Here is a 72,089-nt window from a genome sequence, read left to right as displayed (position 1 = left end):
TACTTAGTCCTACACCTACCTTTGAGAGAGTAGAAAGAAAAGAAAAATAGCACATTCACTAAAAATGATGCTTTCTCAGAGAAGAGCAGTGATATCACTGAATTTTAAGGTGTCAGCATTAAGAGAACACGCTGGCTTGGACAACCCAAGAAAGAAACTCCTGGGTTAAGCATTCAAAGCTGCCTCCTGGAAGATTCTGTTAATTAGCAGGTTACGTACCTGCTCTAGAAACCTTCGAATATCAGTGTCACTGCAATTAGCCACAGGGATGTTTCACTGAGAGAAAGAGGTACAAAATCCACCTTTAATATGCAAGATAAAGGAACCAACAGTTTTCCTCCATGCAACAGAAGGCAGAGCATGGACAGAAAAAGCCTGCTCCTGCACAGGCTCAGTCATGGGAGACGATGCTGAAATCCTCGAGTACTTCCTAAAGAGACCATGGGCCAACCTGCCCGGGCAAAGCAGCCCCTCTGCATGGAGCTCCAGCTGGCCTGCAAAGCAAAAGCAAAGACAGAAGAAACATCTGTCAACGTGAGACACCAGGACCCTTGACTTTTTGGCTCAAGTTTGCCCTGTTTGTTATTGCACATAAAGCCCCAACTTCAACCAAGTCTCAATGCACGACAGAGATGGTGGTGATAAGAAAAAAATATATGTTTTTTCAAACTTGCCTTACAATCGGAACACCATTTCCCAAACACCAACACACTCCTCACTGCCCATGGATTAGACTGATTTTACATAGTTTCACATTATAACTGTCTTATTTAAGTAATTTACAGAAATGGAAACTGCTCCAATGTTTATTCTGTTCTCAAGAGCTTTTTCTCAGATTGTTTTGCCTTATAAATAATTGACTTTCCCTTTTTCTGCTCATCCTTCATTTGGATTAACACCACTCAGGATGCGATATGTCATGCGTAGAATGGTGTAGTGTCAGTATGTACTGACATAGTGTGGACAAAGCCCACCCTAGATAATTTTTAGTGAAGTGGGGTGTGTGTTGTGCCTGTGTGTGCATATGTGCATTTGTTTGCACTGAAAAGAAACAGAGCAAAACTTATTGTAGTGCCTGTCATCTGGCTTCAAGTCTTTGTTATGTCAATACTCTGAAATAATCCTAACCCAAATATTTTCTTTTGATGCCATAGAAGCATTAATGCATGATAGATACATTTGGAAATTATTTATCCCTCATTAAAGATCTCTAAATAGAAATGATGTGAAACACAGACTACATGCAAGGTCTAAAAACTAACTCCTTTGGTCTCCAAGGTACTGAAAAATCTCACGACATTCTCAGAGCAAACAATGCTCAAGAAACAGTCGATAAAAAGGCTCAGAGCTTAAGCTGAGTTCAAACAGAACTTTCAGACAATTTTTTCCTCCTAGAATTACCTTCAGACAGGGATTCCATTCTCCATCACTCATTGTGCTTGGTCTTTTAACTAGAGGATTTCCTTCAAACAAGACATATGGCGCAACTGAATAAATATAGCTGGGAAAGCTAAGGGGGACGCTACAGCAAGCCACCAAGCAGCTGGACCAGTACTAACAGAAGAGTATTTACTGAAATAAATGTCTCATGATTGCTGCTACCTTTCCTCAGGCATTACTAGGAAAGATATAATGATTCTACCTCATCTGGAGGCCTTCAATTGGCCTCCTTTAATTAGCATCCTCATGAAATTTCTGAACTGTATAACAACATTTCTATGAAACCCATTTGCAAATGATTCAACAAAGCTAAGCAGGCATCGAATGCTACTCTCAATGAGAAGTGATCTCTTCAGCAGGTGCCTAGTTCCTGTACATGTGCTTTTTGTTTGTTGACTCCATTTATTATTAGAACCATGCAGATTTAGGTCAGTTAGGGTTGTCCTTTTCAGTTACAGAAAGTATCAATCAGGCTGTAGCAGAAGCAGGTGGACCTGCTCTCAGCTGCCCCACCCTCCTCACACAGAGTCTGTATCTTGATACAAGACTTCTACTGCCTGGAAGTAAATATCCCACTTCTAAATATGTTGCGCATGAGGGGAAGAAAGGAAAAAAAAAAAAAGCAATAGTGCTAACAAAGCGTATTTATTAGGTTAATCAGACCTATTGGCACCAGCATGATCAAAGGTGAAACTTTGAACAAGAATATTTTGAACAAGTATATGACTACGAGCCCTATGACCACTGGCCACATAAAGCAACATTCTGACATCTCGTGAACAGAAGATCATATTTAAAAAATCTAGCTGGAAAAAAAAATCAATTATTCAAGATACAGTAGTATGTAAGTAAAAAAAAAATAAAAGTACCTTTATGATGCACTCTTGCTCGCAGAAACTGTTGTACTTCTTTCTTATCTACAATTAAACCACCAACAATGCGTTCATGGGATGTGGTATAATCAAACTGAAACCCAGTGTGCTCAATTGTACTGGTTTGTGCTATTGAGTTAATAAATGCATTTACAAAATAATGCTTTCCATTTCTCCAGTGAAATGTTTTTCCATGTGGTAAGAATGTTCAGGTCTGACTGAACTTACAAGCTGTAATAAGGCAAATTTAAAGTGAACAAGGCCATTCTGCGGATTAAAATGTCAAGGATGACCTGTCAGCTCTGTTGACACAGGATTTGTGGTTTCCTACAGAAATAAATACACATTCCTAACTTGATAGGCAGGTAGAGCCCACTGATTCATACATCTACCAGTACTTTTCTTCCTCTACACTGATACAGTTTCATTATATTTAAAAGATATTACTAGAATCAGATTAAACGTGTGGGCTCACTAAGGGCTGACTATGTAGCAGCAGCATCCAGTAAAATCACATACCTCTTAATAGTACTTGGTATTGAAGAGATTCAAAGTAATTTATAATTTCAGAGTTAAATTTCACATCATTTTAAGTATAGGGAATAGGGTCATTCCCTCATTATGGACTAGGAAATGGACACACACATATCATGAAACATCCAACATCACAAAGGATTTTGGTGACAAGGCTGGAAAGAGAATTTGATGCTGTGAAGTGTTTAAACTATTAGATGAGGGAAACAGTTTGCCAGCCTCCCACACGCACATAAATGGAGTTTTGCTGTTGATCTATTCAGTTATTTGGCACTGAAAATGCTTGCAAATTTAACAGCTACAGCCATAACCTCATTAAGCAAAACATTTCACAAGAGTGACAATTTCTTTATAAGGAAACCCACTCTTGCCGTAACCTGATCTGCTGCCCTGACACCAATGATGTAATCCAGGGCAGAGGCTCAGAGTAGCATCTGGTAAAACTTGATGATTCAGTGGAATCTGGTAAAACAAGAACTGGAAGGGCCAAATATATCTTTGAAGGAATTCCACTGATGCTTGAAAAAAGAGGAAAGCCAATACAACGATGCCAACAAGATTACATTAGGGATTAATCTAGCCTGAGATCAACTTCACCTTCCCCTCTAACTACTCCACTTAGATCTATTAATTGGCTCCACAGCACCATTCCTCTTGGGTTAGAACAGCCTCCCCAGCTTTAAGGTTTCACTCACCTCTCTCCGCTCCTGACAACTTCATCTCAATTCCCATGACTGTCTGGCTCCAACACTACGCTAGCTCACCCCCCCTTTGCCTCCTTCTCCCTTCTGTCTCATACAGCTACAATTTCATCATTGCAGGCCACTTGCTGTCTGCACAAACTGTACACCAAGGAGAGATGTGCTCTTTCTTCACGCTCACTTTCTTTTTTAATGCACAGGCTGTGCTAATTAGCTTGATAACCTATTGCATCTTCCCAGGAAAGCCCCTAGGAGAACTTATGCGAAGTTCCTCCTCCACTCAAATTTCTTCTGGACCTTACTGCAGGGAGAAACACAGATGCTAAATGAAATTATTTCCACTGAAATTTCTCTGCAGTTAAAAATAAATAAAAAAGAAAAAGGAAAAAAGAGAACGTTTAAGTTACTGAGCATTTTCACAGGCAGTCTCAGTATTTGTTATTCTAAAATTATGAAAGTTTTGTAGTGAGTTTTAATGTGGGGATACAGCTGGGGAGGAGGTTGGTTGTTCTTTTTGCTCACAAAATGGTCATGGATAGGCATTCATAGTTTATGCTTGGTTGTTTGTTTTTTTTGTTGGTGGTGTTTTGTTTTTTTTTTTTAAAAGGGCAAACCTTGAAAGTTCATTGGGAGAAAGGAAAAGATTCCAACCTAGTTCTAGTGAAAGACACTGATCCTGCCCTCTCCCCCAGCCTCTTTCCCACCCTCACCAGCACTAGGCTGGGGGCTTGTTTAGAAACCAGAGCAGCACTGAAAAATCCATAAAAACAGTGACGGTTTGTGGGTTTTTTCTTCCCCCAACAATATTTTCAGGTAAAGAGCACAAAACTAATTCAATAAAAAGAGTACAAACCTAGAATGACTGGTACGCTGGGTACTTGACAGACCATGAGATAAAATATACTTTTTTTTTCCTGTTGTATTATCATCTTTATTTATTCACTGCATGATCCAGCAGGGATTGAATGGATATTTTGGAGGGAAAATGAGATCAAACAATCATGTTAAATTGATATTTTGAGCTTTCAATTCCAAAATATCCTGCACTTATGGTTTCAGAGAAAACCCTCAAAATTCCTTCCATTGCGTCCACAGACAGCCTGGAGCTACTAATCAAAGAGCTGAGTTACCTTCCCTTTCCCTGATGGAACTTAAGCTAAAACAATTATCAGTCCTGGTAACAAACATTGCCAACAAAAATTCATAGTACTTCTGGGCTGCTGCAAGGGAACTGAACTTTTTTCAAAGCCTGGATTATCTCGTTTCAGGCAAGTGTCTTTGCGAGTGCCTGACCTGTCAGTCATTATCTCCTCTCTCTCTCTTGTGAAGAACGAATGGGAACATAAGGGAAAACTCCTCCCCACTCCTGGCTGGGATTCCCTAAAGCTCTTAACCCATCAGGAGATATGGAAAAAGGATCTTCTCTTGGAGGCCTTGTTTCACCACAGCGAGTGCCTCAGCCACACACGCTCACAAGCTTACACACACACACTTCTATCCCCCATGACAAGTGGCAATTGGAGCAATTGCTGACTTGGAAAGTAAATTGGGAAGTGTTTAGTCTATTTTTAGCGGTCTTTAACGCAATTTAGCAGCTGCAAACAAACAGAGAGAGCCAGCAACATACAAGCAGCCTTCTGGAGACCACAGTTTGGGAACCACTGTGCTACCACATCAGATCTAGCAAACACACACCGCGGTCAGCTTCTATGCAAGACCAAGACCTCAGTGCAGTGGCAGGGCAGGACTAATGAATAAGAGAAACGAGGATATACTGGCAAGCTAGAGACCTCAATGAAACTTCTGGATTGGGCAGGAAAATACTAAGATGGCTGAAGAAACTCCTGCACAGAGTGGACCAGAAAATCTTGGTTTCCCGTGGACATGTATGCTCTGTGCTTATGTATTGCTGTAACTCCTCTTTTCCCCTTTCTCACAATAGTGTGCCCCTAAGATGCCCCCAGGATCTCCCCCATGCTCCACCTGGGTGCTGGGCCAGGACATGTCTGGTTGCTTCCAAGGCACCTGAACAGTCAGGCAAGGATTTGTATCAAGGGCCAGAAGAAGTGCAAAGAGAAAACAATACTATCAAGTTATGCCATAACCTTTGTGCCTAGACATAAAGGGAACTCTCAGATGGGGTTTACTCACGCTACCCAGGCACTGATGTCAGCAGTACTGGTAGGAACTTCCCACCTTGGACCTCCACCCTTATCTTTTTAACAGGTTAAAAATATGTCAGCAGAGAGTTACTACAGAAGCAGGTATAGCACAGCCACATCAACATCACTTCCTAGGAAAACAGTATCTGTGAGCTGCTAACCCTGCAGCTCATAGAAATCCAAGGTCCAAGAGACACAAGGATGTATCAAACTGATTTGATATATGCCCCTTAAAGGGGGAAAACGTGAAGGTTTGGGGGGACACTCAATGTTTCCAAGGCATTACTGATGCATACCGCTTTTCTCAGAATTCCACTGCCAATGATAATAGGAGAAAAAAAAAAAAAAAAAAGCAGTTTCAGAAAAAAAAAAACTGGTCAAATAGAACTAAATTCTCTTCTGGTACAAACCTGCACAAAGCCAGTCACTGTAGCTGCTTTCATTGAGGCTGGCAGAATAACTGTCAATTGAACTGACAGAAGCTGAAGTAGTATAGTATACAGTAGTACAGTATACAACAGGAAGAATATTGCAGTAGAAGTAAAATAATTTTAATTTTATTTTATTTTATATATTTTTTTTAAGGTTTGCATTGGGCTTGTACAGGTTTGATTTCAAGATTTGGCCAAAATTTGCCTGTTTGGTGTTAAAAGCATAAACTTTTCATTTACTATTTGAAGGACAAAGCATTTTACTACCATCAGTCACACCAAATTTTGCTCAGTGTCCTGCACTGTAAAAGATTAGATCAACTAGTGGATATTTTAATAGCAACACTAACATCTAACTGGAGGGTCAAAAAAGCTTTTTAGAATCAACTATTGATGAGGCCAAGCTGACAAATTCTCAGCAAAATTGCAAATGTAGGTGTTAGCTGTACAACCTTAAGTCACAGAACCTAACATTATAGTTCATGGCATTAATTAGTTGCATTAAGCAGGTAGTTAAGGATAGATATCATCTATGTCATGTTCTTAATTGCTGATTTTATTCTGATGAAGACAGTCTTTCTAAAATTGCACAAGACACTGACAAATACAGAAGCAACTCAGCACAATTCAATTTGTTGGTGCCATAGGAAAACTTTTTTTCTGAGCAAAGGAAAGAGGTGGCACACACTGGCTGTCTAGACAGAAAATAAACCAGCAGACATTTACAAAATGGGCTTGGGGTGTTCAGCTGCGCATGTGGCACATTTACTGTGAGATCTGGGCCTGCAGTTAGGAATGCCACCACAGGCTCTGCAGGTACCACAGGTACCAGCAGTCATGGCTCTTCCGGCTCTTATCGCTCCCAGGGCTCTTGCAAGAGCATTCCTCCTGTTCAAGAAATGAGTGGTTTATTGTTCCTCCAAAGTGGCTTATTCATTCCTAATGATTTTGAAGTACTTTGCACTTTCTTTAACATGACATTTTCTGAATTAAGAACATTTCAAAACAGATGCTTGGGATAAAAACATCTGATATTAAAAACATTTTTTTTTCCCCCTTCAGCACTAGACTGCTCTCTTATGGGAAGCAAGTTTATATGTATCATCTGGTTGCAAAATGTTGCTTTAGGGCTTCAGCACTGGAAGCATTTAGCGATTTTTTTCTGGTCTCGGCACTGTAAAACCTCAAGAGAATTCCAGGACTTCAGAACTTGCTGGATGTCAGCAAAAGTTATCAGAAATATGTAATATGCCAAAGTCTATATTAAAAATACCCAAGCTATTTATTATAATGGAAACAGCTCTATAAAAACCTATTTTGTAATGTATATTAATTATTCAGAACTGCTCATAAATACTGCCACTTTCAGGACAGACCCTGACCAGACCTTTCCTTTATTGCCTTACAGTATCACAAATTGCCTTTTTGGTACTAACTGCAAAGTTGTTTTCCCTGTATTACAGGTTTTAGTTGTTGGCAATTACACTATCAAATTTTCTTTACAGAATAAATAGAGAAGTTTTGATTTGTGTTTGTAAATAGTTGCATAAATATTTTTAAAGGTCAGGCAAAGGTTCAGAATTGTACCCCTCAAATTTCAAGCTGGATGTAAGCGACCAAATTAATTCTGCTAATTATCTGTTAAATGTATTTGCGTGCTTGAAAAATAGGGTGATGAAAAAAAGACTTCTGTGTTCCAGAAAATGTAACGTAATGTCAAGATTATTAGGGAACTAATGGAAGTACCAATTAAACGCATTCGCAGGCCACAGTGCCATTATGTTAAACTTTAAAATACAGTGTTAAAAGGTCAGCAATTCATATCTATTTTCCAGTATTATTCCTTTAAGTTAAACCACATTTTCTCGCCTGACTGGAAATAGTGCCAGAGTCCATTCCTCTGAGCTGATCACTAAAAATCCAGTTTGGGACTCATGCAGAGCACCTAGGTCTGCTGTTTGCAAAATGTGTCAGATCACTCCATAAAAAGAAACAGACTGAAGAGTTCTGGTAACAGCCCGACACAATAATTTATAAGATTTATGACTTCTATATAAAGGTAGGATTAGCACAATGTATAAAAATTCCAATTACTGACAGAACATTTACAGAAGAAAAAAAATATTGTTTTCAATAATTTGGAAACAAAAATGTTACATTTCCCCCACCCATTTTTTTTTCCTTGAAATGCTCCATATCTTTCATCGCTGCACCTTTAAAAGCTAAGACTGTTCTCCTGTCTATTACATACCTTCATTCTCCAGGGGAAAACTATTCCTGAACTTGGTCTTGTAACTAATGTGGTGCAAGTTCAAATGAGAAACTGAAAATCCTACTCTGGTTTCCCAGCCTGTCCTCAGTTAGTACTCAGTTCTCATGCAATGTCAGCTGTTTGCACCAATTACAAAGTAATCAAAGAAAAAATAGCTCAGTAAGAATTCTAACCTATTAATAAATACTAATTTGCTCCTATATATATGTTCTCCTATTATGCTAAGCATAAGTAAATGCAGATTCCAAATATAAAATGCCCCATTCTTCTATTTACTAGTTTTTCCATTATTTTAAAGAAAAATAGGTTCACATTCTCAGGTGCAGATCAAGCAATGCTGGAAGCTAGAGGAAGTCATATGCTTAAAGATAAAACATAGCTGAATTAGGAAATCGATGTTCACTGAAGCTCACAACATTTTTTTTTTTTTTTTTTTTTTTACTACTATCAATGATCTCCTAAAGCTTGACCAAAGGAAATCCCAAGCCTGCTACGCCTTCAACCTAACATAAACTCTAATGGAAATCCAGAGTTTCTGGTAGCTATACAAAGTTCATTCTAATGGATTACAACTAGCATAACAAAGCAGTTTGTATAATCCCCATGACAATATCTACATTATAAAAGAATCAAACTAATAGATAATGCAAGTGAATGCTGGAAAACGTATAAATTGGAAGTCAGTGTTTGAGTCTGAAACTGACTTTCATTAGAATTAGTCATGTTTGCATAGCTTCTTTCCACAAATAACAAGCCATAGTAATTTGTTACCATCGTAAATTCACAATAAGAAAATTTAATTATAAATATCTTGAACTATCAAATTGAATTTGCAAGTGCAATGGACTCCGTTCTATTTTGCAGTACAGTGCATCCCATCAGGAAATAAAATCATTTCTGTGACCGCAATGAATAAAGAACAGCTTTCTAATGGTCCCTACCATTGTAGGGTTGTTACAATACTGGAAGTCTTCACACAGAGAAATCACTGGTATTTGAAGCACGTCCTCATTTAGATTTGCCATGAACATTGTATGATATGGTGGTGAACAGTGCAGTGGCCTCCAATAGTCCCAATGACAGGGCTAGCAGTGTTGTTATGGGGGGGAAGAAGGGGGGAGTCAAAGTGGGTTTAACAAAACTGTAAAACTTATGAAAAATACTCCTGCTATACACAATTACAGAGGCTTTGCCAAATGAGAGAATGTTTGCTGAAGGACTTTCACAGGTATTTTCAAAATATGAAGGTATATAAGATATTTTCACAGTTTTGTACGAAAGCCACAAAGTATAGTGAAATCAGTTGAACATTCATTACAAATTATTCTTTGTCCTACTTCAAACAGCACAACCAACACTGTGTTAGGAAGAAAGCAGACAGAGTGTCCTGAAAACCTGAATTTACTCTTGATTGACTTCTGTGCCAGTTCAAGTTTTGTATTCCTTTTCAGGGCTGTCCCTTAGAGACTAGTCTTGAAATTATCAATACTTGAATCATTGTGGCGTATTCTAAGTAAGCACAAACATTTCTCCAGCAGCTCAGACAGGAGAGCACTGCATACCTAGCAGGCCACGTGTACACCAAACTACTTCACAGCACTGCCCAGGACCACAATTGTGCACAACTCTGACCAGAATTCAGCAAAAGTAAGTCACTCTCTTTATTCCCTACTGTTTTTCAAACACTTCAAAGTGTAAGTGGCTAATATACCCATGTATGAAACCAGGGTTGGGATTCTGGACAACAGTATCATCTTTGAGTGTAGGCAACTACATATGGCACAAGACCATTCAGGATGAGAAATTCCCCCCTACAACAGTCCATCAATACCACATTGGATCCATGGCTCAGTACTTGCCTCCACATGCCATCATGCTACCCACTGTAAGAGTAGCCAGCAGGGACACAAATAAAACTTCTGCCAAACTACCAATGCCCCTTGAAGTGCCATTCCTCTTTCTAAAAGCATCTAGAAAGCATCCTTAGAAGAACAAGGTCCTCCAGTCATGACAATCTCAAAAATTGTCTCCAAAGTATTTTTGTATGACAATTGTCATTTTTTCCCTCCACTAAAATAAACTACTGTTAAGAATGCCCTCATATGCAAAAATAAATAAATAAATAAAATAGCCTTTTTATTTTCAAGTGGAAGAGAACCGTGAGGGATTGCCACACAGAGAAATTAGTGAATGAAAAAAAAAATAAAAAATCTAAACTCTTACATATCTTTGATATGGTGATATCAGAGTGGCAAAATCATCACCTCTGACAAAAAAACTGCACAATTCTCATGAAATAAATTTTTCTGGGGAATATCCAATGGAGTGCTGAAAGCAGCTATCATTACATCCTTGGTCTGAAATCTTCGCTACCTCACTTAGAAGTGGCACTCCGTAAGACTACGGGTCAGCAATTTCTCCCTAAATGTCCAGATGTCCACTACTGCCCTAATCTCAGATTACTGTAAATTCACATCAAGAGGAGATGAAATTATGCATGCCAAGGGCAACGTGCCTTGGAATTCTGGTCAAAATTATTTTAATTTGCCCTTTGACACAACATGCAGGTCAAGTGAATGGACAGGTAGAATTCCTTTCTCTTGTTATTACTATTCTTATAACAAAAGGTGAGTTTTTTTGTTTTGTTTTGTTTTTTGATTTATAGCTAGTTAAAACAGTTATTGAAAAGCAATTGTTCAAAGCTGGGTACACTTATGAAAACAGATGAAAACACACAGAAAATCTCATCTGCCATCCAGACAGGCAAGAAAGTTTATGCACATCATTACATTAGAACATGCATTAGAAAATGTAAAGATTTATGCAAATGTTAGAACACTTCAGAATTTGACACATTTGGAAAATTCTGGCTGAGCAGACCATCTAGACACTTGTAGGATCTCAAGGCGGCTGTGTTATTTTTTCTAGGAAATTATACAGGAAATGAAATAAAAATGTGTTTTTCTAGCTAACTGGAAATGTGTAGCATGAAAAAGAAAAACAGAGTCTATAATTTAACACTAATATACGCCTGCTGTCCTTATGTCCTACCAGTTCATAAAATCAAGAGCTGTTGTGCATTCAAAATGTGCTAACCAGCAATCCATAAAACTATAGTATCTAGATGAAAAACAAACTTCAAACCTCAGTGCCACTCATATCAGCCACCCACTCCTTTCTGCCTGTTTTGGCAATAATGATGTTACTGCTGCCACAGCACTGTCGCTCAGTCACACCCTCACCACCCAAGAGGTCCAAGACCTCTTTCCAATTTTCTACATGATGCATTGCAACATAACATGAGATGTCAGGTAGCCAGCCCTAACTGAAGTACAACATCTTGGGACAGATTCTAGAACTCCTGGATAAACATCATAGCCACTCAGAAAAGCTCATGTCACCACTTCAGCAGTCCGACGCTTGGCAAGGTACCAAGAGTTAAGGCACTGGAGTGGGAGACACGGTTTGCAGATCAGGAAGAGAAAAGTGATGGACAAGGTGGTGAAGCAAGGCAGATAAATTACTGTTACAAAGTTAAATAGAAGAGGGTGTTCGTGGAGAGAATGATGAAGGAGAGTGGGATGGGACTTTTCTTCATGAGAGATATGAAATAAAATAATTGACGGGATTTCCTAAGGGTTATATGAATTCATACAACAATCATAAATCTCTACTGTGTCAGACACACACAGTAACAGCTTTTCTCTTGTTTAAGCTCTGTGCTAGAAGACTGAGATGTTAAGTAGACCAAAGCCGGCATATGGCATATGGGCAATAAAGCAGGTGTAGGGACCCAGGAAGATGTTCAGTGAATTTCAGTTTGGAAGACAAAAATTGATAATATGACATCTAAAAGGGTTTCTAGAAAACTAGAAAAATGTTTGTAAAGTAAAATGATGGAAAACAGTACAGCAAATTTAGGTCTGGCTAAATCATAGAAGAGTACCAGTTTGGAAACCACCAACTAGTGAATTTCATATTCTTATTTCAGAGAAACTTAATTTTAAACTTTGTGATTGTTATTGAAACTTAGGTAAATGACAGATATAGGTAAGTTACATACATCTCACTATCCTAAACCTCTGTACCTATACTTCGGTAATTGGTATGTACAAAAAATCCAGTAATTAAGCCTTAAAAGATGTTGACAAAGTCATATTTGTATGGTATTTAAATAACATAAAAGTAATGCAGCAATCAAATGTAGCTAAGTTTCCTTGTATTTAGTATTCCATGATTAAATCTAAAGAAATGTGCTTGCAATAAGTTTCTGTATTTAGTGTACAGGAACCATGTTAGCAGGCCTGAATCAAACCCTGGTTTGTTAAATTCTCGTAAGTGAAACCCCAAGTGCTACAACTACCAGAGCTCCACACAATGAAATGCAGCAAATCCACTAGTTACACAAATACTGAGGATGACACTAAAAACATAAGAAATTACATATTTTCCCTCTTATTCCTTTTGGGAAAAATGCCTTCCGCTGTTCTTAACACTTCCTTTTCCCCAAGCACCCAGACAGCAATCCATTCCTCACCTACGCTTTGCAGAGGCTGCTACAATACAGAATGCGATGGGACTTTTTTCCCCCTTCTCCATGACGCTCAGATGCACTGGTCTGTTTGGGCTCATGCTCATGAGAAGGCACCCACCAGCCAGGTGCTTCCAGGAACCAGTACAGCACTACAGGGCATGGCCCAGCCCCTGCCCCATGCCTCCTGGCCAGCAGCAGCTCCAGGAACCCGCACGGTGCCATCCCCAGCACTGGGAAGAGCCTGCGGGAAGGAAGCACCACAAAAGAGCTTCCTCCGAACAAATTCCTCTTGTGAATAATGTTGCCTCGCTGGCTAAGGGTGAATTACCAGATTTAGAGATGACATCAGGAAGGAATGGAAAAGACTTGAAAAATACCATTTAATGTGCTTAACTTTCTTCTCTTGCAGCCAAGAAAAACTCAATTCTACATGCTTGCAGAAGAGCTTTGATCAGATGTTGGATTCCCAGGTGTTTCAGTGCTGTGATCTACTAAGAACAGTGAAACTCTCCCACCCTTCTTTTAAACACCGTGGAAGGGAAAAAAACATTTTCCAGAGCATCACATGCATGCACCTCTAAATTACCTTGCAGGTGATGCACTGGGCAAGGGTACACGAAAGTAGCCACCATTGGCGAGCCATGTTATAAGGTGCAGACATTGCTGCTCCTCTTCCATTGTCTGTACTTCTGTACAGGGCTCAGATCTTTGTGAAGTGGCTCATGAAACAGCAGCACAAAACTACATTGCCAAGCAAAGAGAATTTTCTGATTTATATGTTGCTTCATCTTACTGTAACTGAGCATCTCTCTTACAGCTTTTCATGTTATGGTAGGCATACTACATCCTAAGAGCCGATTCCAATCCTGACCCTAACACTGATTTTCTTAAATGCCACTGTAACAAGTTTGACAGTTTCTCCTATTATATTTTAGTTGTTGACATGCCAGTTATTGTCATTGCAGTTTTCTATGATGTTCATTCCATGTAGACTATAAATAACTCAATAAATAATGCTCAGGAATCCCAAATGAATACACAAATTTCTTTCAAGCATCATAGACAAGATTAATTGCAGAGACAGTTCTGCGACTCTAGAAAGCAATTTGATTAATCCAACACAAACTCCTTAAAGCAGGCCGTGTAATGTGACTTCTCAAGCACATTTTGCAGGAAGCTGAGAGTAGTCCTTGCTCCACAGATGCTATTACTTAAGATATCAGCTTGCAAAGCAGTCAGAGATAGCTGAAGCATGTGCATAATGGCTTTGCTTAGCTGGGGCCTAACTGAACTAAACCAGAATGACATAAAAACCTCAAGCTACACAGCAATGCAGTGCTCAGTATCATAACTTCTAAACTGCAGTCACCTGGCCGCCAGAAGAGAGAGCATCCTGTGCTTCCCCAGGCTTCAGGCAATCTGAATTAGCAGGATGCCTCTTACCGCTCAAGATTCACAACTTTGAACTCTCTCTTAAAGCCTTTACTTACAAAGCCACACATGGGTCACAGTCTTTTATTTGTTTGGATTTTTTTTTTTTTTTCTGGATCAGAAGCGGGTGGTTGTTTCTTAACATGAAGCACGTGTCTGTAGCATTGTCCTATATACAACAGCTGAGTTGCTGCAGCAGTCATTAGCCACCTTGCTTAGCCAACTGACAATGCGTCCCTTTCAGGAGATCCTCAACAACCAGGTACAGGCTAAACTGCAATATAATCTCCCTCTACACTGAAATTATTTCATGTTGCATAGAGTATTGGGAGCAAGAAAGAAATACATTGAAGCAGGATAGGCACATATGAAGAGAGTGGGACCCTAGCTGTCAGGGGGCTTATCACTAAGTCATTAGAGCAGGAGCCAAAGTTCAAAACTATCTGGAATGCCCCGATACTCTGATTCCAGGGGAGAAAATAAAAAATAAATAAATAATATGAAAAGAAAAACCCACACCACAAACTCATCTATCTTCTTTACTTACATGAGTAAAGTAGTAAGGTTAGAAAAATAAGAAAGCACAACTCTAAATGACTTTTGGCCGCTTCTGTGGTTAAAGAAATAGTGATCTTGAAGGGCACAAGGAACTTGAAACCACTTAGAAGAAAAGGAAGAAATAGACAAACTATTCAAATCCCAGTGGCAAAAGAGCAGAAGATGTGTTCAGTAAATCAGACTAACAATATTTATGTAGCTTAGGATGGGAGACAACCAGACAAGTACAAATCTTCTAGCCAAAACAAAGTAAAAGCAGATACAGAATTTAGCAGTTGTGTAACAAAAACAGGATCGATTTCTTTAGACAAAGACCTGAACAGCCAAAACACGACAAACCTGCTTTCCTCATGACACTCCACTGATTGCCAGGGACTGACTAGGAAGGGAAGAATGAATGCTTTCACACACTGGCACATTCCCTTCCAGAAAACCATCTTGGAACACTTCCATTTATTTTGTAGCTTAATTTCTCATGTTCAATATTAAAGTGATACAATTTATGCCTCAAAATACAATTTCTCATTTTATCCATATAATCTGAGAATTTATCTGCCAACTAGCAAAGCAAAATTATCATATTACCTTACATTTCATAAGTGCTTGCGATTAGGGTTTATCAGTAGTATGTACACATATACATCAAAATATAAAAATATTAAAATAATATAGAATGGAAGTCAAGATGAAATACACAGTGCTGTTCTACTTTCCTTTGCAAATATCTATTTGGAATGAAAATACCTTAACCGCTTAAAATACTTTGCCTTCAATAATTTAGCTTCCATGAAAATATTTCATTGTTATGTCAAGGTCTCAAATCTATTATTATTGTATTCTTTTCATATCATAAAATCATGGATTGGGGCCCTCATGGACTATAAAAGCACAATCTAGGACTGTATGCTAGAGTACAAATGATGCCACAAGAATTATTATTTATTAAACTAACCAGAATATATGTTGTTAAAATTTTCAAACTCTGAAGAAGTGTAATGTAAATATTCCTCAAAATTGCTAACAAGGGTTCCAAAAGGCTTTCAATCAACAATTTTCAAAAAAAAAATAAATGCAAGAAGTTAATGTGATTTAGTCAAAATTAATGAAACATATACAGTTTCACAACAAAACTACATAAAACTATGCTGATTAATTGGAAACCTTGTACCTGTCTGAATTTTTTCACAAAAGGAGGCCAATACCCACAATTATAGTTTTGCTGGGTTTTAAGTCTATACTATTTTTTCTTTAAAAGAGAAAGATGAGCTGAAGTCATGAGCTGAGCCACATACGAATACATCAGAATCGAGATACAATTGTGTGATGAGAAAAAACTAATTTGCAGCATTCTCCAGCCTTGCCACAGCCCTGCCTTGTCCCCTTTCCCAGCTGTAAGACCGCCACAAATTAAGGAAAACCCCACGTTGGCCTGGCTGCCCAACAAGCCCAAGGCTGTTGTATGTGGGCAATGGCCCTTCACGTTTTACCCTTGCTTCAACTACACCTGGGCCCATCTTTTTTTGATTTTTAGACCCACTTCTTGTAGTATTGCCCACAGCTTGCTCTTCTCCCAGGAGACTCTCTGCACTCAGAGTAAGGAAAATCTATAATTACCTAATTAAGGTGGCTTCTGACTGTTTTGCTTTGTTTCAGGTGAAACCAGGCAAATGGGGCCAGGTATGGATCATGAACCCATACGTACATTGAGAACAAGTACTTGCATCAGAGAAGCTTGAAAAAAAAAAAAAAATCAGAAAAAAGTAATTCTCTGGTCAACTTCTCTGCAGAGATTTCTTGCAAGTACTTTTCTTGAGTAGAAATTCAATGAGTTAAGAAGTATCACTGGCTGATGTGCAGTTCTTACGATAAAGTGATGTTATGGAGCCTCTCAAAAAGAGTTAGCAACATTTTACACACATTTGCATTATGTTTATTCATTCATGAAAGTGCATTTTTATGTATTGTCATTAAGAAAAATCGATCACTTTACTTGTTATCATTATAACATTACCAGTTCCTACTAAAAATCCCATAGCTGGATCAGTTTTCCAAACGTGAAACACAAAAGGTTATAGACCGCCACCAAAAGTTTCTGAAATCGCTTTTTCAAAAAATACAAATCATTGCGCTGTGACATAATGGTTCATTATCAGATGGTAGCCATTTGTAAGGACCTTGTGCTAGTTAACACTTCAACTATATAGCCACATAAGGTTTATACACGCTTCTCCTAAAGTTCTCCTAAAACTCAGATGTAAAAAAGAAAGAAAAAATGAGATATCAAGAGAAACAAAAAAATGCAGACTATAAAACTTTAACAGTAGGTTGGATGTGTATTTCCATCAATTTATACTAAATGGTACAATTGTCAAAGGAGAAGATTCCATATCAAAGGTCACGCGTTATTACTGTTCTTAGTTTTTTCCTCATGCTTTCAATAAATTGCTTAGCTTTAGCAAAAGAAAAAAGTGGCTGTGGTAATGTAGCAGCCATATGTTATACTGTTAAAGAGGTTAGCCCAGCTTTCACAGATTCTTGAGTTCAGCTACAGCTTGCTTGCATCTGGTCTTTGTCTAAATTTATTAATAGCATGGAAAGAAATCTAAATTATGTAGCAGTGTCACTAAGATCATGCAGGATATATTCACTCCAAACTGAAGTACAGTATTTAGGAGTTTAAACATTTTAATAGACTTTAAAATAAGACTGGACAACGCACCAGAAAATACATTTGAGAACAATCCTGCTTTGAAAGGCTGATGAATTAGATGATCTAACCAGCATTTTCCAGTAATATTTTCCCCAGACCCCTTCATTTTCTGTTATCTCATTGTTCCAGTTCAGCATCCAGCACTGCTCAGAGATTATCCTTTGGGCTCAGCAGCCCAGCGGTGGGACATAGTGCCTCCCACTGGCTCTCACAGCTATTTGGGAAATGCATGGCATCCCCCTCTTCGCCCTTCCCACCACTGCACCTGCACAGCTCGGTTGGTGTTCAACTCCAGGCTCTGCAGAAGCGCTCCTCAGCCCAAGGCCAGCCCAGCCCACACACAGGTGGTGCTAAGTGGGACAGGAAGTTTTCCAACCCCTTATCCTCCAGGGATGATGTGCACTGGAGATAACATTTCCTTTCCATCCCTTAGGGCATTTTCTGCAGTAACAGATGAATGATAGCTGGCATGATATGTAACGTATGGCTCCAAAGGTGTCTCAGCTACAGGGGCTTGAGTGCTCTCATACTCCCTTAGTGCACACACACTCCTACCCCAGGAAAGGCTCTCCTTGGTCTTCTAAAGATCAGTTATCCTGTTAAGGAAAACCATGGTTAAAAACTTCCTTGATGGACCACAACATAGGCTTCATGAGGCCTGCAAGCAACACTTCAAGCTCCATGTCACATTCGAAGCCACATTCCACACGACGAAGGACCTAATAGCTACATTCCCATAGTTCACTGAAAAGCAGACCAAGGCGCGTCACTTGCCTCTTCATGCTTCCTGTCCATGCCAGTAATCAAAAGCCTGGTTTGTAGCTCTGGTTTAATGCCTCCAAACCATTCTCAGAAAAAGGCAAGCTTAAGATGTCTGTTGGTAGACAGCACCATACTAATTCATCTGGACCTGGTGCTCAAGAGACTGAATCCACTCTGGCTTAACAATACTCAGCCAGAGCTCAGAACTGCACGAACACAGACAAGGAGTATGGAAAGTGAGTCTGCAGTTAGGAATGGGCTTGGATTTGCATTTCACTAGCAGCGAAGATGATGAACATCATTCCCAGTTACAGTAGCTAACAGACACGCGTATCAAAATCTTCATCACAGCTTTGCACTACATCAACTTACTAGTATCGAGTTATCAAAGGCAGAGCCCTAACACCAAAGTTCAGGAGAAAACAAACAGTACAAGCAGCACATTTTGTAGCTTGTAAGAAGCAGAACTGGCTTATGTGTAAAGGCTCATATTTTTCTTTTTATCATGTTTGGTGTCAGCAAAAATGCCTGGAAAGTACTTAAACCATGAGGGGAGAGTATGCAGAATGGGGAATGTAGATGCTACAGCTGTGGGAGCTCCACCAGAACAACAGGCAGGCAGGACCAGCCACACACCAAATTCATCAGGGAACAGAACTGACTGGTGGAGGGATCCAGTGATCAAGACAGAATTGTTCCAGATCTATTATTATCAAGAGTGCATGTGGGAACTTGTACTGCGGTATCTTTCCTGTCGCTGGATGAGAACTTCAATAAAAATGCTGTCCCAGTGGTTTCCACAACTACACATACAAATCCTCATATGCAAAAATAAAATCTCTTAGGCCTTTCTAGATTATTTGTTATGGTGCCATCATGGAACAGACATGAAATGCAACTCAGACTGTGTCAGGTTTGCATTACTGTTTTTCTCTGTGTGTATTATATATGGTTCTTGCATATAGGTAAAAATCAAGACTAAAAAACCTGGATTTCACATTATTTAAATTCAGGACAAGAGAAAAAGCCAGCCTTCTCCAAAGTGCTGTAAGGCTTAGTGGGGATGCAGTTATGGGAGAAGGAAGTAGTACAGCCTTCCTTCCAGCTGTGGGGCAGGAATTTGCACTGTGTGGGATGGAAGAGCGATGCTGCAGGGCCAACTGGCAGTGAAATTGACGCCCCAGGAAAACAGCAGAGTTGGCAGTCAACCTAGTTTTCTTCTGTGAAGTACCTAGCGTAGTTTTGTGCCAATATCCTGTATTCATCCTGATATATTGATTGTACACATGACTTTCAAACAAGTTCAGTTGGAAAATATCATGGAAATGATCAAAAGACAGCCAAAAGGTCCTCTCTGATTTTCTCTTCTAATTCCCAATGGTAACAGTTACCTTATTTTCATTTTGATGATTGCTTTAGACTTGATGGAACTGCAATAGGTACGAGTGTCATAGATTTACCCTGAGTGTCCATTGAGCGTCAATCAGGTAATCAGCCTGTAATTAGGATCACAGTCTCTTAGAACCAAATGGAGTTGCTCTTTCATTCAGATATCAGATGCGCACAATAACGGGGATGATATCTGACAAGCTAAACTCACAGCAAGGTGAACAGTTTTCTGACTTCAATGGAGATCCTGTGTGGTTCTGGAAGAATTTAGCTTTTGCTGTTTATAGAGGTCCATGTTCCATTGTTTGATCTTCCAAAAATCAAAGCAAACTATGGTTCTACATATTTTCCTTTAAATTCAGAGATCATTAAAATAAGCAATTTTGGACAAACAAAAACAAATCTTCACACAGCAGAAGAAAGGCTTGAGTTTTTTTTCCTAAACATGTATCTTCAAACTTTATTAATTTCAACAAGCTAAATGAAAAGACAACCCTGGAAATATTTTTTTATTACAGATTTTCAAAGAGAAACATGCAGGAAAAAAAGTTGATGCTGCATCATGCTGAAAATTCACATAAAAAAAAAAAAGACAAAACCTTGAAGTAAAGCTGATGTGGAAAATGAAGAAATTACTTGTTGACATTATGGCCCTTGCTCTGAAGAAAGAAAGGGGCAAGCTAAACACATGCTTGAAGTAGAGGAATCGTGACAAAACCATCTCTATAATTGGAGACCCTTTGCTCTATTTCTTTGTTTTAAAAGGAGAAGGATGGGCCCCCATTTCAAGTGCCAAAATCTCAAAGAGGAGAAAAGCCTGAAACCTCAGAAATCCTCAGCTAAGCTCTCAGAAAAATGAGGCCTGTGATTCTTCTAGAGGGAAGGTTTCAGTGCACAGGCAACAAGAGCCTTTATCAACAACAAAAAAGCAGTTACAAGAGAGGATATACATATGCAGCACTGCAAATATCACATTATTCTACCTCTGTCTGATAGCTCACAAGGTACAGCACCACAGAAATTCTGCAGCTGAAGCCCTAAAATTCTTTTTCAATAATTCACTTCACTCAAGTTCCCAATTAAAAAAAAAAAGGTGAAAATAAATATATGCATAATTATATCTGCCTTTGTTGCGAGTACATTTCTTACACATACATACTAACAAAGGCTGCTGTAAGAAGATCACAAAAATCATTGACGACTCACAGATGCAACGAACTTACTGAAGCACACACCATTGGCTCCCTTTATGTCTAGGTACTGGGTATACACCTCAGCAATAAAAATTGGGTGCCATCCCAGTACAGTGGTTATGTGCATGAATACTCATCATTTTTGTTATTTCAGTCAAAAAGCATGTGCTTTAGGTCAGACAAAATCTTCATTTGACATTCTGAAAAGCCTTTCCAACCAGATGGCATATACTTGCACATGATCTTTAAGGTCCCTTCCAACCTGAGCCATCCTATAATCTGAATCCCTGACCCTGAATTACTGCCAAGCACTAATCTGCTTTCACATAGTGCAATTTCCAGGAGGAGTCCCTGGAGGGAAAGGTGATGTCCAAGCCTGAAGCAGTGCTCTCAGAAGATCAAAAAATTAAAAATAAAATAAAATAAAATCAACTAATAAAAAAAGTATTACATAAACTTCTCAAAAAAAAAAAAAAAGGCAGCCATATAGATTTTCAGGAATTCCCTCACTCAGACACTGTACATTTAACAAGTATAATTTAACTTTGGCATTCTCCATCTAAGCATGGAACAGGCTTACAGCCCCAATTCCTAGAAACCATAAAATCTGCTACAGAATTCAGGAATGCAATTTAAATTGTATGACTCCATTAATATTATTGGAAAACAGCCTTTAACTACCACTGGTCCAATCTCCAGCAACAACAAAAGCAGGAATTAGATGAGAGCACCTTATAGGAACTATGTATTTCATTCTTCACTCCTAACCATTAAACACTGCTTGATCTTTTGTAGTTTTCTGTTTGTTATTTTTTGTTTTGTTTTCCTTCCTTAAGGGAGAACTTCCTCTATCATGGAGCTCTCCAATGATGCTTTCCAGGATGACATCCCACAGTTATTCCCAGATCCTATTTCAATGGCAAACCAATTCATTTAGAACAGCATACTTCAGTGCAGCGTATTTAATAGCAATTGTTGGGGAGTTTTGTCTGTTCTGGTTCCCTCTGACATTTAAAAACATCCTGTCTTTCCCAAGACTTATATAGGCAAGTCTTCCTAATAGAAATAGCAACAATCTTTCTCTACCATCCCAGCAAAATCAGAGGTCTTTTGGCACGCTATTTCCTTACTGTAACTAAACACAAAACTTTGTTCCACCTATTTTAAGGGCCCTGACTCAGATACCAAATGGGATCAGTTTTGTTCCGTGATTCAGGAAAGAATGCCTAGGCCCTCTAGAGAAGGCTTAGCTGTAAATAAAAGAGAGACTGGCATCCTGTGCCTCAGCTGGAAGGCCTTACTCCTCAGCTGCTGAACAGCTCTCAGCCGTATTTGAAAGAACAGCTCAATCCCATCATCGCATTGTAGCTTAAAGAGCTGTGCAGCCAGCAAAACAATTGCTCTATTTCCCTCTCATACAAAGCCAGTCTTTCACTTTTCATGTTCTCAGCTACTTGAAATATCTTCTCTGCTAAGCTGCGGCAGCAGGGAGGTGGGCGAAGGGTCTAGGGTTTTTAAACCATTGTCTCCCTTAGTCCCAGTCCTTTTCCCTTTGGATATAGCCCCTTGACTTCAGTTGTTTTTTACTTGTCCAAATTCATGCCAAAATTTAACATATATTTTTATATATATATATATATTTTCACATAGCAACATTTTTTTCTCTTTGGCTCTTCTCCAAAAATATCTTACTGAAAGCTAGTTTTCTGGCAGCATTTTTCAGAGGCAAGTAGTACCACTGCTATTTGAATGCCTCAGTGCTTTGTTCATACTGTAGTCAATTATACTGTAAGCATCCTTGTGATATATCCCATTAGGGATGAAACAACCACTGCAGCAAGGGTGCAGAGAGTAAGATTTTTAAGAAGGAATTCGATGCCAAAATCCCCCAAGATTTCAATACTTGCTGCTCCTTTGAAGAAGCTACTTCAATAGATTTATTCAAACAACGTACAGAGCAAAAGCAGAAAATAAACCACGTTTTTGAGCCCAGTTTCCCCAAGCGATACTAATGCAACAGCCTCATTCACAGATTGCTTGGTGAATAATACAACTCTATGAAACATGCATAACCTTCACTCAGAAGACAGTGACTTTCAGAGCAAGATATGTATTAAACCACATTTTGACACTTGACTGAGGTGTTTTCTTCTCAGAGACTGCAGTGATAAAGAGGTCTCTAAACCAAGAATTTCCTACACTTGAAAAAACACTGTGCTCAGCCGTTTCAGCTAAAATATATTGAAATGGTATGTTAAAATGAACCCATGTGTATCATTTTCAACAGCTCTAACATACCAAGAGTATTTAAAAAATCTTGTGCTGAGAGTTAACATAGCATTTACCTCCTCCCATTATTCCTTACTCAACAGGTAAATTCAGGGTGCTTAGTTGAGCAAATTCAGAACACCTGAAAACATTTATTTCAGAGCACTAAGTTGCACACATACTTGAGAATAACAATTTTAAGCCTTTTATTTGCACTGAATTCCACAGCACTAATTTAATTTTCCCCCTACCTGAGAGTTTCAACCCTCCTGTCTTGTGTTTAGCTATTTTTGCCCTGAATTTTTAAACGCTGACCCACACTTTTAATGCCAAGCACGCACAAAATACTCAAGGTTACATGAACAAATCTGCACACAACTTTGTGGAATGAAGATAGTGTAATTTTCTGCAATGCAGTAGTTGTTTCTAAGTAAGGGGCGGGGAGGGGGGGGATTGTAAAAAAATGCAGTTGCCAAATAGCATAAATTGACAAAGTTCACATTTCAATACACAGGCTCTCCAATTCACATGTTGCTGGATTTGCTCTGCAAAGTGACTTAGAAAATACAACATAAATTCTATTACCATTTCCAAAAAAAAAAAAAGGGAAGAAATATGAAACACCAAAAAGAAGACAACCAGCATTAAATAAAATACCAGACCTAATGAGGTCACTTTACAGCAAAGACTGAAGACATGTAAAGACACCCCTTTTAAGAACAAAAATCTTAAAATGGAGCCAAAGATGAAAATGGATCCCAGATCTAAATGAGAGTCCAAACTGAATCAAGGCCATAGGAAATTTTGGTACTGTGTTCTTTGTTTGCTAAAAAATGTCAAATACCTCAAGTAAATAGCCAGCCACATCAATTTTCCCCCATTACAGACTACTCAGATCATATTCAAATATAAGGCCCCTTCTAAATTCAGACCTTATTCAGAGTAAATTCAGATCAGAGTAAATTCAGAAATGTAAGTTTCTCTATTCATAGCAAATGTCTATCAGCTTTCCTTTAAAATCAGAAATAACATTCCCCAAAATATCTGTTTTACACCACCGCCCACATTTTTCATGTTTAAACAAACATTTCTTCAGATTTTTAAGCATCAGTATAAACTGCGAGCTCAAGACTCCAGCTCCACATAACCTGGGCCAGAAAAGCAAAATGTCAGGGCACAGTGTGAGACAGGGTTGAATTAAGTAGGTCTGCCTGAGGCAAAGCAGCTCATGCTTACGTTCTTCTCCCCATGTTACTGCAGTTCTATTAATCCCACTGCTGAAGCACAGGGAGTTTAACAGAGAGCTCAGGAGACTTCTCTTTGATTCTGATGTATTTGGACAGATTGTGTAAAGGTTGTTCTTGTTTGTTTCATTTTCTCTGCTTAGAAAACCTTCTCTGAAAGCATTATTCTAGTCCCTCTGTAGCAGTTGTCAGGCTTTTGAATCAGGGAAAGCAATACCCATTGTTTGAAATATTCAGGCCTTACAGGTATCACATTTACATATCTGTAAACACCCAATTAGCAATCGTTCTTCTGTTAAACACCCTACTGACATCAGCAGAGTTATTCTGGATGTGCATCAGTGTAACTTAATAGATAAACAGTGAAAGACCCTCCTCTTCAGGAAAAAGCCACTTCACTGAGATTTCTAGTTTAAGTTTGGATAAAAACCTTCCCACCTCAGTTACTAGCTATGCTGGTAGTCTCTTCGGTCACAAGTGCTAAGGATAAGAGAATTAAGTTCAGAATATCAGGCATTTACTCATATCAAAATATTTTGCTGACGGGAATTTCAGAAGCCTGATGTCAATTTACCTTATATGTTTATGCTACTATTTCATCTCTGGGACAGTTTATTATTGAGGGTAAATGTTTGTAGGATAGAGCTTTTTCTATAGTAACAAATTACAGTTCTTCTGGTTGTTTACACTGAAGGGTCAAGACCAAACCCTTTGTTTATGAAAAGAGGCATACTAATGATGACTATGTTCCTGAAGTACCTACATTTTTGGCAGTCCATTCATGTCTTGGGAGGTAATCCCCGGCAAGCATCACATGTGGTAATCCCTACACCTCCTCCATCCAATTTGTTGAAAAATAACTCATAGAACAAAACAAAAACCAATGAGTCATTGAAGATACAAATATAAACACAGCAAAATACTGAAATGAATCAGGAGATAGAGTAGACATGCTAGTAACATCACTCTGGAGCTAGATCAAAAATCCTTAACCACAGAAAACCTCACCTTGTCCTATGACTTGGGTCATCGTGTCCAGTCTAAGCAATCTCACACAACTCAAACTAAGCATATGCAGCCTAGACTACAACTAATTGTTTTGACCGAAAAATCTCTCTATAATGATTTAAAATCCTCTAATTCCCAATCTGAATTTACTCATGGACAAAACAACTGGTTGTCTTATAGAAAAAAAAATATTTTTAGATTCAATAACAAGGAGTCATACTTGCTTTCAGCCAGTGGTTGTTATGGCAAATGAATCAAGCCCTATATTCAAAACTGACTTGCCATTTCCCCTAAAATTCTCCTTGACCACATGTCCTTTAATTAACAGACAAAGGTAACTAGAATTGTACTAACTGCACACACTGTTGCAAGTCAGACTCACGTACTTGGGAGGTTAAAACTATTTCATACTTCTACTGAAAACACCATGTCATAACTTAGGATGCTGTTTACCCTTTCCACAACCACATCATGTAAGAGATTTTCGGAAAGATCCTACTGCAGTAGGCAGTAGTTTTATAACATCCAATTAATAAATCTACCCAGCACCAAAGTTTTGAATTTTCCATGCTCATTAATCCCTTTGTTAACTTCTTGTGGAGTCACTAGTTACTTTTTCTAATACCTTTATTGAAATGTTTATTCATCAATCTAACAGTGATGCCCTCCCCAAAGTACTTGCTATTGGCTTTTACATCCCTGGAATTTTCAACCAATTGAATAGTCTCCAAAAAGTCTTTCTTTTACTTAATTATTGATCTGTTTCAGTGAATCTTCACACCAAAATCAAACTGAATCACCTGGGAATGACTTAAACCCGCTATCCTCTATGATCGGCTCTTCCATGATGTCCTCCCTGCTTAACATAATCACCTATAACTTCCCACTCACAGGCTATCTATTGATGGGATATTTAAAGCTTAGCCTTGAAATTGGCAGTTATGTTTTGTGGAGATGCAGAAACCTGGGGGACAGAAATGTCTTTTGATTAACCGCATCTGTGAAACACACTTGTTTCTCCTCAAAGTTCTTTCACTGCTGCTCAGCAAGCATCCAGAGGTCAGGCTGGAAATGCTGGTGCTTCAAGGCCAGAATACTCTTGATTTCATCCATAGCAGAGCAGGAACTGGAAAGGTATATGAAATGTATGCTTTTCATGTTTAAATGCTGCTGTACGTTTCTCAAAATATTTGAACAAGTAGGGAAATAAATCTCTGAAATGGAAAGCTAATAAACATTCACATATGCATTTTGCTCATCTCTGAATGTGGTGGTAGTTTAGTTATTCCCTTATTTATGCAGTGGGACAAAGATCAGGAAAGATCATCAGTGAAAACTATTTGGCCGTCTGTTAACTTTCTTTACTTCTGGTTGTTTAACTTTTTTTTTTAAAAGTTATAACAAATGGTTCTTTTCTGTTTGGTAGGAAAGTAGGATGACAGATTGTGGGAAGGAAAGTGTGAGCTGTATGGAAAGAGAACAAGAGCAAGAAAAGGAGGGTGACTGATCCAACAAACCTGCTAATAGCAAAGGGAGAGCAGAAAAATGAAAAAGGTCCTTTCCTACCCCACCTCACCATGTCATAGTAATAAAGTTCTCTGCAGAACTTAATTCTAAGACAGAATTACAACAGTGGAGACTCACCCCATTGCAGGAGTGTGAATGATTTTGTAAAAAGGGTTAACGTGAAGAAAATACCACAAACTAATCTAGAAGGAGAAAACAAGTTACCTTTCCTGACGACATGTATCACAATACAAAGCAGGACTCTCAGGATATGTCATACCAGAACAAGAAGTATTCTACCCTGCATCACCAGTGTTCAAAGAGATGTTATGCATCCTCTGCTGAAAAACAACTTCAGCAAATCTTGTGTGTCTCAAAGAACCGCCACACGGAAATAAAATAAAGATATGGGGCAATCTTTTGGGAAAATTGCTTAAATGCTTTCAGTCTGCTGGTGTCTGTTTATCATTGATTTTTTCCTTTCTATCTTACCAAAGGAAATTTGTCCCAGACTCTGAATCAATAATTCCTCTCAGGTTTGAAAAGCAATACAGCATTTCCTTATCCCCTTCCCTTTTAGCCACTTCTTAAGCTCTCTGCTGCCTTCAACTCCTCCAAAGACTGGAGAAATTGAAAATGTTTTAGATCTAATATGCCAGTAAAACTACACAGTAGCAGTGAAATAACACCTGGAAACAACTAGTGGAGTGGCGATCATTAAAAAGAACAGAAAAAAACAAACCAGAGACACCTATAGACACATAAGCTTTGCTTCAACAGAATGAAAGATTTAAAATAATAATAATAATAATAATAATCAAGGAATTAATACATGCAAAACAAAAAAGTGAAAAATTTCGTCAAATGCAGCATGGACCTAATGAAAAGAGGCAGTGCCAGGCAGAGCTTCCTTTGGCAAGCTAATCAATCCTCCAGGTAGTGAGAGAGCATCTCATTAATAAGTCCTTAGCTGAAAACTACAGCAGGTTTCTGAAATTTAAAAGCACGTAAAAAAACAACTGAAGTGGAGATGCCATTTAGTTGTACTGATAATCTTGGTTTGAAGAGAAGGTGAAAATGAAATTTCTAAAGGTCTGAGATTCCACATTGAATGACATTCAATGACACTGAATAATGACATTCCACAATATCTTTTCATCAGTCTGTTAATACAAGACTTTCTTAATGACTCAAAACTGGAAAAAATTATCAGTTTGTTAAGTTAGTATGAAAGAGGAGGAAAGAGTCTAAGAACCTGAGACTCCAATGCTAGAACTGGGATGAAGTTACCTGATACCAGCTGTGAGGTCAGCCATTTAGGGAAAAATATCAAAAGATGATTCTGTAGACTGGGGGTCCACCAACTGGAAAAAAAACAGGACATTACCTGGAACACATAATGCTTTTTCAAGGAGTAGAGAATGAGAGTGTAACTACAGACAATATGACAGACGTTATTCTCCTTTCACAGTTGCATTTCCTCATAAGACAGTTTACAGTTTCTTATCAGCCTTTAAAATTTAATAAATCCGTGTATTTAAGTGCTTGAAGGTCAGCACAGAAAGCTGTTCCTCAGTTATACCCAACTATTCCTACAATGCTAGTAAGTTTCTCATCATGCAGTGCTGGGTGTCTACGCCACTTCCATCCTCTCACATAACACTCTCTTCCTACCAAGCCTAATACAGTGAAACAACTTACCTAGCAAGAAACTTTCAGTACTTTATTTTCTGAAACTAAAATTAAATAGACTTAAAATACATTTTTCCCCACTTGAAGCTCCTGACTTCTTGCCTGCATTTACCACTCAGTGCTTAAAAATCACTGGCGTGTTTTTTAGATTAGATACCCAGTACCTGTCCATGCTGAGCCAAATCCTGTCCTGATTTAAACCCCAGGCAACTCTAAATGAAAAACAAAAGACACTGAGTCCCTTTAAAACTGCTCCAAGACATACCTTGCTATATGGTTAGTGGCCGTTGCCCCCAAACCCAATGTATACTATACCATAACTTTGAAAATGCTTGCCTGGCATGTCCCCAGAATACACTACACCCTTTTCTGGTTTTCTCCCATTAGCCAAAAATTTCCTTCAGAGAATATTTGCTCCCACCCATTGAATAGCACTACCTGATACTGCATTTTATATTTTACTGTTCTGCGACTTGCATTTGATCTGAAAAGAGATGAGGTGAAACATTTGCTACTAAAAGATTTGACTTAGAGTGAAATCATATGTTTCCCTTCATTGCTCATATTCATGTATGGTGCATTAAAATCGACTCCCATAAGTCTTCATTATTCAGGCATTTAATCGTGTGGAAAATGTGGTAATTTAATTAAAACAAGCAACATAGGTTGGATATCCCAAGGGATACAGACAGAGGAAAAATGACCTAATTCACTGAATTTCCATTTTGAAAATGTATTAGTATTAGACCACAAGACCACAGGAAAAAGAAGAAAAGAAGAAAAGAAAATGCTGCTCATTTGCAAAGCAGTAATCCGATGCTGAGGCAATTTCTGTTTAGGAAGCCAAAACTTACACTGCTTTCTCTCTTGTCTGCGGTGGGTGTTTGTCAGAACACAATGCTACTAGCAATTATTTGCTGTAGAACAGTAAAGCCTGCATTTATTTAGTTTTACACGAGACAGGGAAAGTTTAGAGTGTTGTTAGTTTAGAAATCACTGCTAAAGATGGCACTTGTCAGAGGTTCATGAAAGACTTTCAATCTTCCTTACCGTTGAGTACAACGTTTAATTCTTCCCAAAGCTTATGTCATGTACCTGGCACTTCACCCCAAAATGATTTATCAGCGTGGTATTGGGAGGAGGGGGTGCAGGGACTAGATCCATACACACACGTGGTTGCCATTCCCTCCAGTATCCGAGATACACTGAATAGTCTTTACCTTCCCCTTCCTTTTGCAAATCCCTCACACCACAATTCTAATTCCAAAACCTTTATTAACAGAATTTGCTCAAATCACTCTTCAGGAAAACTTTCATCAGATACAAGCACTCTGTAAGACCTCACAAATGTATATGAAGGACAATTAAGCTCCTTTCCCAAATTACTTATATGGGAAAATAAGTTTATATTTATTTTTGTTGTTTGTTTGTTTAATAAAAGAGCGGTTAGCACAGACCATCTACACCTACAGCACCTATGTATCCATTTTCTCTTCTGTAATTCTGCCTTTTTTTTTTTTGATGGGCTTGACCCTACATTCTCCATCTGTAAAACTCCCACAGAAACCAGCAAAAGATACAACCCCTTGCGAGTTAGAGGTTGAGTTCAGTAAGAGTTGCATTTTTCTATATATGATATAAGAGATGGGAAAGTATAGGCAAGCTACTCAGCTGGCCTATGTCAGCATAGTTTCAATGACATTCCCATAGTTTATATGCAGTGTTGTAAAATACATCAACATACTATATACAAAAATATTCGGCTTCCCACACATTTACTATAAACATTAAACAATATTTTATCCCAGTTTTAAATGCCTTTTCAATGTTATGCATCCCTTCACTTCCAGCATGTTCACACTTTCCAATCTCTTGTTTGCACAGAACACTCAGAGAAATGACAGAAGATAGGTATCAAACAAAATATACAAGATTTCACAAGTTCTGCGTTTTAAATACTTGTTACAGCACATTCTCTGTCCCATTGCTCCTCCTCCTGTTTTACACAGCTTAAGCGCCAGTAATTGCTCCACCTGTTACCACAAGATTTCATTTCTCAAATAGCTGAAAAGGACATATAAACCAACCCTACCTTTCAATGTTTGTAGAGAAGATGTCCCAGAACCTGTGCTGGTCCCCACAGCAGCTCAATGTAGGGGTCTAAACTTCCTGGCAGCAGAATAGCTACAGGGAGGAAGAGTTAGAGGCACTAATCAAGCCTGTACACCTGAAGGCTGTCAGAGAGTTGGGTTTTTAAGGAAATCCTTCAGCTTTAATTTAACCAGAATAAAGAATAACGGGAACACTGCTAAACATTTGCATTTCATGCTTTCCTTTTAACAATCTGTATATCTTTTCTATGAGCTATACGTAATGCTGTTGTTTTAGGATCTTTCACAATAATACAATCAAGGGCATAGAGCTAACAATGAATGTATAATGAAAATATCTAATACCAAAATAAACCTGAAAAGCATTTTTAACCTCATTCTATCTTTGGAAAAAAAAATAAAAAGCAACTTTTATTATTCATTACTCATTGCGTGGAGAGCTAAATCAAAACACTTGATCAAAACACTTTACATTTGATTCTGTTCAAGTGGGAGAGCTTACTTGCAGAAATGTCTCTAACTCCAGCTCTCTTCCACTGCCCCCTGCATTTAGCACCAGCAGAACCCAGAACCCTCCCAGGCTGCAGAATTTCAGGCTGCAAGCCGCCTACTCACAATCATATATGTTTATTTTTTCAGACCATTTATGGTCTGAAAATGGATGGCACTAGACAGAAGATGGATGGATGACTAGACAGAAGATGGACAGATGGATGGCACTAGACAGAAGTGTTTTGCCTACCAGTAATCTTTAAATTAACACAGTATGATCTATTTTGGCAAGAAATCAATCCATCAAGATAGCAGCCTTCCATCAGCTGTCCACAACAGGGGAATTCACCTGACCTGGTGGGCATGGCTTAAAGGAGCATTACATGGTATAAACAACCTTGTACACAGAAACGCTTATGTACACTGAGGGACTGCTGCATAATTTTGGCAAGTTTCTGAGCTATATAAATCCCTGTGTGCCTCCATCTTACTTTCTAGATACCCCTCTGCATGTTTTGGTTATTACTTCTGCAGAGTCCTTTCCTGCAGGTCTTCACAACTTACACAATGGAAAATGCTCCTCCAGACCCTCCGTTATACTGCAAAAGTCCCAACCAACTGAGCACCACCAGAGAGCTGTTACTCATCACTGACAACTTATACAATCAGTTCAGCTTGATTCGTTTAAGAGGTATGCTAAGCTTGTGTGTCCATCTGGAACAATTTTTGATATAACAAATGCAGATAAATTCTCATTTTTTTTCCATCAAGAATACAATCTATTTTGCCTGAGGCAAACTGCTACCCCATAATCAGCCAGAGAAACGCCACAGACCATAAAAGTGCTAAGTCCTGAAAAGTGATCGTGTTCAAGTGTGTTGAAGGTGCAGGGAAGGAGGTAAACCTTACCGCAGACTACAATATATCACTTAAAGCTTCCCATTTTCTATCCGTTATCGAACTTCCCATTTTCTATCCATTATTGAACACTATTAAACTCATCTATAAAAACAGGTGTGTTATCTGCTAAACAGTAGATACTATGATTACTCAATTACTCTTATTTTTGTTTAAATACATCTGATTTTACAAAAATAAATAAATAAACTCTTTGAGGATCGAATCTGGACTCTGTGCAAAGAAGTCATCCAGCTTTATATCTTTTAAGAAAGGTTCCTATTTGCCCTATAATTGCTCATGTTCCAAGGAGTTTTATGTATAAAGTTGCACATACAGATGAGAAGACAGCAGCTAAACAAGTAGATTCTTATGATAAAAGGAAAATACAGAAATGGACTATTGAACTATGCTGTAAAACAATTGGAGAAGGTCATTTGTACAGCAGTCACTGTAAAATTTGCATTTCTGATACACCTTCACTCATTCTGACCAGGACTTCAACAGTCACATCACAAATCTGTATTAAACTAAGCTGCAATTCCCATACAAATGGGTAAGAAAAATCATCTTAGTATCTGGCCCATGGTGATTTATATGCCTAGCTCAAAATGTTAAAAATGGGGGTGGCTAATGAAAGTTGAAAGTTTCAAGGGGGGAAAAAAAATAGATTTCTTAGCGTTTCAGAGGACTTATGATATTGACGGTTCTTGTTAAATTGCTGATTTCTAAAGTAAACAATTCAGACTCTTACACATTCCAGGTTACATCATAACCTGTCCTGTCCAAACAGCATGGAGGTAGAAGAGGGATTTTTCACTCTCTGGTGCTGGGAGAATCCAAGCTGCAGGCAGCATGGCCCTCTTTTCCCAAATGACAATAAAAGGGAGAGAAAATAAAGAAAAGAAAGGGTAAAGTGGCGTCATGCATGGGTACACGTCAAGCACAGGGTTATTAAAATAGGAGTTATGATGCAGCAATCAGCCATCAAAAGCTTCAGAAATGCAGACTATTGTTGGAAGAGATGCACTTTCATAGGAATACACCAATCATACTGTAAATACATTTTTAGACAAAACAATATTGCACGTTGGAACATAAAAATAATAATAATAATAAAAAAAGAACATCCAGCACTTCCCTCTTTCGCTCTCTCCAACCCAAGCATGCATGCACGCACATTGTCTTCAAAGCTTTGATTCCCTGTCTTTCAGGAAATACATCTGACATGAAAGTCCTCATTGTTCTCCAACTCCAATGCCAGACTCGCAGCAGGTTTCTATTCTGGAATCTGAGGGGCTGCTACAAAGCGTTACAAACTCTCACCTGCTTTTGTCAGTGCACAGCAGCTGAGGATCTGGCCCGTGCCCAGATTCATTCCCAACCCTCACTATATCTCTCCAGACCTTTTGCCCAGTTCTCCCTCACATCTACATACAACAGACATACAGAGCACACACACAAGGAGGAAATCTGTCATAAATAGATAGATACTGTTTATAATGCTCAATCATTTAAATGACTACTGCAGCTGGGCTCCACTGAACATCCCTTTCATTCTTCCATTATGATTTTACAATAACATGAAGTATCTATCTTACATTTGAGTTCCTTTTATCAAATAAGCTAATCTACGCGTTCCACTCCTGATCATTGTTATTGGAAGCACTTTCAAAACGTCACGATTTTCATGAGGAGATATTTTTCTTGGAAAGTGGAAAACTTCCATTTTGCTTAGCATCAAGTCATTTTGCACCCGAACATATGGTTTAAAAAAACAACTTAAAGGTTATAAAGAAATGACAGTATGCTTTAATGTAACTAATGTATTCTTAAGCTGCTGTGGCACTATTTTAATCTAAATTAAGCAAGAAAATTTTGCCCCAGAACATAAGGCTGAAATGAAAATGAGTTATATTTAGAAGCCGTGACTCAAAGTTTCCAATCCCCTTGCAATCTCAGTAAGCATCAACATTTTCAAAACTCTTCAGCACTTGAGAGTTTTCGCTGAAGTCTAGCAGGTTGCTGGGGATGAGAAATGACTTAACTTCAGAATAATGGTGTCAATTTGGGCATCCACTATTAGCCAGTTATTACCCCTCTCAATACATTTCTTTTCACTGTAATAAGGAAGTAGTGAAGCCTTTTTGATGCGTTTCCTCACTGAAAGCTTTCTTACAAAAGAACATCCAGGCAAGAGTTAAAATTCTGAAAAGCACAGCCAAATATTATCAGAAGGGGAGGGGAACAGGTTGTCTTCACGCACTCTAACAGGAATTTCAAAAGTCGAATTAAGTAAGGGTTACTGGGAACCAAACTGTTGTATTTAACTTAGAAATCAGTCCTAAAGGCATCGCCTCAGAATGCTTGATAGTGAAGATGTGTATACATGCATGTGCATGCACACAGTCTGCATTGCTGCCTTATCTTTATATTCACTAACATTTTCCAGTAGTTTTAAGCCCCACACTGAGGTTTTCCTTTACTGACTTGCGTGCAGGGGTGGATCATGTAAACAAATTCAGCTACCACTAAGCTCTAAAAGAGTAAATGAAAGTACTTGTTCTCATTATTAAATAGTATATAGTCTTTAATACAGAATAGTCTAACCTCAGCTGTTTACCCATAGCTATAATATGGGGAAAGAACCCAAACATTAAATTAGCAAAATGTGTTTTCTTTGTTTAAACTAAGGAAATCTGAGAAAAATAAAGCTAAAATTACAATGATCTGGAAGGTCCATTCTGAATCTCAACAAAATCTCCCTAATAGATTTGCTTTAGGCAACCAGCCCACACCATCTCTTTGGGGACAGCCAGGAATTGTCCCAAAAGACATCACTTGCAAGCCTCTGAGAAGTCTTTAGTCCTGCAGTGACATCAAGGCAGTTTTCTCTGCCCTCCTTGGCAGGCCAAGGAGCTAATGTCCTCCAAAATTCATGTAGCACACCTGGTTCACAGACTCAAGTACTGCAAGAGTTTCTGGAACAACTTTTAATGAACAAAGCAGCAGACCATGGTCTACATAAAGGAAAGTTTAAAATGCAATCACAATTAGCGACATAAGAACTAATAATCAGCTACCAGTACAATTTATCACACTGTATTACCTAAGTTTGCTGAGAGAAAACGTGAAACGGAAGAGAAAACTGTTGTCCAAAAATCAGTGCTGGTCTGCACCTTTTACTGGCCTGGTGGCCAAGGGGGATTGAGTAGGGTGGAGAATGACATAAAAACTGGCTCTCTGTCTACATGCTTTTCCATGAGTTGGCTTCAGCTCATCTGGAATGCTCAAGATACATTCTGGAAAGCAAAGGCAGCTAAATTTCTGTGTCAAAGCAGGAGTCATAAAAAGGAACGAATTGCGGTCAAGCACGCAAAGACTCTAGGTACAAAGCCCCTCGTCATCTTTAACTTTAGCCCAACCCGTTACACAGCTTTATCATATGGACAAGAACTGTGAGAAATCAGCAGCTCAAACTAAATATCCCTAATGTCTTTGTTGTATCAAAATAATTCCACAAATATAAATTCTGTACAGAAAGCAACAAAGAGCTATCAGATAGGGTATGGTGACTTAAAACAATACATTGCTTTCCTGCCTGTGAATCTCATAATTTTATAAAAAGCCTGTGCAGATGGTCCAAGATATTTAGCTCTTCATAAGCTCCAAGTATTTAATGATTCAAATTAAAACAGCCACGTTCCTGGTCTTCTCAGTCTATTCAATCACAGTACCCATTATCTGCAGAATTTTCTCCATATACCCATAAGCTCTTTCAAATAGTACCTATTAGTCATAATGAAGTCAAATGACTCAGGTAAGTAAAATTATTTTAAAAAATAAACTTCAGGTGCACAAAGGATTTTGCAGTAACGGACTGCTTGTTCTGAGTACATCCAAGGCCAGTCCCTTAGTTTCCATGTCTACCAGATTGTTGAGCAATAATTGTGTTACTCACGTACCAGTCCACCAAAGACTGCCACATCTGAGGAGGAAGTAATTTGTGAAGATGAAAATTTATTTTTTCTGAGATTCAAAATGTTACACTTCCTTTACTGCAAGTGTGTTGCATGTGACATGATAGCTAATCAAGCACATAAAAACAAGAATGCTCATATTCAGTCAGATTTAAGGAGTACTCTCTTCACTTACCCTTTTTCCTGGCCTCTGATATAGTATCATTGTAAAACACTGGGTGATCTGCATATACTAATATTTTTAAGAAGCCAATATTTGGAAAAGTGCAGATTCTTTCCCAGTAAGTTGTGCTATAAGTGAAATCACAGCTGGTGGCTTTGTCCCTGATTTCCAGCTGACATTTACTAAGAAAGGCAATGCAGTTTAGACATAAACAGGTAAGAATGAAAAAAAAATAAAAATAAACACATCTTGTAAAAGCAAACACATATACTACGTCTGAGGCAGTCAGTTCAATGTAGCACGGTGGTTCTTCAGCAAAAAGTACTGTACTTCACACATTAACATACCTCATTCCGTAGCCTTGTAAATATTGTATCTCTCTGTTTAGAAAAGCTACCTATGTGCCAGCCTCACCACAGTCTTCTGAGTATAGAGCACTAGCACATTTTGTTGCACAGCTTAAATGTTTCTGCTTTATGAGCTGTATATCACTTGTGAGAGTGAAAAATGGTGATACCGGACCAATAGGAAAAAGCCTCAATAAATGCACCTGGCACTGCAACAGAGCACCACTTCATAGCTCAAAGGTAATCTTTAGAATAACTTAAAATTGTTTTTGAAGGCAGAGAAACAACAATTCAAGTATTTGAAAAAATAAGAAATTGAAGAGAACAAGGTACAGACATCTATCTTGATTTCATTTCTCTGTATGTCTCTTACTCCTAATACCCTTCATCTGCTGTCCCACTCTAGTACTGTCTTTCCAAGGTAAAGGACATGACTTCTTTATCTATACTTTACATTTGCTTCAACAGCTCCCTTTGGCAGTTCTTATCATACTATACACCTGATCAAATCAAATTATTTTCTTTGGTTCTTTGTGATTTAGTACTGAAGCACCCCTTTGTACTCCAGAGAACATCTACTCAAGCTGGTGTGTAATACCAGAATGCCTATCATTCTATACCTTTACTATCATTCATCCCAAACAGGTAAAGCAAGGCAAAGAGAAGACAAGGGAGTGATTCTCGAAACAACAAAAGAAATATAGACCTTTAAAAAGATTCTCTTAGAACCTACCAATGCGACTTCAAATTTCTGGTATCCATTATTTAATATGATCTGATTACACTCATAGATGTTCCTGAAGTCGAGGAGAAAGTAGGCATTCTGAAACCCTAGACTGATAAGTGTATGAATAGGTATTAGGACAGACTGAGACTTGTCAAAAGAAGAAGATGCACAGGAAAAAAAAAAAACCTACCTCATTGGGGAAGGAGTCATTCAAAAACAAATAGCAAGGTAAGAACTTTGCCCAGACAGTTCTCTCGGTTATATATTAGGTGCCTAATGCACTTCATTACTTACAGTACTAAATTCTCAAAAACAAATATAAAATTTATGCAACAGTGACAAATACTGAAAATTTTTGTAATGCAAGCCACACAATCTTCCATCATCTATTTTAGTAATGTGTTTATTCTAGTTATATTGGCAATGCACTTGGCTTATGTTAAAAGAAAAAAAAAAGGAGGAGGAAGTCGTGTGGTTCAGGTAGGCCTGCATATACATATAGTGACTATTTACAACCTGCACATACAAAGTCCTAGAGTCCTTCCATTAGAACAATTTTCCAGTAAGCTCTTGAATGCTGCATTCCTGCTACTGTTAGTTATCTTTCTGTTACAGACCTTTCAACTGCAGGTTTCTGGAAAATAGATTTGTGTGCCTCTATTTTATTGTACAGAGCCCAAAGCACCTTGGTTTTTCAACAGGGGAGGAAAAAAATTACAATAACTTGCAAGTAGTTTAATACTTCATTTTATCTTTCACATCTGAAACAGATCACACATTTGTTTCAAAGGCATAAACACATTAATGCTGATGCTTTTCTATTAGACAAGGCTGCATGTGGGATGTTTGATGATCTCTTGAGCTTGGAATACTGCAGTGATCATTATCAGAAAAAATAAAAAAGTATTAAATAATAATACACATGCACACACCCACATGCATGACCTATACAAAGTATGAGATACAATTTTAACAATAAATTATTCATTTTTAAAATATTTATGTGTAACAACTATGACACTTAAAATGAAATCACACAATTGGGGGGTGGAGTAAGGGTTTATGGTTACTGGAATTTTCTTTTGATGTTATTTATACATCACTAAATTTAACACTTCCGTGTATCTGACTATTCTAACGGAAACAGAAAGCTTTCGTACCCCATAGAGTAAATCAAACAGACCTCCTGATATGAGCCATTATTTTATGCATGATACATCAATAGTTTCACAATTACTCTTGGTGGGTTCTGCATGTTTTCATCCTTTCTCGCTTTCTGAAGTTGATCTCTTTCCAAAAAAAATTGCATGTTAAACAATTTCGAAAAAAATAGAACTGTATAAGACTACGTGTTTGTTTGACCATATCATTCACAATCATATCGTACATAAGAAGGTTTCCTTCCATCAAATCTGTCCAACACAGACTCTGAAGAAAATAGCACTAAATAATTCCCTAGTACTCAGCACTTACTCTGTTGTGAATGAAGACTCATTATATCTATTCTGCTCATAGTTGCAGCAATTGTCCATAATAGGATACACTAATGAAGCCTATCATTAGCATGCTGAGCCACTTCAGTAGCTTCACACTTGTTGTTTTCATTTTGTTATTTGGCATGTAATTTGCATTTCTATAAACCATTAGGAGCTGAGCCTGCTGGGCTAGGGAGTCTCTGGCTAGGGCAAACTCTGGGGCGCACTGCAGCTCTCACAATCACCTCTCAGATGAGATACTCCAAACATTTAAGTTATTTACATTTATGAGAAGTGATGAGAGCAAAAAGTTGATCTTTGTATTTTAGTAGTTGAGAAAACAGCTTTTCAAGACCAGTTTTGGAGTCTCTGGGGGAACATAATGTTCACTGACCAGAGAGACCTTCATTCTGAATTCCTGGAGAACTTCCTCTTGATTCACCGTAAATGAGCCTCATGGGAGTGGACTCTATATATTATACAGGACCATTTCAGCAGTAAGAGACTAGTGTCATAGAGGAAAGAGTGGCAAAACAGCTTATCATACATTAGTTATAATATTCCAAAGGCTTTTAAAGAGGGCTTGCTTTGGGTTAACAAAAGCATGGCTGGCTACAGTTTGTGTTCTACACTGGATTTTCTGCATATAACACATGCTGCACATTACACAAGCATCCTTCCCCCAGACCTCAGCATACACTTGTACCTCTGCATAAATTCAACCGTTATCCTGCGTGTCTCACACCTTCAGTACCTCTTTCTCTAGTAGCATACAAAAAACTAGCCATATATTTTTAAAAAGTACTTTTTTCCTACAGAAAAACACTCAGATCTTTTTGCCCTTTTGAAGTAGAAACCTGCCCCTTTGAGTAGAACAAGGTGATATATAGCTGGTACATGAAAGACTGCTATCAAAAATTTCATCCAAAATTTTCCAAAAGGTTTATCACAATTAAACAGAATTTCTTCACTTGGTCATATATTTGTCAAGCAAACAGAACAAATTAAGCTAAAAGGGACAAAAATGAACTTTTTATAAGTAGCTGTAAATGCCTTCACTAGGACAGAACAGCATAAAATGTAGCATAGCGAGAAGGAAACCCCCTACTGCTCTTACCAGTCCAGTGATGGCAGCAACAGAAAACAGCGTGGGTAAGTGAATGAAACTGCCAATTAATCAGTTCAGAGTAGATCTAAAAAAGACAACGTTTAATGCATAACTTACTGCAGAATATCTAATCTTTTACCTCCCCAGCTGCTATCATCAATTCAGCATGACTATGGAGAGGGAGAAAGTTTTAAGGAACATCAAGACCAGACAATGACACTTGATATTTTTAGAGACATAACTGCTTTTCTTCCATGTAAAGCCTGAAATCATTTGAATGACAGCTTTGAGTTCATGCGGATTTACATAACTACAAATGCATCTAAGATTTAGTCCTGTTAATCTAAGCAGAAAGAAAGTCCAAACATATCCTGTGAACTGCCATCTGGGCTCATTTAACTTGTATTTTATCAAGAGATGCTGAACATATTGAAATGACAGTTGAAGGACAGTGTGCTCTTGATTCTGGATCTAAAATCCAGGAAGAGCAAGCTAAGAATATGTTAAAGCAAACATGTTTATGAACTGGTTGAAAATACAAACTAAAGATGTGCCTATGAGACAGCAAATGAAATCCTGCACATGTTGACTATTTGAGGATTAGCACAGATGATGGATAGAAGATGGCATACATTGAAGTTATAGCAACATTGAGTTAAAACAGATGTCCGGAAGCTCACTCCATACTCCATACCCCCTTACTAAAAAAAAAAAAAAAAAAATTGTATCATGTCAGCAGCCAGCACACCACTCAGGTGAAAACAATGGGGCCATTCAAAACAAACAGTAACAAGCGATGGAATAGGGTATGAAAAGTTAATGGGTTTTACTGGGAGACATCTCTGGTTTTTGACTGAGTACAGATATTATATATAAACACACGTATATATGCACGCACAGAAAGCTTGCACATTGTTCTGAAAGCTGCTCAGAGCAACCAGAAAACAGCAATGTCGCAAGTGCCACAAGGCTAGCCAACCGCAAATAAAACTCAGCTTAGAAAAAATCATCTTCGGCTCTTTCCACGTTTTCTAAAATTCATTTTGAAATTTTCACATTATTTGGACTTTTCTCAGTGCTAAGACAAATGATCAGGACAAAGTCATTAAGTGCTCAGATGTGAAATGCAAATCAGTCATTGGTCAAAATACTTTGTTTTTCACAGATCCTGTAAAAGTAATTAAGGCATCTTAAACTCCAATGGGTTACATAGTGTATCCCTGAAATATCTATTTATCAAAACCTGCTTCGCTCCTCTACTGGAAAAGTACCATACTGAAAAGCTCAAGGACACGTGTGTGTCTGTACGCAGAAAAACATATCATATCCACAGAATTCTTCCGAGTACACATGGAAAATTGCAGAACTATGCAATAACATTAATTTTATCATGCACCTTTGACCAGCATTTTGTTTGCCCATTAATTCAGCTATTGGGATTACTTTCAATTTTCCAGCTCCTGAAGCAACACTGAACTGCAGCCATTTGGTTCTTACATCTGATTCTGAAATGATTCTTCAGTCTCCCCTTACGTTTGGAGTTTCCATTAAGATAGCACCTGTCTGTGATCCAGGGAAGAAAAGCTGTCCTGGCCAGTATTTATTTCTTGCCAAGGTTGTTATATTTTATGGTTAATTATTTTTTTGTTTGTTTGTTTCAAAAACACAGGGAAGTGTCTCATTCTGCTGGATACTATATCTGTATCTTTTTAAAAAGTTTATGAAGCAGAAATAACTACAGGTGAAGGAAAAGTTCTGGAAGTACTGCAGTGGGGCTGCCACCTCCAGCAGTGACCTATCCATATCCTAGTCAGCATTTTATTTTGTTTGAATTGGATGCCCATGGGGAGCTATTTATTAGAAGGCTGCTTCTGAGGAGGGAGCCTTGGACACTGCAATACCATCTGCACTATTCCATAATGTATCATGTACTGATTCAAATATTGAGGCTACATTTCCCCAGAACTACAGCTGAAGGGTAGAAGCAGTTTTGTTTTGTAGAGTACCTAAAATAAGTACCTGAAATAAAGCAAAGGCAAGAAGAGGACAGGAAAAGTTGACAATTAAAGCAAGATGAGGACAGGAAAAGTTGACAATTAAAGCAGGGTAAGGACAGTAAGTTTTCCGTTCCGGAAAATATAGTCAACAGAGGCTTAAAGCTCTTTTGATCTTTTAACTGCTATTTAAAAGGAAATGCTGAATTACAAATGTATTAAACGTCTGCGTCTCTAATTTCCCATGGAACCAGTCTATAAGAAAAACCAAGACCTGGATCAAAGCAGCCCAGAAATTTTGAAAGGAGAACTACACAGCGAAATGTAACTGTGCAATGTTACCATTCATTTCAATTTATATGTCAGAAACCTATTTGCTCTAACTGTGCTAGAGTTGTTGTATATACCAAAATGCACTCCATATACCTACCTTCACAATAGGTGTAAAATGGGGGGTTACAAGTGAGAACTACATGCAGAAAAAGCCAACATCTGGCTTTCCAATTCCATACTTAGTTTGCAAGGCTGGTTTGGCAAAAACAAGTTTTTGCTCATCAGTAAGAGATATTTTGTAGAAATTATTGAACACAACTCTACAATGCCAGTTATGCAGAATCACTGCTAACAGTGGAACAAACTGCATTTTAAGACAGCTCAAAGCACTGCAGATGTTTTACTGACCTGACTTCTTTCTGAACTGGCAGCAGCAGACATTTAAACCATCACAATGTTCAATGCTGCCAAAAGGACAGATCACAGCTTGCCATAACACTGGCCCAAAACATCAAAAAGCACTGTGTATATGAGGACTCCATCTCCTCATCATCCCTTGAGACAAACCATAAGTTGCAGGGAAGAAGGAGAGGAGAGAAGGGAAAAAACAGAAAGGGAAGCAGGCATCATGGGGTTGCTATGTTCCTACTTGGGTAGTGAGAAGCTTGGATGGATCCTTCATTTCACACCCCCAAATGCAATCAACATATGCCACTACACATTGCACTGTAGAAGCTTATCACTCAGAGCATGAGGGACAGAACCTGAGGTATTTCTGTGACATTTGAAATTGTAGTCTCCCTTCTGTGGGGCTCAGGGACAATTCAAACTATACTTGGCAAGACTGCAAACTGACAATTAGCTCTGCAATAGAGCTTCTGACAGCATGCATGAATTAACGGATAAGCCCTTCTACAAGACTGCTGCAAATCAAAGCATTTCAGTCAAACTTACAGTCGCTGATGCTGCTTAGAGATTTCAGTTCGTGTTTAAATAGGCTTTAATGTTCTAACAAGCGTAAGTCTCAGCAATTCTACTTCACTGCTCTGGAGCAGAGCCAACGCGACCCAAAGGGCTGCACTGCATTGCGGCATGACATTGGCCGAGGCTCTGTCTGCCCCTCCAAGCACGAGCACAAGTTCCAGCAGCTCCAAAGGCTGCTAGCACATCTCACGCTTTGTTTACCTGACAAACATCAGGCTAAATGTGACTAAATAGTTACAAAACCAGTAGCACACGGTAGTGCAGATATACAGGCACACAGTTCAACCATTTGGTGCTGATCTTCGAAACTAGGTGGAAAAGAGGAAATACTGCTACAAGCTGCAGACTGGAACCTCCTCATCATTCGGTGCTTTGAACAAGCAGAAAACGTGAACACAAAGACAGTTTGCTCTATTTCTGTAGCAGGGAGACATAAACAAAGAGTCAAACAATAAGACAGGAAACTGGATATTTGTGGTGCAAACGCCAGAACAAAGTCAGAAAGATTAACTTGCAGCTCCATCTCTACAAGAGGAAGTTCCCTGAAGGATAAAAGAACAGCTGAACAAAGTGCGATGCTGAACCGATCAGACCTACTTTGTCACTTTCATCTTTGCAGCACACAGAAAAGAAGGGACTTCCGTGCCAGCCCTTGGCACAGTGGCCAGGAACTGAAGGAAAAGGAGTCGGGCAGGCTGAGGACAAAAGTGGAAGCCTTTCAAGGCAGCAGCCAACTCTGCGGAAACAAAGCAGCTGGCAGGAGATGATGACAGGGAAGAAGCCGGTGTCTGTCTGCTGGGCAGAATGGCAACAGCATGACCATAAACTGAAAAAGATATGGGGGGGATAGTTGTACACAAACTGGGAGAAAGCACCCCTGTTACAGCTTTTGACAGCCCTATTAATTCTCTGAGGCATTCCTGACAAGATGTCTATTCAATTTTCACTCCATGTGTTCCACCTAATGGGAGCTGTATTATGTTTCACACTAAGGGTAATTACCTCTTGAAAAATTTGTGTACAAGGAGAGTAAAGGCTTTAATTTTCTGCAGGTGTCTTGGACATTCCTTACAAATTCCTTGACCTAAAATGAGGTGTGCATTCCTGTTTTACAGGGTTCCCCTCAAATTGGGATGGTTTCTATTTGAGGGCCAAGCTGAAGCCATTTATCTCATCCATTAAATGGAGACGCGTATAATATATTCTACCATCACCACAACATAAACAATAACTGCTTCAATGAAACTGAATTAGTACCACAAGTCACTAGTCACTAGAATGCTGCAGAAATTCATGGTTGAAGATTTTACAGCTTCTGCTTCAAGATCCCTATATATGAGGAGTTCTCGCAAAATCTACTGGAAGAAGTTTCAGCTCATTACAAACTATTTAAGAGTTGTTTGAAAACAAAAATCTGTGTTCTCACACATTTCTCGTTTTATTAATTACAGACTGAAAGGTCCATTTGTACAAAAAGCATAAATTTGCTATGCTTAACTGAAAGAGAGCAATGCTTGTATGCATGCAAATTAGCCAACTCTAAATCCCAGTGTTTTAAACACACATACCCTCCAAAACAATGATCAGAATGGAATCGACTTAGCCAGCAGAAAACACTACAAATTTCATCACCAGATCCTTAGTATACAAACTTTCACATGAATCAGGAAAGCAAAACCTTAATGATCTTCTTGTGTTTTAGAAGTGATTATTTTTTGTTTAAAAAAAAATTTAAAAAAAAAATCAAAATACTATCCTTCTGGAAATAGTTTATTTCCCAGTTGCATGCTTTGTTATCTTACAGTTCTATTTTTAAGACCATAAATTACAAATCAGATTCAAAAGGTTCAGTATGACATCTGACTGAGCTTTTCTTGGCAGAAAAGTATTTCCCATATACTTTTTACATTTTTTTTTTAAGAGAAAACTGTTGCTAAGCTTTTCAGCAAACTAACTGATAATGAAGCTCGTGAAGTATATAATCCAAAGGGCCATAAAATCACAAATGAAAACCTAGTCTGAAAGAACAATATAAGCTCCATCAACAATGCTCTTTCTAGATACAAAGAGAACAAAACTTGGTCCCTGTAGTACTAAGTGACACTTTCCAGAGCTGTGTGAAGTCAACTTTATGTATAGCCTCTCTTCAGATGTCTTTAGAAGAACAGAGCAGACAAACTACTTGGGGAGAGTCATGGCCAGTACAGAAATACCCTCATACGGCAGGAGAAACCCCAATGGGAAAAAGGAAAGCAAACTTTAGCGCAACTCAATGTTCCCTGGATGTGTTTGATTGTATTAACCCAATGGCATGCACAGTGATTTGTCCCGTGCATATAGAAGTGTACCATATGATGCAGACATGGGTGTATCAAGTAATAAGCCCAGTTTAAAAAAAAATTTTAAAAAGTGGAGACACCCTAATGAAGTTTCTTGCACTAGCATTTAGACATACACACACCGAATATGTATACTCCTCATGGATAATACTCAAGTATGGGAAAGATATTGTAACCCTATCTTTTCAGACTACATGCCTCACATCCTCAGGAAAAAAAAAAAAAGAGTAAATTATCTACTGCCAGCTGCAGAAAATTATATAAAAGATTATCCAATGAAGGAAGCAAGACCAGAGTTATAACTGTGCAAAGAGAGATGCAGCAAAACAGAGATTTCACAAAAATGTGCATTTCCTCACTACACAAAGAACAAATTAAATCAAACCTTTCCAGTCTCCATACACATTCACAAGCTGCCTGTTACCCCAGCCACTCCTCAAAAAGTCTCCTCATGCAGACCACCAGTATTCCCCTACAAGCAAGCTGATTATCAAGCAATTCACTATACTGAAAACAAATTACATTTACTCCTGTTCCATAATGTTTATGTCATTATAAAACCAGTAACATATTCTTTAGAAAAAGGATTGTGAACTGGTTTTTCTCTACACCATAAACCTATGCCCAGCATAGACCTCAACTGTTTTCCTCCATATGCAATTCTTCCTTCAATTTAAATGTTTTCAATTGGACTATACTTTGAATAAAAAACATTTATTTGAAAAGTTTGGGCTTTACCAATCCTTCATATTCTGACCAAAAAAAAAATACTATGTTCATGTTCCCTGCACCTTTCTTAAGCAGTGGATGACTTTGCTGAAGTGGATAACACAAGGAACATCTCCTTCACTGAGTCACATATTTATTAAAGATTACAGAAATATCCAGAAAAATATTTCCAGGTTATCCTGCATTTGGCTTACTGTTGAATTAGAAATAACCCCCTCTGAAACATACCTAGGTACTTCTTTTTAGAGTGTAAAATATTTCGCTGTAAAGCTAGCTTAGTTGCTCTAAATGTTGGACTTGCTTTTTCCTCACTCTCATACAAGTGATGGAAGTCATTTTGCTCAAGCCTTCCAAAAGAACCTATATTCGGCCACAATCCAAAATATAGAACCATTCATCTGCTAAGCTGAATGTTTCACAAGCCATCTGAAATAGGGCTTTATTAGAGGAACCATTTTGTTACCTTCACTATACAGCAAGAGCAACAGCCATAATATAACATTCAGAAGGAAGGATTACAGCTGTAAAAAATGTTCACAATGAAATCATAAACTACACAATGTGCCCCTTTTGAGTTTCTTTACAAATACAAAACCTTTCAAAATAGGTTAGCTAAGATTCACACATCTTTAGAGAGAATATTGGCCCATTTATGGAACTGACATAAAACCCTGTGAAAGTGACCTTTTTTTTTTCCCCCTTTTTTAAAAAAACTGAACCTGAAACTCAAAATAAAAATCACAGGGTGCAGATTCATGTGGATTGAAAGGAAAATTGTTGCACATGAAGCCTTGAGAACAAAACACACCATGTTTTGCGCAGCTCATTAGGAAGACATTATTAGAGCTGGGACCATTTAGGAAAACTCATCTAGAGTCCAAGAACATTCTTAAACAAGGGATGGGAATACATGCTCAAGTTTGCCTGCAAGCCTAAAACAAGCTTAATTAGAAGTTTCAGAAATGTTAAATAATGTTAATTTGTTGCTCTGGCAAACTGCCTGCTACAGCTCTGCAGACTATATAAATGAGAGTCTCCATCAACAGTATTGAAACCTCTTCCTGAGCTAGCTAGACTATTCAAACCTTTTGTGGTTGTGGATTTTTGACTTTTAAAAAGACTATGAAGTAAAATTTGTAGACGCCGACACAGCACTACATCAGCTTTGAAAGGAAGAAGGGCCCACGGACGCCTTCCTGACAGTGTTTCTGGTACAAAACTTGGTCAAGAAACAAAGCATCCTGCCTCTCTACAGCAGTATCAAATCCAGATGGGGTTTATAAAAAGTACACAAAATCCTACATGATATGGAAGTCTATTGAAGAATTATTTTCAGCTTAATATACATGACAGGACAAGAGGGCATACACGAAAATTATAAGAAAAAATCTGATTTGAAGCAGATGGCAGGAAGCCTCTTTTCACGAGAAAAAAAAAAAATCATGAATACTTGCAAAAGCCAAAGAAAGAAATTTCTGCAGGTAAAAGCACTGGGCCTATTCACAAACAATTGAAAAACATTTTGGGATGGATTATGGCCAAACACTAAAAAACTAATTGACAAGTACTTTAACTCTATTCAGGGCAGCATTATAATGGACTTAAAGGTTGCACTGGTTTCTCATACCTAGTATCAGCTGTGGATGATAGTAATTTCAAATATTTCCTTTACTAATGTCTGTGGATAGATTTCCTGTTCTAGAATCATATTTGCTACTTGCATTCATAGTAGTACAAGTGTGAATACAGTTTGAATCAGAGGGCACCCTAGACCACTGAATTACAACAACTGGTACACATCCAGATTTTCTCTCCTACTTTCAGTTTAACTTCTTAAATATACGCACATCTGTAAGCTGTAAAAACACATTGGAATAAGACCAAGCAACCTAAAAGGTAATTAAAAAGTAATATAAATTATTGTAAACTCAAAATCATAAACTCTGGACCTTACAGAAAACAATTTCACACCTACATCCTCAGCCCACTCTACAGGAAGAATGATTATTTATTTACTGATTATTCTAAAGAAAATTGGCTCTTACATCACTCAGAAAATGTAAATAGATTTACTCCTTTTTATCAGATTTGTTCCATTTCAGATCAAAGAGTTAAGAAAGGACAAAAATTTTACAATCAAAACATGAAAGGAAGTTGTAACTCAAATGAGAACGTGCTCTCTGCTTCAGGTAGGAAGTTACCAAAGAAGTGGAAAAAATATATGAAGATGATTAAACTTTAGACAACAGTTTTGAGATGATTTAGAAAGCTTAATAGACCAGGGAATAAAGTTAAGTCCTTTCAAATCTACATCCAGCAAAATGGTACACATCCATATCATCCACACTGACAACTTGCAACAGAAAGAATTTATATTTTCCATACTCAGACGCTTTTTAAACCATATTGATAGCATACTCTCCCATACGTCACAGTTCCTTAGCAAATCTACAGAAGAACTAGCTGCCATATTCATCACTTAATAGCCTTCATCAGTTTCTTTTTTTTAGTGGGGATGAATGTGGCCCAATCAATCACTTCAAAGCAACACTGCAAACAATTGAACTAAGTGGCAATAGTTTTTCATAGAATTACCACATGTAACATTAGCTTCAAAGTTTCTGGGAAATTTTTTTCTTGCACACAAACAAATTTAACAGTGAACTCTGAAGCTCCCTGTAAAAATTCATCTTTCATATGTTTATAATTGAAAGAGGAACTTACAACAACTAAAGTCAATCAAAGTAACTTAGTTCTCATATTTTTGCCATCAATATTCTTTCTGCCATTCACACCAGAAACAATTTTCTGAGTTTTCAGGATCTCAGAGACTTTATGGATCTGAGATTATAAGCAAAGAATTAGGATTTTAGATCCTGTAATTTGGTACTTAAAGCCTCTTGCCATTAGCACAGCAGATCACATACACTGGCTTACCTGCAGCAGTACATTTATGGTTTGGAGGGAAACTGGAATGAAACCAAATTTGCTAAATGTTACTTGTTCACCCCAGAAAAGGGAAAATAATAAGCATGTCAGAGGCAAACAGACTTACAGAAATGCCTTTCAAAAATAAAGTCAAAATTATCTTGGTAACATTTGATTTCACTGTGAAATATAAGTTCTTATACTAATGATTTTGTAAGAAAGATTAGGCATTTCCCAGGCTTGGATCTCTGCATTTAACATACCTATATATCTTTCAAATTGGGAGACAAAATTCCACCACATTTCATCTATAGATAATTTACTGACACTTTGATTGATGCCCCCTATTCTTTCAGTTCTGTCTCATCCTATTCCATTTGTCCTGAGGCAGCACAGAATGACTACTACTTGGGAAGGGCAAACCATCTTCCAGTCATGCAGGTCCAAGTTCCTCAAACTTCCTTGGACAGTGATCTCTCTAGGAATTGCATTTTAAGTAGAGCATTTAACAGTTAAAATAACCACTTAATATAAATGTTTTGTCGAAGTCCAGTACAATACCTATGAATAATCCACACAACAGCAATGTATTTTTACATCATAAAGCTAACCTCTTGCTATAAAGAGTTAAAAGAAAAGCAGCACAAATAGAACATAGCTTTCCACAAGGACAGTATCAGGCGTAACTTGGTACGTGAGAAAGGCAAGCCAGTATCATCCCGGTGGATCTTCTTTTCCAGATACCTTTCTGTAGTAAACATGAGTATCCTGTAAAGACCCTCACCACATCTCTGCAGGCAAGTTTTTGGGGCATGACACTGGAACACCTTGACCAGTAAAGCCGAAGAAGCTCACCACTACTTGCAAGCAAAAGCACGTGGCATTTATTATTGACTTTAAACGACTTTCACTGGGTATTTTAAATCTGTTAAGAAGGAAAACCACTGGTATGGAACAGCTTCTGAACAAGAAACAATTAAGCTAAGACTCTTTTATCTGGAAAAGATACAGCCTTGGGGAGAATACAATAAAGGATAAAAAAATCACAAGTGGCATAGAAGTTGTAAACAATACTTCACTGCACACTGTCCCTTCTGATACAAGAACTGGAAGGAAAAACAGAAGTAGTCAGAAACAAGTTCAAAGCAAACAAAATGATTATTTTATTTATTTTTACCACTCAAGGCATATGAGACCTCATGAACTTCTTTTTAAAGGATGTCAGAAATTTAATGAGACTAAAGGAGAGACCATATATGTTAATCAATTATATCTATATTTTGGGTTATTAAATATACCAGCACTGCATCTGGCTAAGGCAGGCCCCTGTCCTGAAACACAGCTGGAGCCTGGAAGCATAGCCATGTACTATCATACATGTTTACTCAGTTCTTTAGGCATCTGTTTACAGTCAGCATTGGAGGCACACAGACTTTTGGTCTGCTCCAGTGTGGCCCATATCATTTTTTTTATGGGACTCAAATTGAATACTAAAATAGAAAATAAATTCAAAAATTATACTGCTCAATCACTATACTGTTTCCCAAAACACACAGTCTTTCCAGCCTTAAACTTATCTGTTGAGTAACACTATGAAAGGTCTGTTTTTGAAGGTTAATTTTGGTGTTATCCTTACTGTATCAAATATAAAATATTCAGATATTCTACTATTTATCTTCTGGATCAGCCAAAACAGAGAAAAAAGAAAAAGGAAAAAAAAATGGTTAATAGAGAAACAAGAATCCTCTTATTTCTGATATAAACTGGAAATTTTGGTTAATGCTGCAATATCCAGTGTTTCCAGACCCAAAACAAGTTCAGGAAGGTTTATGGCCTTTAACCGGTCCCAGTGTTCCTTGCAGAAGCCTATGATGCAGTGAGTAAAACATAAAATACCCAGAATTTCATTTTCAAACATATCCCATTGATTGACTGTGTCAAACAGTTCAAACTGCATGCTGCATGAATGACATAATTCCTTGAAAACTGGATGCTTATCACTTTTTCTTCACTCAGAGGGTGGTGAAGCACTGGAACAGGTTGCCCAGAGAAGGTGTGAATGCCCCACCCCTGGAGGTGTTCAAGACCAGGTTAGATAAGGCCCTGAGCAACCTGAGCTATTGGGTGGCATTCCTGCCGCTGGCAGGGGGGTTGGAACTGGGTGATCTTTGAGGTCCCTTCCAACCCAAGTCATTCTATGATTCTTTTGAAAGTAGATTAATTTTAATAGAAGAGCAAAACAACTGAATATGTTGTAGAGACTTTTATGTCCAACATCTTATGAAATTATTTAAGATAAATATTCCATTCAGCATCTCAGAGCTTCTCGAGCTATCACAGGGATGGGTCATTAATTGACAAAATTACCAGCATTATAAATATATTCCATTTAGGCTGCAAAGTTAGCATTTTGTATTGCTATTACTCCTTTATTCATGGTTTCTGACACGATCCTGTACTTCAACTCCATATGCCAGTCCAAATAATAGGGAATCTTGGTGGAAGCAGATGAGTGATGCTAGTCACTGCCCCTCTGCTCACTGTACCACCACCTTCTAGGTCCCTGTTTACAATTACTTCTTCGGGTAAAGCCCAGAGTCCTGGACCCCAACAGTCTATGGTGGGCATCTTTTACAGTGCACCACAACTGTCATTTAGATTTCTTGTCCAGGTTTTTTTCTCTCAGGATTCGGGGTGGTATTGCATCAGCAAGAAGTGACCAGCCAAAAATACCTAAATGGATTTACAAACTTGAAAACCACTTCCAGATTCCACAATGTGGATCTAGCCTCTGACTATGTACTTGCAAGATGGGGGGGGGGGGGGGGGGGGGGGGGTCTGTTTGTTTGATTATTTTTTTTCTCCCTCCCTTTCTTCAGAAGCTGCATGACTTCTTAATGCTACTTAGACTAAATCAAACCCCTGCTTTAGGGATCAGGAATGAATTTCTTCCACTGAGACAATTTCAAAAGTAAATAAATAAATACCTTTCTTATATTGTCAGTTAAACGCTAGTAGGGTTGCTCACAGACATGGGGACTTAGAACTATGGAACTCAGTAGCTGAAAAGAAAGATTCATTCCACAAACAAATTTATCTAATTCTAATTTCAGCTTAAAGCCAGCACCCAGCATGATTACAGAACAAAATCTCAGAAGTAAAGGACATAGCAGATTTCCCAATGGACTTCGAGTCTACAGAAGGAATAAGAGTTAAAGGTTTGGAAAGCCTCGGTTTCACTCTTTCCTAACCTTTATCACATGAAAGTGGAAGGACCCCCAAAGGCTTAGCTTGCTGATCTATCACTTACATTTTATCAAACTTGCCCACTGACAAGTTTGGGTTCTGAACAGTCAGCATACAATATTTTTAAGACTTCACAAGAATCCACAGGACCTATAAGCAAGCATTCAGTTTATTATCTACTTAGCTCATAAACTGGAATTGAAATGGTTATCAAGTTCAGCAAATACCCTTAAGATGGCAAGAATCAGACTTCAGAGGACATTGCTCATGAAAGACAGTAGTATCTCTTCTAATTATATTACTAAAACTCATGAGTTACATTTTTAATCAACTATTTGCAAATATTTTGCCAAACATCATAAGCCTAACATCACTTAAGTATAACAATTTATTTTTCAGTCATATGATTTTGTTTTATCTACTACTGGATTTTGTTTCCAGCGCATATAGAGAGAGGTGAAATAAAAATGCCATTATCTGAGATTTCCTCATTTGTTACTCTGTTTTTCCACTACCTCTACTTTCCACTGTGTCTGCAGTTTGAAGCATAACTTGAGTATAACTTTGGTCAAGCAACAAAATTGGGTTTTGTGCTATTTTAGGCCATAATCTTTATGTTTCGGCTTTTGCTCAGGTTACGAGCTAAATCCTGTGGGTAAGTTAAAGAAGGCCTATCCTGAGTTATGAGTTATGTGGTAAGAATCCTGTAACTCCATGTTGGACCTACCGGAAATATGTCTGGTCTATTAACCTAATAAAACTATGTTTAAAACCATCCTTTTTTCTGTCTCCAATTACCTGCATGTCTAGATCAGTCCTTTCTTGTCAATGATCCGCTGTTGTACTTCTCACCCTCTAATACCATAAGTTTTTAGTTTCATCCTATTTGTTTCCACATACTTTTTTTTTCTTTCTTCCATATGCATCTCTGCCTCTCCCTCATAGTCTGCCATCAGAAGTGAAACCATTTCTCAATAACACTGGTGCTATTGCATGAAGGGTTAGATTCCAACATGATGACATGAATGGGCATTCTATGCACACCAGCGTTCTTTAGATAAAAATGTAAACAAAATAACTACAAAAATGCATCTTTTATGACAACAGGAAACATGGCCAGGATTTGAAGACTAACTACAGCATGTTCAAGTAAGGCTAGGCTTAGTTACTGTAATATACAGAATCACTTAATACACTAAAGCGGAGAGTATTAATAGCTTCAAGCAGAGCGATGTGTCACTTCCAGCTAATGAGCTTCTGATCTACACAAATAGTATGAAGACCGTCCCTACAGATAAAGGAGTCTGTATGTACTCTGAGATTTCAAGTTCAAAAAACCTGTTTCACTTTGCCTCACAAAGAAGTTTAAAGAAAGAAAATTGTTTAGCACCAGACCCCCTGTGGAGACCATTGTTTTCCTATAATCATATAAATCCAGCTTACAACATGCATCTAATTTACTGAGAACAACTGAATATTACACACTGCTTAAAACTAATAAACATTCTTTGGGAGATGATACTGTTAGTGATTATCAATCCATTTTAATATCCTGAACTCAGGCAGACCAAAATATAATGGTATGGATCTAGCACCATCAGATCTCCTTCAGGACACTGACTTAGATAGCATTATCATATTTTAGACTGGAAACCTGAGAGAGATGCCATTTTTGCATTTTAAGAAATGGAAATGCAGAGTCACTAGCCAAGTAATTAAGCAGTAATCCAGGCCTTAAGTATTTCCCTGAGGGAAACTCACATCCAATGCCCAGGAGCAACCAGAAACATCATGGAGCTAGAGTCACCATGGGATGCAACTATTGCATTCCCCCATCGGCTAGTTTACAGGACTGACCACTTATTTAGAATCTCCCCTTTGCAGGAAAGTTTCAGAGTTTCCAGGAACTGCAAATCCTGTGTTTTGTTCATCTCTGATGCTATGTTCAAGTTAATTAAAGCCCAACACATATGCTCTTCATACTCAGCCAAGTTTCTGTAGGAGTATTACCGCAACACCATACTGAAAACCGTCTTGATTCCACCCTGTGGAAAAGAGATTTAGGAGATGACTTTATGAGTCCTTGAAACAGTACAAGGCCTGGTCTTCTGTGCTCTCATGCCTTGTAAGCCACCATCATCATTAAGACTGTGGCTAGCTAATTTACATCCTCAATACAAACTCAGTGTATATGCAAAACAGATTATGGAGTATCATGTATATTAACTGTTACTGCCAGCTACACCTTTCTCCCCTCATCTCCTAGCTGTTTTTCCTCATACGTACGTGTTCTTTTATGCATAAGAGGGACTCAAATCTCTCTCCAGGTTTCAGTGTCTCAAGTAAAATGCTAAATTCAACCTGCCGACAAACAACTCTGAAGAGAAACAAATCTGAAAAGCTGTCTTGCCAAATCCAATATGGTACAGAGCCATAGGCAAAAAGTTGCATTCAAGCTAGAATAATATGGCTGAGCCTACATTTATATTTCTAGATGGTAAATGAAATACAGTTCAGGAAAAAAAAAAAAAGAAAAAAGAAAAAAAGTCTTCTCCTAGGGTTCTTGAACACTTAAAGAGAACTGCAAAGTAATGAAATATCACTTAGTTCCCACATGCATAAAAATAAGGTAGCTGTCACAGTAAGACGTAAACACATACACAAAAAAAAAATCCCATTTATATTTATATTTAGACAAACAATCTTCTCTTTATAAACACAGTAGTAGACTCAAAGGCTCTCTCTCATACACTCAGAGAATAAATTGTTACTGGGTTCAGTTACTTACTAGTTTGACAATAACTGCAGAGTTCCAAATGCCAATCAAAAGATTAAAACTGCAGCCAATGAAATATTACTTGCCTCTTAATGCAACAGACAATGTGTCTGCGGTTTCTGTACAACCGGCAGGGCATCCTGGCATCCTAGGGAGATTCCTACGGAAGGAGAGGAGTTGAAGGAATACAGCTGTTGTCACAGGGGAAAAGTCACTGATTAAGATTTCAGTGCTCTTTTGTTTTAGCTGTACTTCTGAATGGACATCACACGCATTTAAAGCAGACCAAAGCATTCAGTCCCAAACCACTATCACTGCCATTTCCAAAAGCCACGTGTCTTGGGAAATCCAGAGCGCTCAAAAATAACATTGGATTATACCACTCTTCTAATCAAAAGCATCAAATATGTTTGGAGCGACAGCAGATTATGAATGAGAGAAGTCTGAATACTATGTCAAGAGCCTTTACTAGAGAAGAAGAAACTGTCCCCTTGAATTTGAAAACTATGTGATGAAACTGTTGTCTCTATGTGATGTTCTATAGCTCACAATTCTCATATAATGCTGAAGCTTGTTGGTGAATGGGAAGAAAAATTAAACTGGAAAACAGATCAAAATTCTTATTCAGATAATACTTACATTTGGAATCCTAACAATCTGAAATATTTTAGGAAGAGGGGAAAAACACACAAAAAGGTTAAGTCAGGGAAAATAATTATCTTACTTTTATTACTGTTCATTTGAAACAGAAAAACTGTGTGTAAGCATTTCCATGGCTCATTTTTTCCCCACAAAATGGAAAATTAATTCCCTTTAACTCAAAATAAGATCTACTTTAGTATTGTATTTGTGATAGAATAATCAGAGTTTCATGAGAATATGCTGGTACAAAAGGTAGTAAGTATAGCTCTAAGTTTCACCCTGAGGTAAGGTACTTGGGTCATTTGGTCTCATTTCCAGCTACATAATTCGGTCTTTTCAGAAGTAAAGTTCTCCATCTACTCCTTCAACCATGAAAGACCTGTCCATTAATATTTCATATAGACATGGTAGCAATTAATCTTGTCGACAACTACATTTGTCAGTAGTATTCCTTGCAATAAGCTTCTGCGATGACCGGCTAGAACTCATCTTCCCAAAAATAACAATTTTTATAACACTGAAAAGTATAGGGTATGACAGATATTTGGTAAAACATCCAAAACTTCTACATGACAGGGCTTCTATACTTTTCTGATCCACTAGAGCAGTTCTTAGCAGACAGAAGTTCCAAGTAGCTTTCCTGAGTTTCTTTGCTTTCCTAAGTTTCATGATATGCACTTTTCAGGCTTGAACTCAGGTCAAAGATTTGTAATGGAAGATGTAGTCATACTACATAGTCACTGCACTGACCTGTATAAATCTGTTTGAAAAGGCATTCATGATTCATTAAAATGCATCATACTTTCTTCAAAAAGAATGCAAGTAATAGTAACAAAAATATTTTTTTGAAAACAATAGTTTTAAGACTGCAAAAAAGCCTTCCAACAGAAAAAGGTTTTTTGAAAGAATCATATTCTCCCACTGTCACAAGGAGTTCCCAATAAGGACTTTCCTCTCTTTGTATTTATAAGCTTTCATCTGTTGAGACCATGAAAGATTTGTCTCCATGGAAAGCCTAAATTCACTGCCTTCATCTCTGTGGCAGAACTTGAGGAAGCCTGAAGTCTTGACTTAATTTCACAAAGAGATATTATTATAAGCACAAACCATGCGAAAGAGTTGAATGCATCATCTAAAGACGTCACACTTGTGTGTGAAATGAGAAAAAGATTAGGCAATGTAATATGGGATGTGCCACAAGGAAGAAAAAACACAGCATAGGACTTACTAGCTTTGCAAGAGATTTAAGGTGCTCTAACCGAATTTCAGAACATTTTCCAAGCTTAGTAAGTTTGCAGACCAAGAAGGAACATTCAGCCACAATTTTTTACCCAATTACAAAACCTAGTTTTAGGAAATTTAACTGTGACCAAGGCAATGTTAACTGGAGGAACTTACTGAAATAAAATGTTTTCCAAATTATGTACAGGAATATCACATGCAGATGTTAGATTTTTGCATTTTTACGTTAACACTGTTTTGTGTTTTTTGGGTTTGTTTGTTTTTTAGGTCAGTTACCCTAAAATAGATTCCTTATTTCTGGAGTGTAATAAGAAACACAATGTTACAGTCTAATAGTGGCAGTATTAAGAATTAGCATAGCTACATGTTATTTTATAATGGATTTCACATCACAATACTAGTACCCTCAGATCACAGTATCCTGACTCCAAGCACCATACAAATCAGCAATAGATTCACCTCTGAACCATATGGGTATGGGTGCTGTAATACCCAAATCCTCATCTCCCTAGAGCATCCTTCTGAAACATGACAAAAAAAATTATCAACCAACAAACAATATGATCGGTTCCAAAAGAAGCTCAAGTTTCTCACACATAAAAACATCACACCCACCAGCAAAGATATTGGATTGCAATTCAGAAAGATCAGACTGTTTGCTTAGAGAAGTAATTAACCTGCAACAGACTTTCATGAGGCTGACCAGCTAGGTTATCTCTATGCCACGATGTTCTGTAACAGTGCTTCCTCTCCTTCAGAGAAGCCATGAAATCCACAGCTGAAAGATTCTTAGAAAGAATTAACTATTTTTTATAGTTATTAAGTCCTCTTAAAAAGAACAGGTATAAATAGATTTTACAGCATCCTCACCAGGTCAGCAAGCATCAACTTCGATGTATCAATAGCCATCAGATCAAATCAAGCCAATGTCAAAAGGCCACCTGATCCAAACTTCCACAATTGCGTAGAATCAGAGCACAGTCATTCATGAAAGAGCAGAAATCCAGATGAATTCTTCATATGTATACTGGTGCATATCTACAAGACATAGAAAAAATAGACATGCGAGTATCCACTGTGAACAACAAAGGAAAGCAAGGACACTAACTATGTGATAGGAGTCTCTAAGTGCATACAACATATTTAAGAACAATGCAAGATCTTACTGCCTACTTAGAGTGGACATAGAAACCTGCAGCAAATGTGCTCCTTCTCCCTTTTAAAGCAGGTTAACAGTGTCACAAAGGACTATTCATATTATTTTGATTGTGCAATGCAGAAGGCCAGAAACTTCTTATAATCAAACCGAAGTTCCTCATAAATACTGCTGTCCTCAGCCACCTAATAATTCTCATAAAGACAATGGTGCCAGACTCTTCTTGGAGAATCCAGTGCAAAAGGATCAGTGGCAACAGACCCAAGTGGCAGAAGGAAAAAGTTCTTTGCAGTGAGGCTAATCAAACACTTGAAACCTGAAAGGTTGTGGATTCTCTATTCTTGGGGACTTTCAAAACTTAATCTGACAAGGCCCTGAACTGAAGTTGGTTCTACATTTAGCACGGAGTTCGACTAAAGATTTCCAAGCATCCATTTAGACCTATGATTATGATTATAAACAATTACCACAACTCACTTGACAGGTAGGAACTTCACAAGTTACATTAACACAGCCATATTTTAGTTGTCAGATTCCATCCTCAGTTTAAATAAAACATTAAAATATTTTGACCTTCCTGTAATTATTTAAACAGAGCAACTATCATTGATCAGCACATTAAAAATGAAACTGCTGGAGGTTTAGAAATCCCCAAAAAACAATCTAATCTATTTTCATTACTGAACTTTCGTGCGTACCTCCTAGCTAAATCCTTATATGAGAATCTGATTAAAAATTAATTAAATAAAAGGAATTGTCAGAGCACCCCATCCTAGCATAGCAAAAAGGAAATAAGAAAGCCAAAAGTCAGATCTTCCATTACATTCTTGAATGGAATAGCACCATTTTGTAAAATGTAAGTAAAACAACATATGAGGGATATACATTCCATTGTTTCCCTATGAGCACCTAGAAAATAGAATAACTTAATTTCTATTAAATGACTTTTCCTTTCCAAGAACATCTTAACAATTATTCTGGGCTCTGCTAATCTCATTGTCACTTTACAAGTAAAATTAGCATGCATTTGCTCAAAGCAGGATCCTGGGGACTGTACACTCTTCTCTCTGGAATACAGCTTTGCAGCCACTGCCATCTTTTCAGCATTGCTTTAAGGAAAGATGAACCTGAGCTATATAAGTTCTGACGTGATGTGTTAGAACATAAAAGAACAAAACCAATGCTTTGCTCTCAAAACAAAGGCCCTTCTGTCAAACTTGCATTTCAGTTCCCAAAGTTCAAGGGTTCAGATTAATAGTTTTTAAATGCACACATAACCCTACACTGTACCTACAGATTTTTCCTAAAGTTTCAAGATTTAAAGAAGTATTAAAAACCTGCGTAATGATATAAAAGAATAACGAGCATGCTTAACACGAATTTTCTTCCTTCTTCACCATCCGTTCTCTTGAGTAAAAGGACAATGCAGTGAATTAAAAGCAACTTCACTGCTCACAAGCTGCTTTCTCTGAGTGCAAAAGGGATCTCGCCTCCCACTAAAGAGAAAACAAGGCAGTATGGCTACAGTACAACTCTAGCTCACTCATTTTAACACATAGTGCAAAAAATTTTGCTGAATTTCCTATACTTCCCTTCCCAAGACAAAAATGGTAAATTCTTAACTGCATTCCACAGGTTGAAGAATTACATTAACGTGTTTTGAGTTTTAATACTGTAAATAAAAATAAAAAATAACAAAACAAAATATAAAACAAAATATTTCAAACTGGTAGCATGCCAAAAGGTTTTACTGGAACTGCAAAGTGTAGTTTAATACCAGCTCTACCCAGATATCCCACAATACTTGAACAAAACTATCAACACAGAGTTCAGAAATCTGGAAAGGCTGTACAACGGAACTAACACCTGAAGATTGTTGCATCTTTGACAGAAAGGCATTACTTCCTAAACAACCCACACTCTGCATCACCTGTAGCAGTGCCTGAGGTACCTCCAGTGGCTCCTTAAGGCTCTCCCTTTAACTACCCCTTGGCCCATGCCAAGTGCTAAGGTGGGACTCGGGGCTCCCCGACCTGCACTCCCTTGTACCCCTGCTGCAAGAGGGCCCAGCCTGGCTGCTCCCCCTGGCCCGCCCCCAATTCCCACTTGCTAGTTATGGCTCATTTAGCACAAGAGAGTTCAGTGAATGCTGGGCTGTGGCCCTGGCTGTGGTTTGAGGCTTCCCAGCTGCACATCGCAAAGGCCATAGGCTGGAGCAGTTGTAACAGCCGAGATACAACTCTGAGTAACCTCCATCTGCCAGACATCAAGCTCCTAGCGACCAGTGAGGGTAATCACCCCGTCACTTATTTTAAGAGTCTGTCCTTCATTTCATTTATTACTGACAAAAATAAAGGGAAAGCTCAACCACAAAAATAAGCCTTTGCAGAAAAGTATTAACCGATGTCGGTAGCATCTTGTTTTCAGTGTATAATTCATGCTGAGGAAATCCTGTCTTAAGAGACATGAGAAGTTTAACAAAATTAATAAATAAATATTTAAAGGAAAAGAGAGAGGAGAGAGAAAAGAAGACCTCTTTGCATTGCCTACACTGACCACTCTGAATTGTGCACCCAAAATAAAAATCATGGATGAGACTTCATGTTTGACACTTTGGCTGCTAAAGCAGGATTTCATACCAGGTGCTTTTAACTCAGTAACAGAATACAAGGCCAGGAGAAATTTTCTGAGAAGGTTCATTAATGTAAGCAGCAAACACCTGCTAACTGGGCATTGCTGCAAAGTCTTGGCTGGTCCTGTGTTCACAGCAGGGCATCAGCCAGCTCCCTCAGGACGGATGTAGAAGCACCTATGCAAAGGCTGCTCCAAAGTACCCTGGCAACCATCACCAGGGCTCAGATACCTCACCTGGGCCCAAGTGATACCTCACCAGGGCTCAGATACCTCACCGGGGCTCAGCCACCCACAAATAAAAATAAATAAATAAATAAAAAATAGGAGACATTTATTTTCAGAAAGAGCAGTCAGGCATTGGAATGGGTTGCCATTGGAAGTGGTGGTGTCACCGTCTCTGGGGTGTTCAAGGAAAGGTTGGACCTGGTGCTTGGGGACATGGATTAGTGGGTGACATTGGTAGTAGGGTGATGGTTGGACCAGATGATCTTGGAGGCCTTTTCCAACCTTAGCGATTCTGATTCTAAACACAGGGAGGCCCAGTCCCAGATGGCCTGCAGGCAGCATGCTCTGAACTGCCACACAGAGTAAACGGGGTTCAGGCACACTGGAAATGAAAATGGGCTCTCTGATGGCATCGGGAAGAACCCAGGGAGAGATTTTTCAGAGGAGGTATTTGTCATAAATAACTGGCAAGGAGACTCCTTCAGAGACTGCTGCTTGGAAACTCATGTTGTCAGCCTGGCTCAGGCGAAGCAAATGGCAGGAGGTAACTACCAGGCCAAAACACAGACAGGAAAGAAAAACAGGCAATATTTTACCAAAAAGATGAACACTCATCTGGAAAGAAGCTTTGTTTTCCAGAAAATAATAATAATAATAATAGTAATAATAATAGTAATGATAATAATAGTAATAGTAATAATAGTAATAATAATAATAATAATAATAATAATAATAATAATAATAATAATAGAGAAGATACTTCTCTAGGAACAATACAGTTAACTCTCTTTTTTTGGGGCAGTCCACACGTAGTCTTTACCTGCACATGCTTGACTTCAAGTGTAGGCAGCAAGAAAATGGACGAGATGATAAAGAATAGTTCTAACACAACTGCTAAAACCAGAGCACTAAAAGCTGTTTCTTTCTAAGAAATTAGGAGGAAAAATGCAAGCTGGCTGCTGCAGAAGCAAGAAAACATAACACAGCATTATCTATAGTTATTTTTTATAGTTTGTGCGGTTGTGGCAGCAAATTAATATTGTTTTCCAAGAGTCATTCACAACTATAATATCTCTTGGGAGGGCAAAAGCTTTGTATACGCCTATAATATATTAGCTACTACTTCAGTAGAGAAAACAAAGATCTGGTTGAAATTAGCATATTTTTCTTTGTGGCCACAGAGGCCTCTAAACAGAAATATTTGTGTATTTCCAAACACTGCTGCTTCAAGTGTTGAAAGGTCTGCTTGATTGTTCTCAAAATAATCATGACCTACACTGGCAGTATATGATATGCAAAATATTTATTAGAATCACGTGTTTTAGGATTTGATTTTTTTTTTAATTAATATTGCAATTAACTTTGAAAGACAAGGCTGTCTACTGTCAAGACAAAGCACACTTTAGAAACGATATCACTTCATATTGAACAGCCTTTCACAAATGTTTCAGCCCTTCGTTCTTGACTGCTGGAGTGGGTTCAGAGTTGCAAGATATATCATGTTGTCATCCCTAAGTGCACAGATCCTACATTGCACAGGATCATTAGGGTTATACCTTGGTTGACATAACTTAAAATTATGTTTCAACTACAAAAAGTTACTCCAAGAAATTAGGGAAGAATTGCAAAGTATGAAATTTAAAAATGTATGTTCAAAACTGGTATAAGGGAGAAGAACTAAATATCTTTTCTATTTCTTTCACAATGTAAAAAAAATATTTTTTTAGTATACAATCAAATATTTTTATCTTGCTTCTGATAAAATGCCTTCACCGAAGAGGAAGTGACAAAAAAGAATTAGTAACAAAATTGATACCAAACATAACTTAAAGAAACACAATATGATAGAGCAGAAAATAGGTAATTTTCTTTCAGTGTAGGTATTAGTCCTGAAGAATATTAATTTTTTTGAAACCTAAGCTATACCTTAACCTGTTTGCCTGATTTAATCACTTTAAAAACAAAAACAAAAATAAAACAAAACAAAATATACTTTTCAGGAAAGCAATTGTTATTGAGGAGCTAAAATTTGTCAACAGGCTGCCAAGGAAATGCTTCTGTACAAACTTTTGTGTCTTGTTGTTTTTGTTTGTTTGTTTGTTTGTTTTGTTGGTTGGCTGTGTTTTTATAATAAAGAAAGGTTCACTGACTTTTGCTGTTCCATAAAATAACTCTGGAGATTTGAATTAAGAAATATTTAATGTCTCTATCTTCCTATAGTAAGCAATTCTTGCCTTTTTTTTCTTTTTTTTTTTTTTTTCTTTAAGATCCATTTCTCTAAAAGGCAGCTGTGGAAATATCCCTTCTGCAAACATATTCAGTATGGATTATAGAGCCTGAAAAGTTTAGAACCTGAGTTTCAGATTACAGGTAGTCTCAAGAGTGTGTGTTTGGGTGTGTAAAATAATGCGCTGAAATATTACAATTGAATAATGAATTTTAAGTAAGATTAAATTCATGTTGATAATATTTTCATTGCACATTCTACTGAAGTTAAAATATACATTTTTTTTTAAAATCATGATATTCTGTAATTCATGATACTCTGTAATTTTTCTTTAATCCATCTCTTAAAGTAAAGAAATGCTCCTAATTTTTCTGATGGTTTTTCTTATATTCATCCAAAGAAAAAGATGATCAGAAGTTTGGAAAACAGACAAACACAATAGTCTTAACATTCTTATATGCAGTCTTTAAAAAGTTGATGCAGTAGAAATGACAGAGAACAGAGTGTGAACTAAAAGCAACACAATAAAATGTAATGATAGCAGCATGACAACCTTACTCAGTATTACCTCCATCACTGCTAGAGAGGTTAACATTTAATTGCTCACACAACTCTATTGCCAAGACAACAACACTCACACAACTCTATTTTCACAATTTCTGTCAAGTCTGAGCTTGGAGTGGTACATGCTACCTCTTCCCATCCTACTGGGAAACTGCAGTGCACTTAGGTATACTTCAAGACTATTAACTGATGCAACTAGGTCATCGGTTATATGTTTCCAGTCGAATGGTCTGTATTATGACTCACCAACATTACTGAGGATAAACCCAATAAAATGTAATTATTTTTCTCTACTAACTGTATTCATTAATCCTCATTCATTCCTTGGCAATTTCACAGAGACTTGAGGATGGAGGGGTGGGGAAATACAATTCAGAATATAGTTAAGAGTGTAGTTTACTGAGGCAACCTAAAGAATATATACTGTTATGATTTCTGTGTTCATCCACTTGAAAAATTAACTGAAATGAAGGCCTGGAAATTGAAAGGAGAAATTACTGGTACTACGTGAACACTTCATACTATGACCCTATACAAGTAACATCCTCATTCAGTAGTAACATCATCTACTTGCATTTGCATTGAACCTCGCCTTTAAAAAAAGCACACAGTGAAAGCCTCAGAAAAGTAGATGTTCAAAGCAGCAGCTGGAGAGAATCTCAAGAGACTCAAGATCGGACAACATCTTTGAGGTTACCCTTCCTTCCTTCTCTGTGCAATGTGCTCACTTTTCCTCCATCTCATTTCTCATGAGGATCCCTTGACTCCCTCCTGTTTTGAGTTGATATTTTGGGGCAGAGGACTGCCACTTAATTCCTCTTCATAGCTGCAAAGGATTGGACAATTGATCTCATACCTTCATCCAAGTAGCATTTGAATTGTAAAAGTTACTCCTGGAATGCAAGATATTAGAGAGAAAGGAATGAAAAGGCTGAATATTTGCAGTGCTCCTGGCCATAATGGTGAAAGCCAAAGTTTTCTTGATCTCCTTGCAGAGGTACAAAATTACAGAGAGGTGTCACATATTGCCCAAAAGGCATAAGCAAACTACAAGTTGTGAGACCCCCTCTAACAGGGAAAATGAAGATAGACAAGAGAAAAGTAGTCTCCAGAATGACAGGAGATAAAGCTGCCTTATGTCTTTTGTTCTCAACCCCTAGGAACAGAAAAGATGCAGGTGAGGAAGTCAGATGACAATTTCAGATATATCAAACATCCCAAACAGGTAACATTCAATTATTCAGCCAGAAGTTTGCCCTAGTGCAGATTTCTATCAATTCCCTATTGAAATCCTGTATTAAAGCTGGAACGCAAAGACTTTTTCATTCCAAAATATCCTGCAAAACAAAAACAAAAAAAAAATCACATACAGTTAATCTACACTTGGAAACGAACCTGCCTTGGAAGGCAGATTGACTCAATGACTTAATAACTGCCTTTTGTAATTTTTATGACTCTGATCTCTGAAATGTCTGCTTTATGTTCAAAGGGGTGGAGAAGAAAACAAGCCTGTGGTGTATTGCATCATGTACATTGAGAGTAAACACTATCCAAACTGGATGACATGAATTTGCAAGACCTAAGGCATAGACAGTTTAGGAAGTCTGTTTCTTTCTCCTAAGCAGTCTGTTTATTTAAAATCATTTTTTGTCCAAAGACATGACATGGTTTCTAAGGAAGTTTACAACTGAAGGCAACTGTGAAAACACAATAAATCTGTTTGCTATTCGTCAGTGTTCTTGGACAGTGAGAAGAGACAGTTTTGTTGTCATGGGAAACATACAAAAGTACACAGAAAGGGATCTGTCACATTGTTTGAAATCCATATCCATCTCATCTTCTCTGTTCTGCCTACAAGGCTGCAAAGTAGTCAAAGCTACCAAAGCTGTGAGAGACTCTTCAAACCTACAGAACCTAAAAAGAAGCACTCCCTATCTACACCTTCTGCTGTCTACAGCAGTAAAACAGCAAAGTCTCTGCCTATTAGATACTGAGCAATCTTAGATACATAACAGAATTCAAGGAGAAGGGTGCAACATCTATCCATTCATTCCAGAATCCTAGTGTTTTGGACTCCTTAGTGTCAGTAAATATTAGAAGTGTCCAACCATATCTTCAACTGTTAAAAAGAGTGTGCTGTAGGCTTCTTAAATATAGATCCACCTGAGGCAAGCCATACATTCAGGACTTCCAAGTTCATCTTACTGCAGCTAATAATTAGAAACAGTGCTGCTCAGTGAGGCATTGTCATCCTTTCCCTGCTGTTTCAGTTTATTCCCTTGGCAATGTAGCCCACCACCAGCAGAGCCTCACTGCTTCACCATCAAAAAAAAATCAAGCCAAAAAAAATTAAAAAAATCCACATTTAATTCCCAAATTCTGCCTCAATATTTAAATGGCACTTTCATTTGAAGGATTGATTTTCCTTCTATTAGCTCGATATTTTAGCAGGATACATTCAACACTGCAGCTTCCACCAAATAAATGAGCTTCCTGCCTGGAGGATACAGGACTTAACAGGGGCAAGCAATGAAAGAGAAAACGGGAATTACTCTGTTCAAGTCAAATGGGTGGTGGGTTTTACATCAGCAAAACAAATTCAGCTAAATTATCATTTCAATACAAGCAAAATTTAAAAACTTACATATTTATTTTGGGGTGCTTTGTTTGCTTTCAATAGATAGTCAAAAAACACACAGTTCTCCAAAGAATTCTCAGTTTAAAAAAGCAAGTGAAATGTAATAGAGAAATCACTGTACACTGCAACTTAAAGTATTTTGCACACAAAGATGTTAGTTGTGCTGTAGTAGAGCATGGCAATGCACCACACAGAATGCTTAAGGAGCACTCTGCTGTTCTCAAAAGCAGGGTTAAATGGACCCCATCCACAGAGACTCCTACAGAGATGCCAGCACACACAGCTGAACAAACGATTGCCTTGGAGATGATACATTTTTCGTTCATCCAGCACCACCCTGTCCATCCCACCATCTCCATGCCCAAGACTTTCTAGCCTGCAGTACGTAGATCTGCTTGCCACCAGGATGCAGGTAACTTTCAGTAAAGTTCACAGTAATTCTTTTCACATGGTTGAGTCTGCCTTAGCTCATATTTTCTCGTGATACATTTGGTAAATTTTAGTCTTCCACTGCATTTATATTTCTATCCTTAAATCCCACTAGACATGTAGTAATACTTAGATGTTTAAATATACTATTTATGTGACTATTTATGCAGTAAGCTATCAATTCCAGGGCAGACATCACGTCTGTGTGTATTGTACACTACAGAGCTGGGTGTCTGAACTTGATGGAGCACAACAACATTGAAGATATGCAGTATGGCCACTGACACTGGCTCTGATTCATTTCTTTCTTGTATCCTGTATTTGTGCAATACAAATGTTTAACAGCAACCAGGGTTTTAATAAAATGCTCATGGTTAGCGACAAAAGCAACCTGGCATATTCAGACTTAGATGCCTTTAAACATCTTCATGAGATTCAGAGCTGAATCACACCCTGAAATTACACTTCCCATGAGAATGTGAAATACTGTGCATATAATATTCAACTGATGGAAAGGCAGGAAGAGTATTGTTCAAGCACACAATCATTTACATAGCAGTCACGAAATAAATATGTTCTTCTGCATAATGCCCAAAAACTAAAGCCATTGGCTACACTAGTGAACACACTAGGAATTGTTATATCTTACACTACCCAAGATAGCTTCCTCATCATCTCTCAAATAGGAATGATTTTATCTAAACAAATGAGAATTGATTATAAATAAAGAGATCTAGTTAAGCATTTTTTAATTAGGTTAAATCTAGTTAAGCATTTTATAATAGAATCGTGCATTAATTCCACAACACGTGTGTTTGTGGCTGAACCCTCTGCTCATTTTGTTTTAATGAAAGCAGAGCAGAACGTCTGATGAATGGACCAGCAGCTCCAGCTGCACCCCAACCCAGGGCAGCACTGTAGCTAAAGCCGCTCAGACTGAAGCCGCTGATCCTCCTAGAGCAGTCTCAGCATTAAGTGGTACAGCTACACTTTACTACATCTGCCATGCCAATAATAAAATGTTTGAGAGTTAGGCTTTGGTTTTATGAGGTGTTTTTTTTTCTTTTGTTTCTTTTTCCCCCTAAATCTTAATAAATCCTCAAAAATCTTTAAATAGGGTTAAGTGGGAAATAAAGCAGTTATTAGAGATAAACTTTATCTTATTTGTATAATCCCAGTTTAGGCTAGAAAAAAATCCAGTTTGTGATTAATTTCTTTTCCCTGAGCATCTGTCCCAAGTTCCTATGCTGTGCTAACCAAATTAATCCAAGACAAAACACTATTTACTAGATTTTGCCTTTCTTGGCTACTCTCTCTTGCCCCTCCTTCGCACCGCCCCCCCCCCCGCCCCCCCCCCCCCCCTTATTTATCTTGGCTTAGTCCTGGGGTCTATTGATTTTTTTGACAGAATATTTACATAATAAACAATGGACGGATGAATATTCATTTGTATTAGGTGAAGCACTCTAAGCAATAGATGGCAGCCAAAAGCAATTTCTCCCCACCACAGAAATGCATACATTACACATACACCTTTTGGGCAACGTATCATGATATTCTGTTTAAATACTTTAACTTCTTATAAACAAACACACACTCTCAATCAGAAATATGATTTTACTAAAACTCCATAATCCTCAGCCTGTGACTACACGTTTGAGTCATGTGTTGACCTTCAGAATGTTTTATTTCATGCTATTTTAAGGCCTGATCTTTTATGCAAACTACTCTAATTGCATTGATCTAACTGGAATTTCATCAGAATTTATGGAAACGAATCAAGCTGCTTACTGTTAATGACTTACCTTACACAAAAATAACGAAGCCTCAGACATAATTTCCGGGGGGGGGGGGGAGGGGGGGGGTGCGTATTTTAATGCTTTTCTAAAGCTTATCATTGTTTTTTATAGGGTGCTTTTTTTTTTTTTTTCTCTTTAAACACCACATAATATTATGTGCCTGCACATAATGAATTCAGATCTGAAAAAAATTAGTTCAGGCCAAGTATTGTGGGCTCATTTTTTCTACTCATTTCCTTAAGCAATCTGTGGATCTTGAGTTACTGTGACTCAAGCCAAGAACAAATAATAATAATACTTCTGAAGTTCTGTCATGAACTTCAATACATAACCTATGCACCTTCTAGTGCTAAGAGTAACCAGCAATGTTAGTACCACAACAAGAACTGCCCCAATCATGTTAATTCTGTTTAATATATAACATGTGGGCAGGCAGCAGGGCCTTCCAAAATGTCTCTTGGAGCACAGAAGATTAAAACTTACTGTTTTTTAAGATGATTATGAATAATCTGTTTTCCCCTACTTCAAAAAAAAGTCATCCTCAACAGAAATGAAACTATTAGCTGCTTAAGTAACTGTATGAAATAAATGAGGTAGTGTTTGTTTAAACTAGTATCTTTAGATCTTCTGACGGAAAGCAAGAAGATTTTTTGAAAGCAACTGAAACAGGAGACCTTACCTGTGGTGGGGCAAGATTTGCATTACATACAGTTTCAACAAGAACAGGTTTTCTAATGAAATATTATGTATTTTGTTGAGTAGTCAGTTCCCTCAAAAAACAAGTGTGCAGTTGCTCTCTTGAAGAAGAGTCACATAAAATGTGGCCCTAGAATTTGATTACAGTATGAGAATAATGTTTCTACACTTCCATCTCAGGAAAGATCTTCATATGCATAATTTTGAGATTTTTTTTCTTCTGAAGTATTTTTAAATATAGAAAACATTAAAAACTAAAAACTTCAAAGTTACTGTCAACCTCTAGCCTTCTGAACTGATTCTTTGTTTTTTTGTTTTTTTTTTTTCCCACAAGAACTGTGTTTTAAAACATAAGATGTTTTCAGCTTTAAGTCACCATATGTCATTCACTGTTTCTAGCATGCACCTATGTGGCATTTGTTACTTTGGGATTTTTAGTTACCAATTTTAGAGATTATTACTCATGAAAACAATATGAAATCAAAAGCAGCAAGTCTGATTCCTTTGTTTCCCTACACAACAGGCTTAGGATTATCAACGGTAATGCTCTATTCAGATACACTGCACCAAAATTTGGAAGGGTCCCTCCTCATTTCTTGGCAATCTTCAGTCCTTCTCCCTGTCTCTCTTTTGAAGCCACAAGCATCAACTGGCAAAAATGATATGGTCAGGTTTGCAAGATAAGCAAAAAGAACAGAAAGGCAGTATTTATGAATCAGAGGAACAAAATATCAAGCAAAGTAATGGAGGCCTCACTGGATGGGCTTCCTATCAAGACCAGTTTTTGTTTAGCCAGACCCAAGTCCTTACACACAAAGCACAGACAGCAAATGAATTTTAACTCCATGAAAGAACAGGAGTCCAAAAGCAACAACCTTGGCCTTGAACTTTGTTCATTTGATTTCATGTATCAAAGTATCCAGTTTTCAGATGAAAACAGGATCTTCCTATTATTCAACTGTGTGGTTTTCAAAGTTACCAAAGAGAAAGCTCATGTACAAAGGTATTCTGACATCCCGCAATTTATTTTAGTCATTAATTACATAAAAAGAGATGAGCCACAGAAATGGAGTTAACCTGCAAACCAGAATACAACTCAAAAGTAGTCTGGATTTAGTGTTTAACTCCGCAGCTGGAAAAACTGACCTCACCTGTAGATGTTTTGCCCTGAATGGACTCCAAACTTCAGAACTCATTTCATTTTCTGAACATGATCTGAGCTCCCTCTCAGTTTCTCATGTTCTTTTTCATTTTCCCAGAGGAAAAAAATAAAGCAAGAAAGCTGAAGGGAGGGGGGGAGGAGAGGGGTGGCAGGGGAAGTGTATTTTCAGATTTTGAGCTTTGTTTTTTTTGTGCATCCGACATATGAACATATATCAAACTGCAGGAATCAATAAAAATGAAAGGAGAGGGCAAAAGTCAGGTCTCTGACTAACACTATTAGCCACATCCTTTCAAACTGTACAAGAAGACAGTCTGCAATATTGAGTAAATAGAGCCTGATTCTTCATAATCCATACTTCTGTTTTCTGAAAAGGTTGTTTAATGAAAAAAAATAAATAAATAATTGTATGTTCCTTTGGTCTCTCTGAAAAGACAGCAATTAAATATCTGGTTTAAGGACCAATAAAAAACACAACCTAGTCCATACAAATCTAGTGAAAAAATGTTTAATTGATTTGCAACTATTGCTTTCAAAAACACTCTGAATTTAATTTGCAACTTAAAACAGAAATGCTGCTGTAGCAACACACAAGGAAAAAGCAGTAGTATTAGGACTTGATGTCCAAAGAAGATGAGTGACCATAGCTTATGCAGTCAAAAATTCTGAGACACAATGTGGTGAAAAAACAGATTTTTTTTTAAAGTAGACCTCAGTGTTTATGAAGAAAAAACACTTTAAAAATACTCTCCTTTTTAACTTGACATGGTTTTCCTAAATGACTTTTAGATGTGATCCACAACTTCATGATGCCAGTATGTTCTTTACAACTCTTTCATTCCTCTTCATTTTTACATAATTATAACAGCAATAAATAAAATGACCCAGTAACGTTCCCAGCTGAAAGAATGAATAATCTTCCCAAACTGATTTAGAGAAAGGTCATAGTAAAAACACATAGCCCTCATAAAAGTATACCCATTTTTCCACTGTATTTAAGGAGAGCACCAACCAGCACATACACAGAAAGCAATTTAATTTGAGACAGGCTCAGACAAGTTTTGCACATCTACAGTGTAAGTAAAGGTCTCTCTGGACTTAGATGATAGAACTGACACATCAGAGTAAACCTAGCCACATTTATTTGATAACGGACCTTGCTAATTAGGATCACATTAGGCCACCAGTTGGCCAACACATCAGCTACAACTCTCATCTCAGTTTATTAACACCACATTTTAATACTAAACCAAATGAACTTTCAGTGAGAGCCAAACATCTGTGTGCACACATTCCTCCTGAGGAGCACTCTGCCCCCGCGCTGGCAGCAATGATTCCCTCTGACATACTGGTGGATAGATACTTCTCAGTGCATCGGGAGAGCTACGGCCCCATCAGC

General features: G+C 37.8%; 1 long non-coding RNA gene across 1 annotated transcript; it reads left to right on the top strand.

Annotated features, from left to right (window-relative positions):
- The first annotated feature begins 23,197 nt into the window (after nt 1-23,197).
- LOC310899503 lies at nt 23,198-27,884 on the top strand. The gene is made up of 2 exons (XR_014584353.1): nt 23,198-26,643; nt 26,936-27,884. It is a non-coding gene; the product is annotated as an uncharacterized lncRNA (long non-coding RNA).
- Nucleotides 27,885-72,089: the final 44,205 nt, after the last annotated feature.

The sequence above is a fragment of the Anser anser genome (assembly GCF_964211835.1).
Source record: "Anser anser genome assembly, chromosome: 4".
NCBI classification, from domain to species: domain Eukaryota; kingdom Metazoa; phylum Chordata; class Aves; order Anseriformes; family Anatidae; genus Anser; species Anser anser.
This window is presented reverse-complemented; position numbering and strand designations above follow the sequence as displayed.